The sequence below is a fragment of the Gymnoscopelus microlampas genome, assembly GCF_963454915.1.
Source record: "Gymnoscopelus microlampas genome assembly, chromosome: 17".
In the NCBI taxonomy this organism is placed as follows: domain Eukaryota; kingdom Metazoa; phylum Chordata; class Actinopteri; order Myctophiformes; family Myctophidae; genus Gymnoscopelus; species Gymnoscopelus microlampas.
The window spans coordinates 11,546,234-11,618,322 of record NC_139954.1 but is presented as its reverse complement, the minus strand read 5'-3'; the positions used below and the strand labels follow the sequence as shown (position 1 = coordinate 11,618,322).

Below are 72,089 nucleotides of genomic sequence, written 5' to 3'. Positions count from 1 at the left end.
ACTGAAAACTCGAAAAAAAAACAAAGATTCGGTATGATATACATAGATGTTACAGTAAATTTGAGAAATCAGTCAGTTTGCAAAATGACTGGTGGGTTAGTGAATTCAAGGAAAAGCTGACACTAACCAGGATTTTGGGAGCTATTTTCACCTAGCCCCTAACACTAACCTCAGCCTAAATGTTAACCTTAGCCTAAATGTTAATAACATTCTCCTCAAATTAAAACCAATCAGTTTGATTTACACACACACACACACACACACACACACACACACACACACACACACACACACACACACACACACACACACACACACACACACACACACATTATTATGTATTTATAATATAGTCTCTCTTCTTTTCAAAAAAGGAGAGAAAAGTGAGAACTGAGAAGTACAGTGTAGACTGTAGAGGACCTACTGGATGCTGCTTCAAGAAGATGGACACCCACTGCATCAGCTCAACGCGTTGTTGTAGTAGTTGTTTTTGTTGTCGTACTTGTTGTATGAATTGTAGTTGTTGTCGTGGTAGTAGTTGTTGTGATCTTTGTTCGAGTCTGTCTTCCCCTTCTCCCCTGCAGACACACAATTATGGTGAATAGTAGTAGTAGTAATAAAAACAACAACAATAACAATAACAATCATAGAAATGCTCCTGGGACTCACATTACTCTGAAGGTACGACCTTCAGCGAGCCTGCTCTTGCACTTCAACTCTGCAGGCACTGACTCCCGAATGGCAGGTGCATATTCATGATATTCCAATGATTGTCTTCCGATGATACTTCGTGAAGCACCCATAGAATGTAGAGTGCTTTGTGGGGCCGTCACTACCGTCACTCTAGGAGCTAGAGTGACGGTAAGGGGTGGTGGAGCACCCAGAGCAGACGGAGGGATAGGGGGTTGTACATAGCAGATGGAGGGGTCCATAGCAGACGGAGGGGTAAGGGGTGGTGGAGCACCCATAGTAGACGGAGGGGTAAGGGATAGTGGAGCACCCAGATAGAGAGCGACAGATAGAGATTTGGAAGGAAGAGGAGGAGGAGGGGGAAGAGCACCGGGAAATCCCATCTTCCTGCCCCGCTTCTTGATCTTGTACTCCGACTCTGCAGGCACTGCACCCCAAGCAAACGGAGATCCAAAGGGTTGTGAAGCACCCATAGACAGAGACCCATAGCAAGGTGAATCGAAGCGAATCGGACCACCCTGAGCAGACGGAGGGGTACGGGATAGTGGAGCACCCAGATGAGACAGAGGGATAGGGTGTTTTGGAGCACCCAGAGCAGACAGAGGGGTACGGGGTGGTGGAGCACCCAGAGCAGACGGAGGGGTAATGGTTGGTGAAGCACCCACTCCTCCCCCAGCCCCCCAACCTGACTCTTGACACGGGGAAAAAAGCGGAGGAGGTGAAGATAAGCCAAATAAGCCTCCTGAAGGGGAAAAACTGGTAGGAGGAGGAGGAGGAGGGGGAAGAGCACTGGCAGATCCCATCATAACTGGAGGAGGAGGCGCAGAACATGTCCTGGGCATGGGCCTATAAAAAAAAACACCATCTGGAGTGGTAAGGGGTTGTGGAGCACCCAGAGCAGATGGAGGGGTAAGGGGTTGTGGAGCACCCATAGCAGGATGAGGGTATGGTGGTGGAGCACCCAAAGGGATAGAATGAGGGATAAGGGGTTCTGCAGGAGCCCCAAAAACAGCCAGAGATTGACGGGGCCTGCTGGATCGTCTGACTCCTATAGAAGGAGGAGCAGCAAAGTTAACGGCAGCATGGGGAAAAATGTAAGAGCTGGAAGGAGGAGGAGGAGGAGGAGGTGGTGAAGATAAGCCAAATAAGCCTCCTGAAGGGGTAGGACAGGTGACCGTGGGAATGAAAGACGAGGGAATGTAAGCCCCGGGAGGAGCAGCTCTTTGAAGTGTAGGCAAAGGTTTAAGGGACAAGTTAAGGGTAGCATGGGGGGAATCGTAAGAGGAGGAGGAGGAGGGGGGAGGGGCAGCAAAAAATGTCCTGCTCATCACAGTCGATCTCTGTGTGAGTGCCATAGGAGCAGAATTGGAAAAAAGTGAGGAGGAGACGCACAACGTCCCTGGGTCGTGCAAGGCAGGGGAGGACTCATCATATATCATGTCTTCATATATGTCCTCCATCTCCATCATCTCCTCTGCAGGAGACGAGGGCAAACAGCTCAGGGTCTCCTCTGCAGGAGACCCCCTGCACCTGCCGTAGGACCTCTGAGAGATGGAGAAATATTCCACATTAGGGTTTGTTTACCTTTACAATAATAATGATAATAATAATAATATTATATTAATAATAATAATTTAATAGTAATAATAATAATGATAAAATAAAAAAGCTAATAAACAGCCTTTCACAAACATGAATAAAACCACATAACATAAAAAATATGCTCCAAAATTAAAGAGACAGTCAGATACCTCATGATATGACCCTTCATCATCAGATGTCACATCATCAGATGTCACATCATCACATATATCCTCCTCGTAATCCAGTAATTCCAGGTCTTCCTCCTCAGAGTATGTGAGGTACGGGAGGAAGTCCACGTCTTCTTCTGAGACCAACTTGTGAACGTCAGTGAAGTCCTCCTGCTGCTGCGGCCGCTCTGAGTCCTGGGACACAGCGGAGAAAAGCTCCTTACACACAGGCAGCGTCAGCAGTGGTGGAAAGTAGCTGAGTACATGTACTTAAGTGATGTACTTAAGTACAATTTTTAGTTGCTTTTTACTTTACTAGAGTATTTCCAATTTGCAATACTTTTACTTCTACCACTACATCTGAGAGGCAAATATTGTACTTTTACTCCGCTGCAATTATTTGAAAACTTTAGTTACTAGTTACTTTGCAGATATAAATGACTATATTATAAAACATACATTAACCACTTTAGCCCTATCTTATACATAGGCTATTTGAAAATATTGTGAGCTTGTATCTGCTATTTTCATACATTAGTACTTTTACTTTTGGTACTTTTAAGTATATTTTGATGCCAAAACCTTTGAACACAGGCCTTTTACTTGTAGCAGAGTATTTTTATATTGTGGTGTTGCTACCACGATATATTAATAATCTAACAATAATGCGTGCGTGCGTGCGTCAGTACTAAAAACATGTATTACAAATTATTTTTTTATCAAAAGTTGGGTGGTCTGTTGAGTTCTCTGTGTGTGTGTGTGTGTGTGTGTGTGTGTGTGTGTTTGCACATGTGTGCATACGTGTGAGTGTACTGTATGTGTGTGAGTGTGAGTGTGAGTGTGAGTGTGAGTGTGTGTGTGTGTGTGTGTGTGTGTGTGTGTGTGTGTGTGTGTGTGTGTGTGTGTGTGTGTGCAAGCGTGCTGAAGAAATGCTATGTGTTATGTAGTGTACATCACAAACCCTCTCCTCGATGGCCACAAAGCTGGTGAACTGAGACAAGATGGAGTACTCTTTACTCAGCTCTACGATGAACGACTTCAGCTCGGCTTTCTTCTCCTGATGAAAAAAAAGAAAGACACACATCAATGAAATCAATCAAACAACCTGCTTATCAGCATCAATCTAATTCAGTCGTTCCCATCCTTTTCTGGATATGGGAAAATCTCGAAAGCGTTCGTGGCCCACCTACAGTTTCTGACCTATAACAGGGGCATTAGGCTGCCACCTTGTTATGCCATGTGGTCAGAACCTTGCCTTGTTAGTTATATTATCAATACAATCTTAGTGTTTCGCCAATTATTTGGGGGCCCACTTGCAATATCTTCACGGCCCTCCAGTGGCCCCTGGCCCATGGGTTGGGAACGGCTAATCTAATAAAAGGTATTATAGTTAAATCAGCCAGAATGCTGTGCCACTCACCCAAGCATGCATCCAAACACACGTCTTATGGCACAGCAGAATAGATCCTCGGTTATAGGTGATATGAGATAGTCGTATGACAAATCCTGAAGATAGCTGATCTACAAGCTCACGACACACTTTGATCCTTCATATCGGCTATTTTTGTTATTTTCTTTAAACCTTTTTGACGATTTTCACCTACAGTATAATGAAATGGCCAAAATAGGGACACCATGTTGACAGTTGTTAATCCACCAGGGTAGAATGGATTCTACTACGCAGCCACAACACAGTGGAATTCTCTATCCACAGCCCTTAAAGTTTTAATTTCCCCACTAAAGTTTAAAGCTGGCCTAAAATCATGGCTCCACCATGATTCAAATTGGACGAAGCTAAATTGGTTCCTCGGCTGGCCTTCCCCCAGGGTAGGGAGCAGCTCACTCCTTGTGTGTGAGTGACATCCTCCATGTGTCGTATCCTGGGCCCCCCACCTAGGACGTTATTTCATGAAATTAAATTGTATATTTTTATATTCTATGTTGTTGTTTTGTTGCACTGTTGTTTGTGCAGTTGTTTTAGTATTGAATGTTTAATGGACCACAATGGAAACAAGCCTCTGGCTTCTAATGTGCCATCCATTTGGTGTTTTTGAACTTGTTGTACTGCTTGTATCTTTACAAATTGTGAATAAAATATTTAATCAATCAATCATCTACTGTATACAGTAATGCACATACACATGTGAATGCATGCATGCATGTCGTGCATGCATGTGTAACACCCAAGATTCCAACCAGGTAACAGCCCAAAGTATACCCCCCGGCAAAACTATACCCGGGAAAAAGTGGGCTAGCTTGTTTCATACCCCGGGTGAATATTCTGGGCTAGTCCAATTTATAAAACAGGCTAGCCCAAACTATACCGCCTTGTGTTTTTCATTGATTATGTTTACATCATAATTATTTTAGTAATGCATTATTAAGTAACATCTCTCTAATCCAGATTATATTATACCCCCCCCCCCCTCCTCCCACCCACCCACCCACCCACCCACCCACCCACACACCCACACACACACACACACACACACACACACACACACACACACACACACACACACACACACCAACCTCATGTTCAGCTTCTCTGGAGCCCAGGTTTCCATCTTCATAATCCTTGATGAGCGCTCTGGCTGTGAGTTTGTGGAGGAACTGTACACATAAATATAAAGACATAATCATCATCCTTATCATCTCACACAATCTTTTCTCAGGTCAGCTTTTGTGAGCTTGTAGATCTGCTATTATTGCAATTTGACATACAAAGAAGTATATCGGGTTCAAGCGGTTAATGCAATCAGCAAGTGTGTGCACCCTACTTACTATCCTCTGGTGTCACCATTAGGTCAAGATTTCCAATTGAACACATAAGCACCCTCTCTAAACCTAATGGACAGAGTGACGTCACATTTGCATTCATGCACCGTAGATCAGTGGTTCTCAAAACGTTAACTCAGGGTTCCAAATTGACCCTTACATGTCTGTAACACAGAGAGTGTCACTCTCAGAGTTATGGGAGTCCTTGAAATTAAAACGTTTGGGAACCACTGCCGTAGATGAGGGTGAAGCCTAATTATTTGAGTGACCCCATGATCTTTCCTCTATCACCATCTTCAGGCCAAAATGACAGCTCATGGTTTATTCAAGGATGATGTGGTGTGTGTGTGTGTGTGTGTGTGTGCGTGCGTGCGTGCGTGCGTGATCTCACCGTGCCCTTGGTCTTTTGCAGTTCGCTGGTGGACACCATGGTGTTAATCTCCTGACCACTCAGATTACCATGGAGAGAAGCCTTGAAAAACCAACATACTGTTAAAAGTTTTACCTAGCCACTGTTCAGTACACACACACACACACACACACACACACACACACACACACACACACACACACACACACACACACACACACACACACACACACACACACACGCACACGCGCGCGCGCACACACTTATTTCAAAAACATACACAATGGAACCAAATGTCATTACCCATCCCTACACACAGTTTTAAAGGAATGGGTGGTGTACCTGGGTGCAGTGTGGCACAAAGCCGTAGACCAGGGTGTGGCAGTCATTGAAGAGGGCATGAAGCTGTGCTGGGGCCTGAACAGCAGAGGGCGCTCTGGGGTTGAACTGCTGCCACTTCACAGACACCGAGCTGCAGCCCGGAGATGCCATGCGCCTCACCTGAGACGACACCTGACACACAGAGAGACACACAGGTAGGACTGGCACCATCATGAACGTTTACTTGACGATTAATTGTCGTACAAATAACTGTGATTAATGATTTAACATGTGTTTTTTCTAGACTGACTGATATGTTTGATATTTAAATATGTATGCTAACCACATTAACCCTGGCATCCATATTTTGTTTTCATAACTAGACTGGTTATGCAATAATTACCCGTTGTAGCCGTTGTCAAGGGTACCTATTGTACCCATCATGTTTCTCTGTGTCCACTTTATGCTCATACTATATGGACATTTCTGTATGTTTGACTGTGTCCCTTTTATGCCCAAATATAGTCCAGGTCCAGGTCAGTCATGACATCAGGGTACTCCATATATGGGTTTATCTATGCGAATGACTTTCTTTTTTTAACAAATTGAACCCTGGAAACAACACAGAGTCGACTCACTTCTCAATCTGAGCAAGCAACACACCCCAAAACACAGACTATTGGTAGCTTAAAACATTGTGGAGTTTGGATGCACACATACGCCAGTCTGGAGAAGTGCTTCTGCTACAGTAATAGTAAATGTACACAGAGTGTGTCTCACCTTCGCTGACCAGGTGTGTTTGGTCTTTGTGTCAAAGAATTCATAGGCTCCTCCCCCAGCCTGGGCCAGGGCTCTCAGCATGTGCCGATTGGCTGTCGGGCTGAAGTGACAAAACATGCATGAGTAATACATGAATGCACACATACACACAGATCCCACATACACACAGTGATGTCTTTGTGAACTGATCAGATCAGCTATTTTCGAATGTATTTGAAACTTTCACCTATAATGACATGCCCAAAATAGGGATTGATTTTTCATCGATTCACGGCCTGAAAATCGACAGTAGTGTAGTGCAATCAAATCTGGATGTTATGTTTGACACCGACTGTCTGTCCACCCACAAGCCAATTTCAAATGACATATCAATATAATTGATTAAATTGATTAGTTTGATTAACTGCTGCACCCCTAATTAAATTTGTAAACTTTTGACCCCTTGACCCCTAGTGACCTGAGGCCGCAGGTGAAGAGACGGCTGTGCTGAGCGGCGTCTCTGACGAGTCTCAAGGTGAGGTCCGGGTTCTGGATGTGGCCGTCGGACAGCAGCAGCAAGTTCCTGAGGCCGCGGGATGGAGGCAGCAGGCTCAGGGCTCGCAGGGGCCTCCACAGCTCAGTGCTGCCCCCAACTGGAGGGTGGGACTAGGAGAGGGAGAAGAAGGAAGGAATTTCTTACTAATTATTCATGCAATTATACAGTAACTGAATTAACAATGAACCTATTTGGCAAAACTATGATTTATGATTTTATATAAACAATTACAAAAGTCCTACACAAAATATAAACAAAATCACACAATTCATCATCTTCATTTTAAAACCCCAGCCTGCCTCATACAAAAGGTTAACAATGCATGGATCTGGGGATGGAGGAAGAGTGGGGAGATGCATAAAGCAATAATTATAATAATAAATAAAAAGTTTAAATATTATTTAAACTTTTAATGTTTTTTTTCGAAAATGAACAGCCTACTTCATCATACAAGAGTGTAAAATAAAAACATAATAATAATTATTATCAGTTACTTTCCATCACTGCAGGCCTCATCTGTCCCTCAAATCTCACCTGGATGAACTTCTTAGCGGAGTCAGAGACCTTACATTCCTGGGCAGCAAGGAAGGCATCTTTGTGTTCTGAAAGACACAACCATATGGTATACATAAAAAAAAAAATAACTCCACTTTAATGAATATCCTACTCAAATTAGCCAAGTGTTAAAAAAAATACAGCCCTATATTCAGCGCTGTTGGGCAAAAAACTTTTTACATTGCCTTTGTAAGGAGCCTTTGTTCCAAAGCCACCAATGTATGGTAGTTATTATTTAGCCACAAGCTCTTACAGAATTAACACTTTTCATTGATTAAATGTAGACAGGCCACTTTCAACCTGGCATGCCTGTCTTGGACATCTTCAAATATTTTCACAAGAGCTCGAAATAGCCGGCCTACAAGGCTCACAAACAACGCGTGGCGAATAGCGACACCTATAGGTTGAAAATGATTAAGAGCCATCTCTACCCACTCCCACTCTGACCTGTGCCAAAGAGGATGACGTTGGCCTTCCAGCGGCGGGATGAGGAGCGAAGGTCTGTGAGGAGCTTCAGGGCGATGGCCCTGGCGTTACGAAGAGCTTCTCCACGCATGGACTCAGACGAGTCCAGCAGGAGGACAACCTCGTCACAGCCGACATGGCCTGAAGAGGACACCTCAAAGTCTGGGTAGAACACCAGCATGGAGGCCTGGAGGAGGAACCACAGTCAAGTCATGCATGCAACGTGTTGTGAGCTTGTAGAACAACATTTTTTTAAATATTTTTGACACCATTGTACAATGGAGCATAAACTGGGCAAATGGTGAGACTGGGTGGACAGATGGTGAGACATAGAGAGACACATAAACTCCCGACATGTCCACTGCAGGCATGCTCTACCCAGCGAATTTGGAATGGCGGGTGGTTTTAGAATCCGCTATGCGCTCTCCCAAACGTGTGTGGGCTAGATCATGGGTTCCCAAACTTTTCAGCCCGCGACCCCAAAATAAGGCGGAAATTGACTCGCGACCCCACCTAAACCTGGAGGTCATTTATGCACATAAACTTGCACGTTCGGTGTGCATTTGTAATGTGTTAAAATGGTAAAATGCGGGGGCACGGTGGCGCAGTCGGTAGCGCTGTCGCCTCACAGCTAGAAGGTCCTGGGTTCGATTCCCGCCAGGGACGCTGTGGGCGCTGGGGGCGTGTTCTCTCCTCCACGTCTTCGCCGCCCATACCCTAGGTGGGGTTGGTGAAAGGGCCTACTCTGTGTGGAGTATGCATGTTCTCCCCGTGTCTCCTAGGGTAGTTAATACCCTCACAAAAACATGTAGTAATCCTGGTCACTATACTGCCTCCCCCTGGTCAGCCGGGGCGCCTGATGGAGGAGAAGGGAACTGGTTGGAATAACGTGTTCCTTCCACGCGCTATGTCCAACCAGGGAAACTCCCCCCTGTCGGGTGATAAGAAGTGGCCTGCTTGCTCCTCATGCATTGAAGGAGGCATGAGCTTCAGCTTGGGCTCTCCCTAGGCTGGCAGAGGGTACGTAGTGCCCAGGATTACATAGGCAATTGGCACTGGGTGAAAAAATGTGGGTTACAAAATCGTGGGATAAAAATTAATAAAAAATAATAATAATAATAAAATGGTAAAATGTACCATTTGTGATCATTTTAGATGGTATTTCATCCATTCTGTTGAATTTAAAGTAAAAAAAAAAAATGATGACCCAAAATAATTTCGCGACCCCACGTCAGTCTCCCGCGACCCCAAGTGGGGTCGCAACCCCTACTTTGGGAACCCCTGCGCTAGATAGCAATTTTAGGGAAGACAGAGGCAGACACAAAGTGGAAGAGATCAAAGTAAGGAGAGACAGACTGAGAGAGAGAGACAGACACAGACAGACAGACAGACTGACCTGGCTGTCTTTGTCAGGGTGATTCTCCACCCACATCCTGGGCAAGTGGATCTGGGACAGTTTGATTGACAGCTGGAAGCCGTCTGGACCCAGAACCTCTCCTGGTACAACACTCACCACCGCCTTACAGGCTGTTTTCTACACAACAATACACACACCAAGTTAAGTTGGTCTGAAACCAACTTACAAAGCGCAAAAAAACTAATGACAAACAAATAATGACAAACTATAATAACATTGATACACACGTTATAGACACAAGCCCATGTGCACATTAAAAAATAGTAGATCAGTAAGCTCACAATGTGTCGCGTTGTGAGCGCTGCTTGTAACACTTACCTTGATTCTGACTTTGTGAGAGTCACACTTGAGACTGGTGATTTCATTGGGCATGTCGATGGACATGTCCAGGGAGAACTCACTGACACACACACAAACACAAGTTGGACGTTTGATTTAATTAATTCATTCATTTCTTTATTATTTTGAATAGCTGAAATATAAAATAGGGCTTAAATGGCTACTATTTCAGTGCTCCCACCGTGAAAACAATATTATGCTTCTTTTTTTACACATTGTATTTTTTAAATACATTCATAAAATATATTTTGGATGCTGGAAATATATTTTCATAACATACTTTAGATACACCTATTAATAAGCTTAATTTAACAGAAAAGTGTAACTCACCCCTTAGTATCCAGGTCAGTCACACACACCTTCTTGACAGTAGCCTGTTAATAAAATATGTTTTGTGTTATATTGGTATGAGCTTATCTTCATGATTTGTATATTTTGAGGCCAATACTTTTACCCAGGTAAAATTTTGAATACAGGCCCAAACAGAGTATTTTTATATTGTGGCATTGCTACTTGTACTTCTACTTAAGTAAACAATCTGAGTACTTGCTCCACCACTGCTCTCCACTCACCTGGGTGGTCTGGTTGAGTGCAGCGCTCTCTTGCCATGGCGCCACGCTACCAGGCAGGGAGAAGACAACATGGCCGTCCCTGACGATAAGCTCCGAGACAAACGTGACTTTAATCAAGACGGTCGCACCGGGCGGCAGATTCCCCACGCTGATGGTGAACACATCCTGGTGGTCGCACGGAGATGACGTCATCATTATTATTCATTGTACATTGACACTTATCATACACAGGTGGCATTGTATGCTAACAGTATTTGAACATAAGAAGTCAAAAATAGGACTTCCTGTAAACACAAATCAACATAAACAGTGTGTGTGTGTGTGTGTGTGTGTGTGTGTGTGTGTGTGTGTGTGTGTGTGTGTGTGTGTGTGTGTGTGTGTGTGTGTGTGTGTGTGTGTGTGTGTGTGTGTGTGTGTGTGTGTGTGTGTGTTCAAACAGAGGTATAAACAGAGCCATACTGGGGCGTCTTGGTCCATGAGGTAAGCTCCATGACCTTTGGCCACAGCCTCCTTGTACTCCTTACGCGCCTTTTCCTTCTCTTTCACCTGGGATAAAAAAACACAACAACAGGCAACTCAGTCCTGAATTGACAGGGCGTTGTTGAGGGGTTTGGTGTACAACACTAAAATAGACATGTAAGGGTCCATTTGGTTACTCTTGTATACTCTGAGTTACAAATGGATAAGTGAACAGTGTGGACCCAAAAATGGGTCCTGACCCATTGTTTGGGAAACACTGATGTAGAACATTGGTTCTCAAAGTGGGGTCCGGGGACCCCCAGGGGTCCTTGAAGGGGTTCCAAGGGGTCCCCAGCTAAATGTGTTAATACAGCATCACAATCATTTTAACCCCTTTATCCATTTATATGTTAACTAAAATAGCTGATATACAAACTCACAGCGTGTCACTTCGTGCCGCGCTGCGAGCTTGTACATATGCTATTTTTGAATCATTTAGAATATTCAAACACAAATGTTCTCTTCTGGGGGTCCCTGGAACCGCGGCCAAATATATATCAATTTGGGGGTCCTTGGCACAAAAACGTTTTAGAAACACTGATGTATGAGAGAGAAAAAACAGCTGACCTGTCCCACCACATGTTTCCCGTTGATGAAAGCCTCAAACCCGCACACAGCGGCACAATCGTCCAATGGGAACACATACTTGGCCTCGATGGGTACAGAGCTCTGATTGGTGTACTTCTGGAAGATGATAACCTGGGAGCCAATAGGGACAAGTGTACAGAAAGTTCTATTTGTTATCAAAACATGTGAAAATGTATTTCAGGGAACCGAAATGTGTATTGAAACATATTTTTATATATTTTTAGATGTCTGTTGTGTATATCATTATATTCAGTAGGTTCATCTACATTTTAAATGTGCTGTCATGTACCTGGGAGAGCAGGTCCATCAGCTTGCACTTCACATGAACGGCCTGTAGAGGGAGTTGTTGACCAGAGCTGTCCAACAGTCCTGCAGTCACCTTATCCAGTGGATTTTCGCTGCTCCAGATGCTGTCCTCATCAGACAGAACTATGTGCACGAACACAAACGATACACAACGATACACTATGTGCACGAACACAATATTATTGTACTCAATAATATTGAGTGGGAGCTTTATAGGGATTGAAATATTGTGTTCATTCAGTAGTAGTATATACTAAAAACAATAAAAAGACATGGGTTAGAAATGACCCATCACTTTCAAACTGGCGTCCAGTTTCCCAAAATGTCAGAAGATTGCAAAACAATAAATGTTACAAATAGCCTATCTACAAGCTCACAAGAGCTTGTAGAATAAGTATAAAATAGGGCTCAAGTGGTTAATCGATTCATTAATTAAAAAAACTAAACATTTTAACCCATTTTACGATTATTCGATTAATCTAAGAAAATAATGGATAATTGTAGCCTTACTTTCAGAGGATGGCGTGCTGGGCGGAGGGAGCTCAGAGGAGGTGTCCACGGAGGGATGGAACTCCTGCAGCTGGTCTCCTTCAACAGTGAACTGGATCACAAACCTCAGCTTCACCTGGTCGGTACTGTACACCACAAACTCATCATCCTGCAACGCACAAAACACATGTTGGTGCAAAGACACAGGCTGGGATGTATGGGTTGGGTAAATGCAAATACACACCTATACAAACACATAGAACACACACACACACACACACACACACACACACACACACACACACACACACACACACACACACACACACACACACACACACACACACACACACACACACACACACACACACACACACACACACACACACACACACACACACACACACACACACACACACACACACACAGAGAATGTATAAAATGTACCGTTGCTGTCTGGGCAGAAACCTCTCATCTCCATATTCTAACTTTTTGTGTTTTTTCGTAAATGGCCTTCTTGATCACACTACTTGACTTAAACCCTTTTGCTCTTTGGGGAGCATAGGTCATTTATGAATTTCCTCCAGCTAGTTCGGAGGAAATTCATCTGCTTCCTTCCAAGATGTTCCTTTCTCCCTGAGTTCCGCCTCGACAGACCTTTTCCAGCTGTTTCTGGGTCTTCCTTGTTTTCTTTTCCCCTGAGGGTTCCATGTTAAGGCCTGCCTGGTAATGTTGGAGGATGGTTTCCTCAGGGTGTGCCCGATCCAGCCCCATTTCCTGCGTTTAATTTCTATTTCTATTTGTTCTTGTTGTGTGGTTTGCCAGAGCTCTTCATTTGTGATGGTGTTTGGCCAGTAAATTGCCAGGATGTGTCGTAGGCATCTGTTGATGAATGTTTGTAGTTTGTTTGATGTTGCTTTGGTGGTTCTCCATGTTTCCGCCCGTAGAGTAGTACTGACTTGACATTGGAGTTGAAGATGCGGAGTTTGATTTTTGTGGAGATGTGCTTTGAGTTCCATACTTGCCTTAGTATTAAAAATGCTGTTCTAGCCTTCCCTATTCTTGCTTGTATGTCTTTGTCGCTGCCTCCGTCCTTCCCAACAATGCTTCCCAAGTAGGTGTATGTGTCCACCGCCTCTAGTGCCTCTCCGTCCAGGTTAATGGCATTGTTTGTTTTGTCTATGGTCATCACCTTGGTTTTGGTTTTGTTCATATGAAGTCCTGTAGTGTCTGATCACACTACAGCGTCACACAAAAGCATCAAAAGTAGCAGAGCTATAAACTCGTTTTGAGTTTGTAGATCTGCTACTTTTGGACATATGAGGTTTCCACCCGACAGAGACGATAATATTATGGTATAGAGAGTAGAGACACATTTTTTATTTCATTTGAATTTTGCATCCACATACAGTCCTGTACCGCACGCACACAGTATACTGTATACTAGCATGGATTCACCCTGAAGGCATTGTTGTCGCAACGGGTAGGTGTATTTTTTATGCTTGCCATGCATTAGCCAGACTATTAAAGGCTTTTTAATTGTTCCGCAAGAGTGCCTTGGTCTCCTCCCTTTCTTGCCAGTTAATTTTGTTACCCATTTGTACCAAAGAACACCTTTTTCCTTTTTACTCAGCTTTCTTCTTCACTGTATACTATATGTTGTAGATATTCATTGGGGAAAACAATTTGTGTACATGCACAGACTCTCACTCTCGTTCTCCCCCCCAAGCATATTGTACACATGCAAGATTGAACACTCGGTGACACAAACACACATATTTACACAAACTAGAAGGTCAACATTCCAGACAGTATACACACACACACACACACACACACGACCACAAACACACCTGGAACTCAGACTGAGTGCCGGGGGTCTGGCGGACCCCGTGGACACTGTGGTATCCTTCCGGGGCCTGACAGAGGCTGGGGTCCTTCCGGTGCAGGTCCCTGCATTCCCCCAGGGCCACGTCGCACACAAGCAGCAGCCGAGAGCCGTCGGTCGCACTGGGCTTGGAGTACTTCAGACTGGTGCTGTAGATGGAGAAGATGGAGACTGACTGACTGACTCACTGACTGACCATTGGTTCTCTAACCCTTTCCATGATTTATTTCTATATGTAATACTTTATTGATTTTTATTTTTTACAAATATAAAACACATAACATCACAGCAGTGGTGGAAAAAGTACTCAAATGTTTTACTTAAGTAAAAGTACCAATACTGCAATATGGAAATACTCTGTTACAAGTAAAAGTCCAGAATCCAAAATTTACTTGAGTAAAAGTACAAAAGTATTGGCATCAAAATGTACTTAAAGTACCAAAAGTAAAAGTACTGAAATAGCAGATCTACAAGCTCACAGATCGGCTATTTTCAAATAGCCTTTGTATAAAATAGGGCTAAAGTGGTAAATGTATGTTTTATAATATCATAGTTTACATCTGAAAAGTACAAACTAAAGTTTTCAAATAATTGTAGTGACGTGCTCGGGTGGCGCAGTGGTAAAGTATCTGCTTTGACTCGGCTCGACTAGACTCTATATGAACACAATTGGTGTGTTCGGGGGACGGAAGCCGGGCGGGGAGGGTGTCTCTGTCTCTGCATGTATTCCTACGGGCTGGGGCGAACATGTTAGCAGGGAGTGTTGGGCGGGAGGAGTAGGACGAAGGCTCTACGTCCTCCCTCTGGGGCTCCTCACTGGTAGGCGAGTCAGTAGGATACAACAGCAGTGACAACTAATCTATTGGTAGATACGTATAACATACAGTACAAACAGTATGTATGCAGCCTACTTCCGAAACCTGTTGTTCTGCTGACCTGATGGAGTCACTGAAGTAGATCCCACTGCCCAGGTCCCCAATGTCTGTCCTCTCAATCCCATGATGCTTCACTCCAACAGTGGGCAGCAACAGGCCACTGGATAGAAAACATGAGAGATCACAGTCATGTCATACAATACTAGGGTAAGCAATCATTTTTATTGGTGCGTGTGTGAGTGTGTGTGTACTTTATTACTATATTGTGAAAGCCAAATGTCCCCACAAGTATAGTAGAATTTGCTAAATGAACATTGTGACTTTCCTGTTCCTCACAAGAGAAATTACATTTACAGTTAGGATTACATTCAAGCCCCCAGAACCACGGTAGAACAGTGAAGCGGCCAAGCCTGGTGGTCAAACCTGAGAATACACTTAAAATGCTTCTGCGCGTGCATCTCCCGTTTGTGTGCATGCTCACCACGCGTCACGACCCATGGAACCAATGGAATGGACCCATGGAACCAATATTTCTTACTTCCGGGTGCTTCAAAACGCCACTGAGCAATTGCGTTGAAATGAATAGCTGGGGGCGGGGCAATCCGCCCTCTAATTATATTATATCTCTATGATTACATTAGGAAATGATTTAGGTTAGGGTTAGGATTAGGCATTTTGAGGTTATGTTTAAGGGTTGGGGTTAGACATATTCTGATTGATACTTAGTTGCATGTCAGTGTCACTCACTGAAAATAGCCAATCTACAAGCTCACCACGCATCGCAGTGCAACGCGTGTTGAGCTTGTAGACCGGCTATTTTCATCTATATGCTGTTGATCCACTGTTTGGCTATTTTCGGTGCGCGAAACAGGTACGCAACCAAGTATAACTCAGGCTTTAGGGTTGGGGTTAAAATGGCATTTATAAAATTGGTATCCAGAAATGTCTATGTCCTCTAATACAACCAATGTGAGTGTGTGTATGCGTGCTCAGTCTGCTCACCGAGACAGGATGCCCACAAAACTGCTGGGGCTGGAGGCATGGAGGAGGAGCCTAATGTTGCCCAGCTCCTTCCTAAACGTATGTAGCTCCGCCCCTCTGCTGACCCGCAGCATCTGCTGGACCTGCACGTTGCTAAGAGACGGACATATATACCATAATTATACACCATGCACTGTAATAGCTACAGTCAACATATAAAATAATTATACAACATATACACTAACTGCTATAGTCAACTTATGCAATAAACACGTATCCATTTCTCTGAGTATGAGATGGAGGATGACTGATTTAAGCAGTCACACCTGGCCTGAGTCAAACTATAACTGGTAATCGAGGCACAACAGGATAAATCATTCATCTCCACTAACATTCAGGGAGAACCACTGTCCAGACAGAAGAGGACCATCTGCTCTCCTGTGTAAAAGTTATTTTGTAGCTACAGGATCGTGAGAGTACCACAGCATTGCAAGCAGCTTATGTGATCTGAACTTTGACCTTTCAGCAAACAAATTCCTCAGTAGGTCAGTTCGCTTTTTCTTTTCAAACCACGTGAGAAGGTCTTATTCTATCACTGCTAAACAGATGGTAACATTTTACTGTGCCAAATTAGAAAAATCTCACATCGCAATCACCCACACACACAACTTATTTATATAACAATAGACCGGTGGCGCCGGCCTATTCGGGAACAATGCAAGTCGGGAACGAGGCAACAGGACAGGTTAGAGGATATAGAACTTTTAACAAATTTAACAAAGCAAACAAATTCACTTGAAATCTTTAAGCATAAGGCTGTTTTAATAGGTGGCACATTACCTGTGTCTAAGCAGATTGCTGACATCCTTAAACTCAATGCTGTCAGGGGGAACGTTTTCAATGCCGCACCTCAGGGCACGGTACTTCCCCAGACAGGAAGGGAAGGGGCTTCTTGAGGTTTCTTCACTCACGTTCAGTAAATCTCTGATCAACTTGATGATGAGAGGCAAAAATAAATCATAGTCATGTTAGAAAGACGATTACTGTGATGGGCTTGTAAAAACTAATGATAAAGAACTATATTTATAAAGCGTTTTTCAAAACAGTGTTACAAAGTGCTTTACAATAGCAAGATACAGATTTCTAATCAGCTTAAAATACATGCCGTAACTCAATGCATTTAGGCGCATACACATCGTCAACTCAAGACGACCCGTTGCAGTTCAAACCGAGCATCATGAATTTAGGTGACTTTGAATTGTGGCATGGTTGGTTATGCCAAACGGGCTGGTCACAAACTGCTGATCTAATGGGATTTTCATGCACAACCATTTCTAGGGTTTACACTGAATGCATCTGTTTAGGCAACGCTTTTCGTATCTTCTAATTGTCCAATTTGGTGATCCTAACCCTTGCATCAACGAGGTATTTTCACCCTCAGAACTGACGCTCACTGAATATTCTCTCTTTTCCGGACCATTCTCTGTAAACCCCAGAGATGGTTGGGTGTGAAAATACGAGTAGAGCCTGTTTGGCTCTACTTTGGCCTGTTTGGCATCACCAACCATGCCACGTTCGAGGTCACTTATATCACTCTTATTTCCCATTCTGATGCTCGGTTTGCAGGTCATCTTGGCCATGTGTACATGCCCAAAGGCATCGAGTTGTTGCCATGTAATTGGCTGAATGGAATTTTACGTTAAGGAGCAGTTGGACTGATAAAGTAGCCGGTGAGTGTAAAAAAGAGCCATAAGGAAAAAAATACAAAAACAACAGGGCAGACATTTAGATAAAATAAACATCAATAAAAGCACATGGCATCAATTAACATCTAAACAAATTAAGACAAACATGAAAAGGTATACGAAGAAAAAAGCACGGATAAAGAGGCAATCACAACTATGAAAAAGCCTTGATATAAAAGTAGGTTTTCAGAAGTGATTTGATATGGATATTGTTTGTTACCTGACACAGGTCCAGTTTGTGTGATATGATATTGGCGTTATTGAGCAGTTTGTCGTTTTCTCGGTGCGGTAGAAGAGTGTAGAAGTCCTCTGTGGCAGAGTGGATTTCTGACACGTCACTGAAAGTGTTCTCCTTCACCTTCTTCCAAATCTGAAGCAGCAGACCTTCTGCCCTGCTCACCTACACACACACACACACACACACACACACACACACACACACACACACACACACACACACACACACACACACACACACACACACACACACACACACACACACACACACACACACACACACACACACACACACACACACACACAGTATATACTATACTTTTGAGGACATCACAATCTTTAGTGCCAAACCAGCAACATTTCAATTCCCAGATACTGTAGCCTCCCTACACACTCACATTTTGATTGTACAATGTATGGTTCAAGAGTTGTAAGCCAAAATGTAAAGCTGCCTGTTAGTGCCACCATGAGGCTGATTTCAAAAGAGATTTGGGTGGGGGTTCTTCCTTGGCCTACTGGCATGCAAAGCTGGCATGCAAAGCTGTACACAGAGACCCACACACGGATGGACGCACGGAAAGACGAATGGACCAGAATAGGAATGCCAGGTTGAAAGTGGTAATAATTGGTGCAACATTCTGGTGCCTCCAAACAGACAAGGCCCCAGGTAGATCTACAAGCTCACAACACATCACAAATGTGACACGTTGTGAGCTTGTATATCTGCTATTTACGGCACGCAACACCAGAGTGCAACCAAGTATAAATCAGGCTTAACATGGGTAAAATGCAAACAGGAAGACATAAGACAAAACTCACGTCATTGAGGCTGAGCCTGGAGATGGGGACTTTGAGGACGTTGCCCAGGCAACCCTGAGCTTCTCTCCACAGCAGCTCCACGAACACGCCCACTTCCTGTGACACACTCCTTGTGTTCAGGTTCTCTTCCAGCCGCAGCTGTCAATCAATCACACAGGTTCGAGAGTCAAGTGACTTTAGTTTACCTTCCATTCATTTCACTTTAGTCTAGTCTAGCCTAAGCCATTATGATCTAATGAGGTTTATCCCAGTCTAGTCTGGTTTAGTTCAGTCTAGATTTGTTTTTGTTTCAAGGACCCCCAGTTTGGTATGACCCCACAGACCCCATAACTTTGAGAGTGTACATTCTCTGAATTACAGACCTGTAAGGGTCCAATTGGTTCCTATTAACTAGGGGACCTCCTGGAACCCCCTCAAGGACCACTGGGTCCTTGAGGGGGGTCTAGTTTTGATCTAGTTTAGTCTAACTGAGCCTGGTGCACTTCTCTCCAAGGTGGTGAACCATCCAAATGAAAGATTCAAAGACATTATTTGTCACATACTCATACTGTACAGTAGTATGTGTATGAACAGTGAATGTTGGTGCAGCAGACTCTGCCAGACTGTGTCCAACATAGTACAAAAAATATAATATAGGTTATCTGTTAGTAATAAAGTGTAAAATGTATATGAATTGTTTTTGGTTTTATATCTGTAATTTGTCATTTTTTACTCAAAGCTTTGCTTCTGGAGGAGGTCCCTGGCACAAAATATTTTTTGAGTCAGTCATTTATGACATATCTATGACGTATATCTCCAAATTTGGGCAAGGTTTCAGTCCGAACCTTTGACTTCCATTATTATCATTATTATTATTATTATTATTATTATTATTATTATTATATATAGTTCATTAACGATAAAATTAAATATTACAAAAAGTATAAAACATATGTGAAAGGAATTAGTGGAGGTACTGCTGTGCTCTACTGGCAGTTAGTGTGCACAAGACATTTGGCACTGAGGGGTTTGTGAGATTGGCTCTGGAGGACACACAGTTCGACCCTCTAGCACCTTGACGGCTAGCCTCGACTTAAAAGAAAAAAAAGAAAAAAAAACTTAAAAACAAGGGCTTTACGGCAGCCTATAACAGTGCTCATGATCAGACCTGTTTGAGTGCAGCAGAGACCAGAACAGATGCCTGTGGGTGAAGGGTGTTGGTCAGCGTGAGTCCAGCCTCCAGGAGCTCCTGCCTCAGGCTCTGGTAGGTCTCCACAGCCTCCTCGGATGTGGAGACCAACACCACCTTATCCAACGACACCTGACACAAAGAGGACAGATCACACATACATACATACATACATACAATACATCTCAGCAGGGGAGGGGTTGTAATCCAGAAAGAGAACATAACATCACACCATTAAATGTAAATTTAGCAATGGTTTTATCCACGTTAGACTCATTGAAAAACACACGCCTGGTTCTGGTGACTGATGATATTGTCTTCTTAATGCGTGAGAGGGCAGTGTTTTTTCTATCTATGTAATGGTTATATAGGAGGGCACACACACACACACACACACACACACACACACACACACACACACACACACACACACACACACACACACACACACACACACACACACACACACACACACACACACACACACACACACACACACACACACACACACACACACACACACACACGTTTCGTGCTTTTATAGATAGATGTTCACCTAATAGGGATACCAGGTTGAAGTAGTTAAAAGAATGTGGCATGACATACAGTATGTTGCAGCACACGATACCGCTGCCCCTCCTCTCCTGTGGCACTCTGCAGCTCCACTACGCCCCACATACTGGTGCCAGCCTGTCAGCAATTAATATTGAGGTTTATTAATATTATATATTACATGATCATTAATAGTAATTATTAATAGTAGTGCTTGTATTGTATTTCTATATCACTTCTCATGGAAAAAGGAGGCTACTGTACACACACACACACACACACACACACACACACACACACACACACACACACACACACACACACACACACACACACACACACACACACACACACACACACACACACACACACACACACACACGTTTCGTGCTTTTATAGATAGAAGTTCACCTAATAGGGATACCAGGTTGAAGTAGTTAAAAGAATGTGGCATGACATACAGTATGTTGCAGCACACGATACCGCTGCCCCTCCTCTCCTGTGGCACTCTGCAGCTCCACTACGCCCCACATACTGGTGCCAGCCTGTCAGCAATTAATATTGAGGTTTATTAATATTATATATTACATGATCATTAATAGTAATTATTAATAGTAGTGCTTGTATTGTATTTCTATATCACTTCTCATGGAAAAAGGAGGCTACTGTACACACACACACACACACACACACACACACACACACACACACACACACACACACACACACACACACACACACACACACACACACACACACACAACCATATTTATTATAAAACTAATTTTGCTCACCAACACACAGATTTATTTATATTTTTAATTGGTTCACCAGCACCCAGATTTATAGGGGTTATGGCTCTATAGACTGTTGGAGTTCACAGAAGCCTCACACAGGGGCTGTTACAGACAGAATGTACTGTAAGTGTGACTGGGCCAAGCAAAACTGAAGCAAGTTAACTTGATGCTTCACCTTTTCAAATATGGAATATTTGGCCACTTGGAAGTCAGATGGGAATGTTGGGACATCACTTAGATTTTCTGTATCCCCCCTGCAAACAGGAACGTTTAGATGACAGGGTTATAACATCAGACAGATATTGATTGATTGATTGATTGATTGATGTGCTTTATTTAGTAAGAACTATTTGAGAACAACAGTACATGGAAGTACAAATTCACATTACAATGTCTACTAAACTGGAAGACTCATTAAGCACTGAGCTTGTTTAAGGTGAGATCCCCATGCACACAAATCATGATGACATAAGAGACAGACAGATATACACTATACTATACAGAACGTCATACAATCAGCTTACAGGTTACTGAAGAGTGAAAAATATGTACAAGGGAAGAAAAAAACAGGGAGGGGGGGGGGGGGTGGGGGGGTAGGTTAAGACTTAGACAGGGGCCATTTTCGAATTGCAGCCTCCTGAAGGTGTATCTTTAGGGCAGTTTTGAAATTGAGTAGGGTTTTACACTCCTTTACTCCTTTTCCTTAGCTTTGCAGTTTGTACTCATCCTTTTGTTACAATACGACTTTTGTTTTATGACAATTGTCCAAATCGGATTGAAGAAGTCAAGTTGAACTTCCTTTGTTGATACATTTTACACATGGGGAACTCAATGTGCTTCACAATGAAACCATATAGACATAAAAGGAAGAGAAAGGGTTTGCTTCTCTGATATCATCACAGCACATTTTGTATATCATCAACGTCGGCTGGAAACCTTTTATGTCCAAAACCGTTACTTTTCTAGAAATGTGTGGATCCAATGTACTGTACAGTAGTTACTATTCAGTCACAAGCTCTTGTTAATGTTTCATTGGTTAAATATTTATAAAACCCACAGACAGTAGAAGTTACATGTTCTCAAATATAGAAACTTTAATAAAATAGGCATCGACCCACAAATCTGAAAAGTGTCACTATAGTCGTGACACAAACGGGACTCACAGCTACACCATAACAATACACACCTGAGCTGGTCAACAACGTTAGCCTGACGGCCTGCCTTTGTCGTCTGACTGACCACGTTGACAGTGATGGACTGCTCAGAGCCCTGTGTGCTGGTTGTCACATTAGATACTGAAACACACAGAACAGCACCACCATTAGTAAACACATCAAAACCTCAAGTCACATGATCTGCATACAGTACTGAAAACGCACAAGGGAGCAGACTCCCATGCTGTGTGTGTAAATATCATTACCGTCGGATGAAAAATCGTCCTTACATTTTAAAATTGTGAAAATAGCCAAACAATTTTCACTACTATTGTGCGCGACACTCTTGTCTGATGAAGTAGGGCATTCATTTATGGAGAAAAAACCCATCAAAAGTTTAAATTTGGGCAGCAACTATTATACTACTGTATATAGGCACTGCAAGTTTATTTGTGTAGCACATTTCAACAAAAAGGCAATTCAAAGAGAGCATTAAGAGAGTGAAAGAAAAGTGTAATAAAGAAGAATAAGAATACATTTACAATGCAGAAGGAATTATAGAAAATAAAATAAACCTTAGTAAAGTTGAGTTGTAGTAGACCTGCGGTTTTCTCTGAGTTTATGTATAAAGAGAGAGAGATCCCTCCACCCCCCAAATCTGTCTAACTATAAATTCAATGTCAGTCTGTCTGTTTGTCCTTCCTAAATCTTGAGAACCCATTGTCTGATCCACTTCACACTTGGCAGGTGTATTGCTGAGGAGGACCCAAGGAAATACGAAGTCGATCGGATGAGCGGTTCTTAACAACACTGCAAGTAGTTTGCATTTTGGGCACTATAAGTATATTTTCACAAATACAATCATCAAAAAATTACATAATTTTACTTGCAAATACTCAGAATTACACATTGTGGAACAATGTGCAAGGACATTCATCAAATTAAAACATGTTCTCTCAACTGATGGGGCCGTTTGGTTAAGCCTACTGATTTCTGTCAACATGTCAAAGCAGTACATCAATTAGCTGTGAGAAAAGTACATATTGCACCTGTGTGTGGTATGTGCACATACAAACAGACAGTGGCTCAATAGGCTCAAGGGCTCGCTATACTTTGTTATGTGCGGTGTCACGCAACTAAGTATAAATCAGGCTTAAGGAATCATCGCCCATTTCTGACAATGGACTGACTGCAGGATTGCGGAGGGTGCGGATAAGCATGATAGATGTTAGACAGGTTTACACTTTCCACCACTGGGTAAAAAGGTGACATACCTGGCTGTGAGGGTGGGTCTGGCCTCTGTGAGGAGAGAGGGAGAAGAGGAGAGGGAGAGGTGTCCAGCTCGTACTGGTCAACGGGGAGGAGCACTCCCCTCTCCACACAGCTGTAAATATAATCTACAGCCACCACTGGAGTGTGATGCTTCTGGATGCTCCTCAGTCTGTTGGAACTCAGACTGGACACGCTGCTGGCCACCACCAGAGAGCACTGTGGGAAGTGTAGGCCATATATAGTGAGTGAGTGAGTCAGTAAACAGATGAATGTAAGTGAGAAAACTGGCAAAAACTGGCCTTATTGTCACATCTTGTGTACAGGTACATAAGAGTACGATTATTTTGTTCTGGTTAGTCAAATCTTGCTGCAGCATACCGTATTTATAACAAGCAAGTATTTGTAACAATAAAATAATTTTAAAAATAAATAATAATAATAATCATGAATAGCAGCAGCATTTAGAAAGATAAGGTGATTGTAGTTGCTGTGCAAAACGTTCTTACTCCTGGAGACAAAGACGATATGAGACAATGGAAGAATCCTTTGACTGCAACCAAGAACTGAGAACAGCGCATAACCTACATTAGACACCCACATACAAAGAGGGTTCTTGTCCGTGACACTCACAACGAAACCTGAAACCATTTGTTTTGTTATGCTTCCGCACTGTGTACCCGTCACTGGTGTAATTTACACCTGGCCTATACTTGTGTGTCCATCTCACCTGTTTGTTGACCACATAGGAGATGCTGCCTCCATGCTCTGTCAGGGTCAACGCCAGCCTCTTCTTCTCCTTATGGGGCAAGGTCTTCAGCTCCAACACAACGGAGCAGTTCTCAAATAGAGCCATACTGCACCTGCAAGGAGAGCACAGCGACTGAAGGCTTTATGACTCTGGCGTTGCCTTGTGTGCGATACAAAAGCTCACTCATACAGGCATATGAATGCGCGCGCACACTCACACAGAGGAGCCTGACCCTCCCCACTATGGAATGCAAAGTGGGGAATAGTGCTGGGAAGGAAATACAGGAGTAATTTATCATATGATGTACATTGCAAAAAAAGAAAAGAAAAAGGCCATCTCATGAACAGTAACATATTTTCACTTGTTTGCAATTCAATATTGTCACCTTTTCACTTATTCCACTTTTGTAGTTAATTAACACATGTCATGTGACCTATTAAAATGCAGGATAAATATTTTTGGGCCACTGATATCATCACAGATGACATTATCTGTAAAGACAAAGTCCTTCATTTATGTGTTGTCCCCTGGCCAATGTTGTCAATCAATAACCATTAACCAATAATACCATATCTCTCTGTCTGTCTGTCTGTCTCTTTCTCTCTCTCTCAAAAACTATATATATAACTATATATATATATATATATATATATATATATATATATATATATATATATATATATATATATATATATATATATATATACTATATGATTATAACATATCAAACAATTAAAACTATTCTCTGGAAAAATGTCACATCTGTGTTGCACAAAGTATCACGTTGATTGATTGATTGAATACTTAGGGTTAGGGGCATAGATCGGCTATTTTTTGGCAAAGAGGTATAGGTGTAGCGGGGGAAGAAAAAGTATGATCTGATACACAATTTTATACAAAATAGAGGGGGTCCCTGCTTCATCTCTCTCTCAGCTAGGGGGTCCTTGGCCTGAAAACGTTGAAGACCCCTGCTCTAGTATCAATACTGCAATGTAGATACCGTATAGACCCCTTAACAGACGACGTCACACTGGTTGTAAGCGTCATAGTCATGCTGGTTGCAAATGAAACCCATTCTATCAGGTCTCGCTAGGACGCGCAGCACTCCAAGAGGGGGTTGGGGTGCGCAAACTAGCGCACCTCAAAAAAAATATAGCCGAAATATAGGGCTGGAGTGGATAATGTTAATGTGTGTTTTGTAAAAATCTGCAAGTGCAAAGTAACTAACTAAAGTTTTCGTATAATTGTAATGGAGTAAAAAGTACAATATTTGCCTCTGAGATGTAGTGGAAAGTAAAAGTACTGACATTTTTAAATACTAAAAAAAATACTAAATACTAAAAGTAAAAAAAAAAATTGTAGTACAGTACTTGACTGAGTAAATGTACTTAGTTACTTTACACCACAACCACCCAGTAAATACCATGACTAAAAACTTAACATGCTGAACCTTACGTACTTGTCTGTATGGCTTCTTCAGGCTGACATTTCCCGGACTGTCAGTTGTTTTCTGTGATTTCACAGCGAGACAAACGCAGTACAAAACAGTCGACACTCCCGTCAGTCCACTGTTCTTCCTGGTTTTGGTTTTACGCTGTTATTATTTACACAGCGATCAATTTGAAGTTTGCATATCCGGCCTAGAAGGGATACGGAAACTACCCTATATGCTGATGTGAAAATGACCGGATACAGTAGGCGGGCTCTAAAACGGATATGCATGCTGAACAATAATAGAAACCAGAGCTTTGCTCCCCCTTGCGGGGGTTCGAGCGGTCACCTAAACCATTGTTTATCAAAGTGGGGTCCGGTCCGGGGACCCCCAGGGTCCCTTGAGGGAGTTCCAGGGGGTCCCCAGCTAAATGATAGTTAATGATAGTTATAGGAACCAAATGGATGGATTTCTGTAACTCTCTGAGAGTGTACAAATGGAACCAAATGGACCCGTTAGGTCCATTTGGTTCCATTTGTACACTCTCAGAGTTACATTAACATTGATTTTACAATATAAATTGGGGTCCCAGAGATATAAATGCCATTATATGGGGATCCGTAGCCTAACGATGCATGTCAAACCGGGGGTCCTTGTAATGAAAATGGTTGAGAATCACTGTTGGCCTAAAAATTCTTCTCTTATGGGGGTCCTTGGTATATATTTTCAAATGGGGGTCCGCCGTCCGCGTCACCCCGGAGTCTGTGTAGGCTACATATCTTTGTGTTTGCCTGTGTGTTAGGGTTGCTTCAATGTACCTCTAGGGGGCACCAGATTACTTATTAAAACTAAAAGTCACATTCTCCCTCTCAGTGTTTGCAAGTAGCCTGGTAAACCCTCCCTCCGGAAATCTCATTTCCATTTGATTCACTCCTGAAATAAAATACAATTGAGATTTCTGGAGGGAGGGTTTACCAGGCTAGTTTGCAAGTGTGTCATCTTAAAACCTTGTATGTCTGCGCACACACAGGTATACACTCAACAGAGAGAGAGATACAGGGACTTGCACTAAATCCCCTTTCATAACTCTTCTAACAGACAAATATAAATGTGTCTGTATTTTTGCTTCATGAAGAAAACGTCATTGGTTACATTTAGTTTGTTTTTGTTATTTTTAACAAACGTGTGATATGCCAATGAACTATAATAGTTCACTGAACTCCAGATAAGGGTTAATTTCAATCACACATAATATTCCGTAACTTCCTTCACCCCCCTCCTGAACTGTTTACTGTACATATTTTTCTTTTTGATTACTACTCGTTTATATGATGTTTTTGCATAGTATTTGTCTGTCACTAAATGTTTCAAAGAATTGAATGCACAGGAGGACCCCAATGGAAACAAGCCATAGTGCTTTCTTGGGTTCAATCCTTTTAGCATTGTATTTGTATTAGACTGTACATTCTGTGATTTCTTTGCAAACTGTTAATAGACCAATTATTTGTTTACTAACATTGAGACTGGACGCACAGGTGATTGTTTCACGCAATCAATTCCCAACATGTTGTTTCGGGGTGCGCTGGTTTCAGTACACCCCAACCCCCTCTTGTGTGTTGGCTAGTGAGGCGCGTCCTAACGAGACCTGATAGAATGGGTTTCATTGCGCGCATACTGGTTGCACGCATACTGGTTCTTATCAGTGTGACGTCGTCTGTTAAGGGGTCTATAAAGTATTCAATCAATCAATCAATCACCCATCTGACCACTTAAAGGGATATTTCACTTTCAAAAAAACTTTGGGTCATTTTATCATCTACCCAGGCTTTTGTGAGCCCCCCAGACCGTTTTTAAGTTGCTTGACACAACTGTCCATGTCCAACTCACAGAAATACTGTAGCTGAACATCTGTATCAATGAGGAATGGAACATTGATGTTTTATCATCACAATGCGAACACAAATTAATTGCTTCCATTTTTAACACTGTGGTCAAAGGACCTTTCTGACTTAAACAGTTTGTCAGTGTGCTTGTCTGGTTGTGTTGTAGCCTACATGATGTGCTTGCAGCTGTTTATATGTTTGTAATGTTTTCGTTCACAACTTCATTATGGAATACACTTGCTTGTGAATCGTACCCGCATAAGTGCGTGGATGTGTGTGTGCGGCCGTGCGTGTGTGCGTACTGTAAACATGTTGTAGGGCTGTCCCCTCATAGTCATATCAATTAATCGGTCAGTTTGGTCTTATAGTTTACAAAGGCTTTGCCAGTTTCTTTGCCACATCTCTTGTAAACTCGACATAACCCTTTCATTATGCATTTCAAAAATGTTCAATAGCTACAGTAGTAGACATTGTGAAATTAAATTTAGAATGTTCAGTTCTCAACCTCAATATCCTGAAAAGTTTGCATGCAGAAAACATCATACTATAGTATGCAAGCATATTCCTATGACTATTAGACGACTAACAATTCCAGTCGAGGACAGCCCTATACAAACGTACAGTTTCTGTATATATTTTTTGTAACGTTCTGTACCATAGAATATAGTTGAGAATAGAATTGTTTCATAACAGAGTTCTACTGATATTTATGTTCTGAAAATATTCATATTGTGTTCTTTTCATCTTAATATGAGTATACTGTAACTCAGCCTCCTGTTGTTGTCGCTAAAAAGATTGTTCTGGTATTCTGTGTAATAAATGCTTGAAGACAAATTTGATTTGGTAAAATGAATTATGACAAAGCAAGTGTCCAACATTTGATGAGCATGCTGACAAGGTCTTGGCACTTGAAAACCATCATGTGATTTGCATCGAAAACGTCTAAGATTAAGTACACATTTATTTATCTTTGCAATGGGTTTACAAAATAGTATATAGTAGACATGGGAGTTGGAACCAGAATACTCTGACAAACCTGACAATAGAAAGTTATAGACGAAGTAATGAACACAAGAAACAACAAAATGATTTTGTTGGCGCCTTTATTGAATACAATGGGTCATATTTTATGACTTTTTATAGTATCTTGAATTGGAGAACTTATTCAGCAGCATCTTTTCCCTGAAAAAATAGGAATATACATTTAGATATTCAACATTAATCTTTGGTTAAATCTTAGTTAAAGATGATCATCTTTATAAACCTTCATATTGCACATGTATTTACCTTGGCGTCGCGACTTTTAGCTCTCATCTTGTTGACCTGGCTTTCAGCGATGTCAGCACGCTCTTCAGCCTCCTCCAGCTCATTCTGAACCTTTCTGCACTTGGACAGGTGAGTGTTGGCTGCTTCCTCCTACAATATGATAGAGATGGTTCAAAGCCTCAATATTTCAAAAGAGCATCTTGCAATTATATTCCAAACAAGACAATTTCAGGAAATTGTAATGTGTGGTTGTGGCTAATGATGCAGTAGCCCATGTGGCATGTTCATGAGTGACTTGGGACTACAGGTTCTCATTGGAACGGTACGGTCATGGCTGTGTTCTTGTTCGGTACCCAGAGCGAAACAACATCTATTGCTTTCTCTAGTCCATTTTGGAAATGTCTACCATTTTGCCTGAAACACACTGCCTGCGTCTGCAGCATGTGTGCATTGTTGTGAAACAGGTTGCCTTTCCTTTTAGCATCTGTGTTACTGTAACAGAGCTTCCACAGCCTCTCCGTGGTGCCGATGCCATACAAGCACAGCAATCTAGAGATTCCATGTGCCGCTCGTGGAAAGCAGCGAGATGGACACTGAAACATGCTACTGTTGGTCATCTTCACATAGTACCAGCCGTATCTTTTTTACATAACTGATTCCTATTATGTCTTAGTTACACTAAGACAACGGAACTATGCCCATGGCCATGTGAAAATTCATCAATATGTATATTTGTCTTACCGCTTCTTCAGCCTGCCTCTTGTAGCCCTTCACCTTCATCTGCAGTTTGTCTACCAGATCCTGAAGCCTGCCAAGATTCTTCTTGTCCTCTTCAGTCTAAAGTCAGAGTGAATTCATAACATTAGTTGTATGTTCATGCAATCTATGAATTTAGTCAGAGGCATGATGGTTATTTAAGTGAACATCATATACAGTACCTGGTATGTCAGCTCCTTCACTCTCCTCTCGTATTTGCGGACACCTTTAATAGCATCTGCTCCACCTCTCTGTGCACCTTCAACCTCTGCCTCCAGCTCACGCACCTTCACAGTTGAATTAGACATTTTGAGGTTATTTCTTCTTATTTCATTGTCTATGACTATAACCTGTATTGAAGTAAACAACATCTTACCCTGCCCTCCAGTTTCTGGAGCTGCTTCTTGCCTCCCTTCATAGCCAGGTTCTCAGCCTCATCTAGACGGTGCTGCAGGTCCTTGACTGTGACCTCCAGGTTCTTCTTCATCCTCTCCAGGTGAGAGCTAGTGTCCTGCTCCTTCTTCAGCTCCTCGGCCATCATGGCAGCCTGGAAAGTCATGTTTGTATTGTATTGTATGTTTATATCAAGCACAACATTAGGATATCTAATAGATAAGGGTAGGACATCCTAACTTACATCAGTGATTGCTTTCTTGGCCTTCTCCTCAGCATTCCTTGCTTCTTGAACGCTGTCATCCACTTCACCTTGGACCTGGATCAGGTCAGCCTCAAGCTTCTTCTTGGTGTTCAAAAGGCTTGTGTTCTAAAATAAAGATTAAGTTGAACAATGTAAGTAAGCATGATGTAAACATTGTTTTATTCTTAATATTGAAGTTTTTTATTGACTTATGTACCTGAGAGTGCAACAGTCCACCGCGCTCACTAGCATCTACCAGTTCTTGCTCAGCCACTTTGCGGCCTCTCTCTGTCTGTTCCAGAGCCACTCTCAGCTCCTCAATCTCAGCAACCATGAGGCCATTCCTACGCTCCACCATGGAAGCTTGCTCCTTCATATCTTCTTGGGCTCTGAGAGCATCATCAAGGTGCAGTTGGGCATCCTAAAATAATTCACATTTGAAGTGGTGAGGAGAAACATCAGAATGTGACTAATCTTTTTCAGAGCAGCTCCACTGTTTGAATATGTGTCTGTCTACTAACTACTATGTGTTGCACCTTAAGTTGTCCCTGGACGTTCCTCAGCTGCTTCTGGGCCTCAGCAGCCTGGCGGTTGGCGTGGCTCAGCTGAACCTCCATCTCGTTCAGGTCTCCCTCCATCTTCTTCTTGATCCTCAGGGCATCGTTTCTGCTCCTGACCTCAGAGTCCAGAGTGCTCTGCATGGAGTCAGTCACCCTCTGGCTGTTCCTCTTGATCTGCTCCATCTCCTCATCCTTCTCTGCCAGCTTCCTGTCGACCTCACCCTTGATCTGGTTGAGCTCCAGCTGCACACGAAGAATCTTGGACTCCTCGTGCTCCAGAGTACCCTTAAATGTAACAAAGGATCAAAATGTAAGATCATATACTGCTATACCGTTTGAATATAAAACTTATTGAAAGAAATATTAAATGTTGGAGCGTAAAATATTGTAGCAAAGAGCGCAACGCCCTGAGTTGGGATCAAACCTTGATCGCCAACTCACCGGTCCAGCACGCAACAGGCAACGCTAAGAGAGCTAGCTCACTCAGGGTGTCGAGTTATGGCCGGGCCACTTCTATGGGGTCGCTACACTACCCCCCTGTTCGAGTCCAAGTGCATCCTTGTGCTTAATGTTCCACAAACCTCTTACGAGGAGAGGCATCCCACTTCTGACACCAATGTAGTGAATAGCACAACACCCTGAGCTGAGCTGGGATCGAACCCGGATATATCAACAGGCAATGCTAAGCGAGCTAGCTCGCTCATAGCCACTTCAGAGGGATCACTACACCACACACAATTGCATTCTTCTGCAGTTTTACCTCGGCTTCCTCCAGGGCTGTCTGGATCTCTGACTTCTCTGTCTCCACCTGTTTCTTGGACTTCTCCAGCTCATGGATGTTCTTTCCAGTCTCACCAATCTGTTCAGTCAGGTCTGAGATCTCCTCTGCAGTTGATTGAACATACATATGATTGAGGAACCTTTCAGTCAGCAAGTATTTTGTATTTGCATTTGAATAAAGTTGGTGTAGCCTACTATATCCACAATTAATCTCGAACATTTAAATAAATTTAAAAGCAAAATGATGACCTTTTGACCCGTTAACACCACCAGCTTTTGGCTCAAAACAAATATGCAACAAATATTGAAGCAAAAATAAAAACTGTTGTTAAAAGAATGATGTAGAGAAAGACTCACGTTGCAGGTTCTTATTCTCACGCTTCATGGTCTCCAGTTGGTCCAGAGACTCCTCGTAGGAGTTCTTCAACTTAAACATCTCAGTGCTGAGAGAACGAGCCTCTTTCTGAGCTCCTTCCAGTTCTGCCTGGCCCTCTTCAAACTTCTGCTTCCATTCTGCCAAGACCTGCACAGCATTTGTAATGAAATGTGTCATTAACCCCACTTTAAGGACCTGCACACCATTTGTAATGAAATGTGTCATTTACCCCCACTTTAAGGAGGCAATAATTATTTTAGTTTTAAACTAATGAATGTCAAAGCACCTTATCGAAGTTCCTCTGTTTCTTGTCAAGGTTGGCAGCCAACCCATTGGCCCTCTCTACATCAATCATGAGGTCTTCCACTTCACCCTGGAGTCTCTGTTTGGTCTTCTCCAGAGAGGCGCACTTGGAATTCACAGCCTCGATTTGCTCCTCAGCTTCCTGAAGACGCTGGGCTAGCTTCTTCCTGTTGATCAGTGTTGAATGAAATCAAATTATTATGAGCAATATTTTGAATGGTGAGTGCTGCCTGACAGTGTAAAACATTGGTTCTCAAAGTGGGGTCTGGGGACCCCCAGGGGTCCTTCGGGGGGGATCCAGGAGCTCCCCAACAAAAGTAGTTAATGTAGCATCAAGATTGTTTTAACCACTTTATCCATTTATACGTTGGCTATTTAAAATTAGCAGATCTATAAGCTCACTGCGCGTCACTTGGTGCTATGCTGCGAGCTTGTACATCTACTATTTTCTGCTGTTTTGTTTTTGAAAAATATCGAAACATTTTGAATAATTTTGAATTTGTTTTAACATAAATATTCTCTTCTGGGGGTCCCTGGCACAAAACCTTTGCAGAAGGTGGTCCACGGCCAAATATAGATCAATTTGAGCGTCTGTGACACCCAAAAGTTTGAGAAACACTGGTTTAAAACACTGATCACTTACTTAGCTTCCTCCAGCTCCTCAGTGCGTTGGACAGCATCAGTCTCATACTTGCTCCTCCACTGACACACCTCAGCGTTGGCCTTGGACATTCCACGCTGCAGCTCCGCCTTGGCTTCCTGTTCCTCCTCAAACTGCTCCCTCAGAAGGTCACAGTCATGGCGAGCTGATTGCACAGCATGAGCAAGGGCATTCTTTGCCTGTCAAAAGGAAATGGCCAAAATAATGTCAGCTGAACAAAAATATTAAACTAGGCCTTAAAAAAAAGGTTAAAGAAAAACTGTTCCTTACCTTAACCTCCTCTTCAACGACTCTCTTCAACTCCTCAATCTGCTGGGTGAAGGCCTGCTTGCCTCTGGTGAGCTGAGAGACCAGAGCTTCTTTTTCCTCCAGTTGACGACCAAACTCACCTAGTTAGAAATGTAACATTTGTTTCAAACATTTCAAACATCAAAGTCCCGGGATAACTGCTGATCAAAGCATTATCTCTAATTATGGTCAATTTGCTCAAGTACCATCGACAAACCATGTAGACAAAGTAGACTTAAAGATGAACATTTACCGTTCTCTGTCAACAGTCTTGCTCTCTGAGCTCCAACATCATTGATCTGGCGAACGTTCTCATCACTCTTGGCCTTGATTTCACTAAGTTGGTCCTCAAGGGTGCGGCACATCTTCTCAAGATTTCCCTGTAAATAAACATTGGACATATTCAATCATATTTTTTTGATCTGATTGGTTCATTGCTTTGATTTGAACAGTAAAGCCACTCGATGCAGTCTATCATTCAGCCCTCCTGTTTATAACTGGAGATGATTTCCTTACTCATCACTGGGTTGGCCATCATTACCTATGAGGAGAGAACAGCACTGCACTGTTTTTATCTACTTACTTAACCACTTAAACCACATTTTCTGTTAATGTGGGGAAAGCTTTCGCTGAAAATAACCGCAACGGGTTCCCACAATACGGGGTTTAAGTGGTTAAGAAATTGTCTAATATCAGCTTAAGGTTAAGACTGCCCTTCACTAATATGCCTCACACATGTGGAACTGTCTACAATCAGTTTTGAAATTGGAGAATTTCATATCACTCCATCGCTTTAAACAGTTTGTGAGAAACACTCTGAGATCTGTCTGCACTTGCATTCTTAGAATATCTGAAAAGTCTGTTATCTTGTAATTTACTTTGTTTAATGTTATGCTATGTTTACTGTAATCAGGGCGTCATTGGAAAAGAGAGCTTGCCCTCAATTGACCTTTCTGAATAAAAAAAGGTGAAATGAAAATGAAAAAAGTGTTAAGAATTATATTATACAAAGGCATTCCATCATACCTTTGCCTTAGCAACAGCCTCCATGTTGCTGGAGAGGTCATCAATCTCCATCTTGTATTCACTCTTCTCCTTCTCTAGTTTCTGCTTGACTCTCTGGAGGTTGTCGATCTGTTCACCCAGTTCAGCCACGCTGTCAGCCTGTTTCTTACGGAGAGCAGAGGCAGTGGCTTCATGCTGCAGGGTGGACTCTTCAAGGTCACGACGCAGCTTCTGGAACTCAGCCTCACGCTTCTTATTCATCTCGATCTGAGCAGCGGTGGCTCCTCCAGCCTCCTCAAGCCTCTCACTGATCTCCTCAAGTTCCCTGGAGAGATCAGCCCTCTGCTTCTCAACCTTGGCACGAGCAGCACGCTCTGCCTCGATCTCCTCCTCCAGTTCTTCAATACGAGCCTATCAAATTAATGTTGTTAGATTAACATCTGAAAGTAATAATTTACTCTTACTTATTATGAATGATTTGACAAAATATAAAAGTACCTGGAGTTCTTTGATCTTCTTCTGTGACTGAGCCCCCAAAGATTGTTCATCCTCAATCTTACTCAGAAGCTGGCTTACTTCAAAGTCCTTCCTGTGGAATACAGCACATCATATTTTAGTGTCATCCTGCTTGTGGTTTATCTCCATGATATTTCATATTGTTGGTCCACATTACTTCTTTATCTTCTCTTCTGACTGTTGCTTGTCATTTTCCAGGTCCATGATGGATTCCTGGGCCAGTTTCAGATCACCCTCCAGCTTTCTCTTGGTTCTCTCCAGGTCCATGCGGAGCTTCTTCTCTTGCTCCAGAGAACCCTCCAGCTGCACAAAGATAAATTATTTGTTCATCATCATTCAGTAAAACAATAAACATAATGTGTTCCAAACATCCGATTCACTTTGGTAAAACTCACATCGTCAACTTGCTGCTCCAGCTTGGTCTTGGCCTTGGTCAGAGTGTTGACTTTGTCTTCCTCTGCCTGCAGGTCATCCAGGGTCTGCTGATGTGCCTCTTGGAGGGCCTTCTTCTCCTTGGTCAGCTTAGCAAGTCCCTCATCCTGAGAGGCCATCTCCTCGGTCAGGTTCTTCACCTAAATAAGCAGAACATAATTTGTTGTCATGGAATAGATCATTGTTGCACTTGGTCTCTGTCGGGTGGAACCCTCACGTGTCCAAAACAGTCACTTCTCAGGATTCACATCCAGAAATAGCAAAAGTTGCAGATCCACAGGCTTGTAGATCTGCTATTTTTTGGGGGGGGGGGTGTGACGCTGTAGTATGATCATCAAGTAGGGCGTTAATTTACGAAAACAAAACACAAATGGTTTTAATATTGAGATTGAGATTGAGACAGCAACGACCACTAACTCGATAAAACCCCAGAGAGTGTATAATCTATACCTTGTTTTCAGTGGCGTGTTTCTCCTTCTCCACTTTGGCCAAGGTGAGCTCCAGGTCATCAATGTCCTTCTTGAGCTCAGAGCATTCATCCTCCAGCTTCCTTTTCTTGGCGGTCAGTTCAGCATTGATCTCCTCCTCGTCCTCCAGTCTCTCAGTCGTCTCTTTGAGCTTTGCCTCCAACTGGATCTTACTTTTAATAAGACCCTCACATCTCTCCTCAGCATCATTCAATGCTTCATCTCCCTTGTGGTCAATGAAAAAGAAAAAAACATGTCAGCATTTTTTTCTGGCCAAGACGTACTTTTGCATTTTGGGGGGTACAGACTCTTAGGGAGCATAGTGTGAGAAAGCACAGCTTTGTGATCTGAGGGAGGGAATTGTAAAATGTCCAGTGTACTTACTGATGATGCTGCCGTGAGGAGGTTATTTTTCTCCTGTATCAGAGCCACCAGCTTCTCCTCTAGTTCCTTCTTCTTGGCCAGGGCAGCAGCCAGGTCAGTCGTCATCTTTTCGTAGTTCTCCTTCATGTTGGCCAGTTCCTTCTCAGTCTCAGCGCTCTGCAGAAGAGGCTTGATCTTGTAGTAGACCTTCATCCATGGCCAGTTTTTCACATTGACGAACGAGCGAAGGTTGAACTGGATGGTGAAAACGGCTTCTCTGTGGAAAAACGGTTTAAGTGTGTCGTGATTGTGGACGGTGATGGATGAAGTATTAGTTTTATTATAGTGATTTGACACTATAACAAAATTGTATTGAACAGTAAGTGTACATACAAATGATACTAAATATTGAATAAATGATGTTTTCAAAGTACCTCTGAGCCATCATCTTAACAAAATTCTTCCTCATGAGGTAAGCTCGTGCGAGAGCCTGAGTCATGGTGACCAGAGCAAACAGCTTTTCATCTCGCATCTCCTCCAGCGTACCCAGCAGACCAGCTTTGAAGAACACCTGAACACAATGTTACAAACACTGTAACTGAACAACTGTAAAATCAACCTTTAGTCCTCTCTTGATAATGTTAATCCAGGTTCACAGTGTGTTTACCTTGGTGTGTCCAAACTTGTACTCATCAACGGGAACGTCTATGGACCCAAGCAGCTTCTCAGAGGCTTTCTTGTTGTCCATGAACGCGCCATCGGGACATGCGCTGGCATTCAGTACTTTGTACCTGTTTAGCAGAAGTTCATGGTCATTTTGCGTGCGCCTCCTTAATAGGTGTGGAACTAAAAGCTGCTGGAAAAAGGAATGAATACCTCTGCTTGAAGTCAGCATATGGAATTCTGCTGGGGAAGCCCTTTCTACAGATTCTGATGCCCTCTAGCACACCGTTACACCTCAGCTGGTGGATGACCAGGTAGTTCTCCATCAGACCTGTAAAGATGTTGCTCCATTATTAATATTAGGACAGAATAGTTACACACTGGCCAAAGTTGTATTAAATGACCACCTCACAATCATTGTGTACATTTTTATTTTCTGTGTTTACCTGGATATATATATATATATATATATAAAATTACTTTTATTATCATTATTTTTCTGTGTTTACCTGGAGTCTTGGTCTCGTTGGGAATCAGACAACGCACAAAGTGAGGATGAGTGCTCCTCAAGTTGGTCATCAGCATACCCAAGTTTGCCTATTGAGACATAAAAGAGTCAAGTAGGCTTATTATTAATAAAAGGTCATAGAATATTGTTCTTTTTCCTCCATTACAATTATTTGAACACTTTAGATACTTGTTACTTTACAGCTTAGATTGTTCTAAATCATACATTAACCACTCAAGGCCTATTTTAAACTTCACCAATTCAAAGATAGCTGATCTACAAGCTCACAACTTAAGATACAGAAATTGTTTAATTCCAACATGAAAAGACCTGCCTATTTTCTTACATGGATATAATGTTGATAATAATAATGCTTCATTCTTACAGGAATATAATATGGATAATAATGAATAAATATTCTTACCCTGAAAGCACTAGACACAGTCTGCATGGAACCACCCTTCTTCTTGCCTCCCTTCTTTGTGTTATCTGTTTATATTTGTTAGAATCATCAAATCAAATAAAAGTTTATTTATACAGCACATTTTCAACGACCAAGGTCGAACCAAATTGCTGAATAAGAACAAATTAAAAAACAGTCAAACAGAGCAAAAGAAACGGCCATATCTCTTCTAGATCTCCGTTCCTCCTGCTTTATGGCAAAACAAGCCTCATTGAAGCGGCCATAGCTCTTGAATAGACATAGCTCTACTACGACAACCCCGTAACGAGGCTGTCTCCGTGAGGATGCCGGTCACAGACAATATTCCATGATTTGTCAAAGGTACAGTAAAATCGCTGTTTTTGCTGGCAGCAGTGGCACACTATTACACTATTGATCTGGCAGTCAAAGAGTTAAAAGAATATTGTTAAAAACTCTGAGGAGGGCTGTTTCGGTGCTGTGGCCTGTTCTAAAACCTGACTGAAAGGTGTTGTGGATGCTGTGAGCGATTAAAAAAGATTGAAGCTGGAGATATACTACCTTTTCGAGAACCTTGGCTAAAAATGGGAGCTGTGAGATGGGTCTAGAATTAGAAAGAGCGGAAGGGTCTAGATTCTTCTTTTTTAATAATGGCTGCACCACAGCATGTAAAAGCAGCATGGACGGGGCCAGAGCTGTGACAAGTATTCATGGGAGTAAAACACTGGTGCCAACAGAGATTAATAAACATACCTTCAGGCTCAGGTGGGGGATAGAACACAGCCAGCAGTTTAACTGTAGACTTTTGGAACAGCTGAATGACAGAGTCGTTCAGGGGGTCCTTATTCTTCTCAAGCCATCCTGTGATGCTGTAGTAGATAGATAGATAGATAGATAGATAGATAGATAGATAGATAGATAGATAGATAGATAGATAGATAGATAGATAGATAGATTAGATTTTTATCATAGTGTCCTGCACCACAAGATGCCCAGCCTGCACAGGCTTATAAGACACTAACAAAATGTACATACACCAAGATACACCAAAAACAGGATACACAATTTTTATCCTGCATTTTTTCCCCAATGTGCACTGTACATCATTGTACAGTGGACAGTGACAAACAAAATACAACTCATCCTCCACAACTCCCAGGTCACAAAGAACACACAATCGCTGCTCCTCAGGAATGCATGTATATCTACCCACCTCAACTGCCAGAAGACTCGCCTTCCCTGCCCAGACCTAACCAAACCTCACTTTCGTCCTCTATGACAAGCCTTAGCCTTTTGTTTTAGCCTTTTAATGTTTTCTTTTCTTTTGTTTTTCTTTTGCTCCTAATAAAATAGTTTTTATGCTGTTTTGTAAAGCGACTTTGGGTACCAGAAAAGCGCTATATAAGTCTGATGTATTATTATTATTATTATTAAGTAATGCACCAGATCTTAGCTGGGCACAAAGGAACCTCTGTCCTCTCTTTAAATTAAATGCAACATACGGTTCAGTGATATAGTCCTCTTTGAATTGAACGTAATGTCTTAACTTTGTTTTTTTCCAAATGTCCACCCTCCATTGCTCCTGATGTAACATTGACAATTTATGTTTGAACGTATTTATATTACAATGAAGGTTATCCATGGATGATTACATCTTCTATTCCAATTAAATATAATTTTCGTAAGCCTCTTTTCTGGCAGTTGGGAAAGGCGGTTCCACAGTCTGATCATTTCACATCTCTGCCTTGTCAGGCAGCTTTCCTGTGTCACCATCAATGGCCAACTTAGTGGTATACTACTACTCTGAATATTTTTACATTCGGTGGCCTCCTCAAAACCCCACACACCTGCTGCATAAAATAAAATGGAAGAAACCATAGAGTCATAAAGCTTGGTAAATGTAGCAAAACCTAAGTCAGGGCACAATTTAATTTTACTTAGGATGGCACCTAATGCTCTACCTGTAGTCCACGGTTCCAGCGTAGTGAACCAGGGAGAAGTGGGCCTCACCCTTGCCTTTGGCAGGCTTGGGCTTTTCAAAGGCCTTATTCTTTCCAAGATGTGTGCCATGCAACTTGTCGTTGAAAGTTTTGTCTGAAGCCTTTGGGAACATGCACTCCTCTTCAAGGATGGAGAAGATGCCCAAGGGCTTTGTAAAGGAGACAAAAGAGACAAATCACCATAAACAAAAACGATATTAACATCATGTCCATTAAAGCACAAAATAACTGTATACCTTCTCAGTGAGCTCAATGCAGACAGGCAAGTCCATGATAATATATAATTATATAATATAACAATATACCTTCTCATTGAGCTCAATGCAGACAGCCAAGTCCATGATCATATATAATAATATATTAATATAATATAATAATAATTGTATACCTTCTCAATGAGCTCAATGCAGACAGCCAGGTCCATGCCGAAGTCAATGAGATCCCAGGGGATGCCTTCTTTTTTGTACTCTTCTTGTTCCAGAACAAACATGGTGTGGTTGAAAAACTGTTGCAGTTTCTCATTGGTGAAGTTGATGCACAGCTGCTCCAGGGTGTTGAACTGTGGGTGGAAATATCATTAGCCTGCAGTCTCTTAAAGTTTTTGTGACAGAAATAATGATTATCCCACTTAAAACAAGTCCATGCCACGCCCACTTACATCAAAGATTTCAAAACCAGCGATGTCCAGCACACCAATGTAGAAGTTTCTCTGCTGCTTGGTGTCCAGCATCTCGTTGATCCTAATGACCATCCAGAAGAACTCCTTCTCATAGAGGGACTTGGCCAAGGCACCGACTGAGTTCATTACCTAAGGGAATAGGAACGTTAGTAGGGGTGTGAATTACACAATTTACAATTCAGAATTCGGGCATTTAGTAAGCAAGGAAAACAAGAGGTAATACCAATGCATATCAATAGTAATCTAGGATCATAGGTAAACAAAGAACCTATCATCAGTCTAAACGGTATAATCCAAAAAAACAAACTATAATCTGTACATTGAAACTATACACACTATAGGATGCCAGGTCTACAAATGAACCTGGCATCTATCTACATAACATGCTATCTAAATTACATTTAAGCCTTTGCATGAGCCCGAAAGGTCTTCAAGGCTATAGGGCAAGGACAGACAGCGTGGAGTCTGAAGAGGTGAGTCTTCAGATTACGGTGGAAGATTGGGAGTGACTGCAGTGGGGAGTTCGTTCCACAGTTTCGAAGCAAGGGAGTCTGTCCCGGGTGTTTTGGGAAGGTTCTGACAGCTTCCCTGTGTTAGCTGAGTGAGCGGGAGGGTTTGTATGGTTGCATACACAATGTGTAGTGTTTTTTTTTTTTTTTTACAGGTATAACAATACTGTTAAAATAATATGTCAGAGGTGCATGGAACTGTACATGTTTCCGCAGAGTGGTATATTTTGTATGCTCTTCATATATGAAATAAATACATTTTTAAAATAATGTTGGAGGATCATTGTATCTACAGAAGGTGATTTTAGACAGTCTGGACACAACTCAAAAAGATATTAGAGTTCTTATGGTATGCTGTGTTGAGAATATAAAGTGTGTATGAAATCAGAACATGGAAATAATGTAAGTTACTCACCTGTGGCACAGTTTGTCCCTTAGTGACATACTCGTTTCCAACTTTCACTCTGGGGTAGCAATACGCCTTAAGCATCTCTGCTGAGTTTATACCCAACAAGTAGCCAATCTTGTCAGCCTCTGAAATGAAATTTGCCAATTACAATTTAGGCATTTAGCTGATGCTCTTAATCCAGAGAGCGATTTACAGTAAGCAAGGTAAATACAAGGTAATATGTCAAATGCATAGAGATAGTAATCTAGGATCATAGGTAAACCAAATAATCATCAGTCTAAACAGTATAATATATTTTTTTCCAGCGCTCCCCGGCGGGAATCGAACCGAGGAACTTCTAGCTCTGTGAGGCGACAGCACTACAGATTACGCCACCGTGCCACCGTAACCAGTACAATATAAATGAATAAAATAATGGAAATATATTGGAAATATATTTAGCTTAGTTAATTTTGAATATAAGTAAATACAGTACTTGTGACAAAGTATGCATTATTTTCATTTACATTTTCCTTAGTTGAAGATTTAGCTCACCCTCTGTGATAATGAATAATAATGATGATAATAATAATAATAATAAAAATAATAATAATAATAATAATAATAATAATAAATATCAGCTCACCCTCTGTGCCGTCAGGTTCTGCCTGTTCTTCACGCTGCTTCTGTTTGAACTTCAAGACCCCATGATGCATCACTGCACCGGTGAGCTTATAGATTAACTGTTTTTCCTCACCGTTGAAGCCCAGGATGTCAATAGCCTCCTGATGTATTCAAAAGATTGAGATTAAACATTAGATTAACAAACATAATTTAAAACTATGTACAACTCAACAGTTAACAATCCAACATACAGTATAAGTGTATACATTGTATCTGCTCATTTCTAAAGTGACAATTTAGGACTTTTAAGACCTATAAAATAAATACTTTCAAATAAAACAAATAAGACCACTACTGCGTCCAAAGTAATCAACAAACTATACTATACAAATTGTCAAACATTGGCCAAATTGTCGAATATTATCTAAGAAAGAGGTAAAGAATGTGAAAACATGTATTGTACTGTACTGTACTGTATTGGCTATTTTCACAATATGTATCTGTGGAACCGAGTCAAACTAAATGTAATGCCTCAACTGCTACAATTCCAAAGTGCTTGTCAACCACTGCTTTATAAAATACATTTTGCAGAGCAACTGACTGCAGTGCACAGTGAGTATTAGAAAGATTAAAATATGTTCACTAACATCAGTAGCGTCCAGCTCCTCCTTGTCATTAATGCTGGCCACAGTGATCACACCCATGCTGATCAACGGGAAGTCGTAGGGGTTGGCGGTGATCAGACACATTTCTTAAAAGGGATTAAAAAAGGGTGAACATGTGTTTTTATTCATTCATTTATGTACTCACTGCATCAACAGTAATTCCACTTACCAATGATCTCAGGTTTGTGGTTGGTCATCATCTGGAAAAAGATGTGGTAACCTCTCTCTGCAGAAAGCTGGTAGGTCACTCTAGACTTCTCCAGCAGATCTATATGGGGTGTACATAACTCATAATAATAATGATAATAATAATAATCGGGTTGTACATAACTCAAAAAGTAATCCTCAAATGAACGCATACTGTATATAATTTATCATCATACTTACATGTCTCAATATCAGCACTGGCCAGTTTACCCGTTGTGCCGAAATGGATTCTGATGAATTTACCCTGTTTGATATAGCACAATTTGTTGCATCCCTCTACATTGTGGAATCATTGCAGGTTTTCTCATAAAATGTCATTATTTATACTTACAAAGCGAGAGGAGTTGTCATTCCTAATAGTCTTGGCATTACCATAGGACTCCAGCAAGGGATTGGCTGCAATAATCTGATCCTCCAGTGACCCCTAGAATGTTTTAGACATCGCCCAATTTAAAATTTGGTCAGAATTATTTTAAATTGAATTGCTATATTGTATATAAATGCTTCATGTTAAAAAATCTTTTTTTTGGTTAATGTTAAAAACCTGTACATATACCTTGATTTTACCGCTATCGGCCGCACATTTTTCTCCACCAGAACTAGCTGTTGCAAAGTACTGGATGACACGCTTGGTGTTCACAGTCTTTCCAGCACCGGATTCTCCACTGGTTATAAATGCATACATTCAGAGAAATGCAGTTAGTGAATTTGTACACAATGTTCCTTTTTTAATGCCTAGTAGATGGGCTTGATGAAACTTACGTGATCAGGACAGACTGGTTCTCTTTATCTGTAAAATGTAAAGCAAACTTTTAGTCATGGATACTGCACAAAACCATTACAGTTATATATTCTTTACATTGTCCTGACTAGTACGTACCCATCAGCATGAACTGATAAGCGTTGTCAGAGACAGAGAAGATGTGGGGTGGAGCCTCAATACGCTTCTTGCCTCTGTAGGCATTTACAACCTCCTGGTCGTACACTGGGAGCCACTTGTAGGGGTTCACAGTTGCACAAAACAAGCCAGAGTAGGTCTGAAGGGGAGAAGAGAGAGAATTAACATCATACAACATAACACTGAGCATGCCACATATCTGGGACAACGGATCACTAGAGCTGCAATTAGTCACAACTTGCAAGTGGCATCAACTAATGAGCAAGTTAACTTCAGAACCATGAGTTTGTTTGAATTTGTTTTTCTATGGTTTTCACTTGATGATATAACTTGTACTCTGTATTTTTCTTTCTTTGCTATCGACAGGTGCAATACTGTACTGTTCTCAGCATGTAGAAAACCTTACATAGATCATCCATGCTGCATAACGCTCTTTGAGGTTATACAGGACAGTGGCTTCAGTGAGGTGGGTCATCATGGCCATGTCCTCAATTTTGTCATACTTGGGAGGGTTCATAGGGGTGACATCAACCTCCTTTGCAACTCTTTCCTAAGCATAAAAACAATAAACACAACTTTAGAATGTCTTGCAATTACAGTTGTATTGTGTCACTATTTTATTTCAGATCCACCTCTACCTACGTACCTCCTTCGTAATGAGCGTTTCTATGGTGACTTGGCCACCTTCCTTCTTTAGGATTTTACACTTGACGTACAGCTCCTTAACATCAGTCACAAATGCTGCAGATTTGGCATCAAAGGGCGCACTTTGAGCCTCCATTCTCTCCTTCTCTGGCTTACGGAGGTAAATGGCGGCCTTGCCATACTGCTCCATCTCTGCGTCCGTACTCATGGTGGCGGCTTTCTGTAGACAGACACATAGATGGTGTTGATGCCTTTGCTGACTTGAGATCTGAGCTGATAATTGTAGGACTATTCTTATGGTTATGGCTTAGTGTAGGCTATGAAAGATTATGAACACTCACTTTTCCCCTCTACCAGCAGCAGTGAAACCTTGTGTGAAACCCTTAAGTGTGAAAGAAACACATCATTTTGAGGACGTTAATATGAGTTAAATTATTCAATACAATTTATAATCATGAATTAAATTAGATTATATGAATCCTAATGTTCATTCTTGCCACACACCACTTCATAAGTTCTCATTAGTTCCACATCTGAAAAGAGTGATCCATTACAATATTATTGAAATGAAATGATGCTTGCCCATTCCGTTTTTTCATTTGTGTGTATGTTATTTACTTATTACCATATTCACCAAGTTATTTTTGTCATTTTGTCATATGATGATATGATTTTATTATTATTAAGTACTGAAGCAGTGCTAGATAGTTTTTTTTCTCTCTACAACACTTTAATTCCATTGTATGAATTAAGGTTACATTTAGAGGTGGGTAGACTAGCCAAACTGTACCCAAGTATATTGCTACTTTAAAATAATAATAATTACTCTAGTAGATGTAAAAGTACATGCAATGCAAATTATTATCTAAATAATCATAACATAATTGAAATGTCTAAATAGAAATTAATGAACAAAAGCAAATTCCAATCTGGCCTAAACCATATCATTATATATAAAAGAACACAAAAGAAATCATTTAAATCTGTAAAATAAAACATAAATTATGCTGCCCACTCATTGTGTGTAGTCTCGGGTCATGTGGTATAGCTACAGTATGTGGCACTGTGTACGGAGTCATGTTAAAAATGAATGTCTAATAGATTTATATGACTATGAATAGTTAACATCTCTAACACATTTTTATGACTATGAATAGCTAACATCTCTAAAACATTTTTATGACTATGAATAGCTAACATCTCTAACACATTTTTATGACTATGAATAGCTAACATCTCTAACAAATTTATATGACTATGAATAGCTAACATCTCTAACACATTTATATGACTATGAATAGTTAACACCTCTAACACGTTTTTATGACTATGAATAGCTAACATCTCTAACACATTTATATGACTATGAAGGACAGATGAAGTCTCACTCACCACCAAATGAAACTCTGAACTCCTCTGCGGTGGGTCTGTTTGAACCATCTCAGCATGCTTATATCTGTTGATAAGTGCATGCTACGCAGAAAGTAAAAGTAGGAATGCCTTTAAAGGTCCTTTAAATGCCATAGCATCCTTATAAATTCCAATGATACTTGATAGTGCTTCTTGGCTATGTGGTTTATGTCCATGTCAGTGGTTTATGGTGGTTTATGTCCATGGTATAAATAGTTTTTAAAGACCTCTAATGACATTCCTAGGGTGGGGAACTTTCACTTCTCACACTTATGCACTGACCAAATGGACACGTTTTTTGATTGGAATTGCACTGATAATTATTATTATTTGAGACTTTGAAGCACTGACTGTAATGGGCACTTTATTTGTTGTCTTCTTTCGGCCTGGCGAGAGTTGTTTTGCACCCTGTTTTGCACCCTGTCCGTCCGAGGAACAAATGCCACCCTTTTAACATTGCCCTATCATAGCGCCACCAGGAGGCCGATTTTTGCAAACACGTTTTCTTTTATATTACTCCCACAAATTTTGTTCAAACATCACGCAAATCGGTTATCTCTATAGTCAAGTGATCGAGACGGATCAGTCCGATTTTTCATATTCCATCCTGATTAGTGAATTCCAAACATTGCTGGCCCACAATAACCATCCTGACCTGGCGGAAGCCTGTGCTCCGAGGAGCACTTTTTTTTAGTTTTTACCCCTGTTGCTCTGTATTTTTGATGCTTCTTGTTTTTTGTTGCTGTGTCGCCTCAGGGCGACTGATTTCCTCCCGCGGGATAATAAAGGTAGCTAGCTATCTACAGTATGGTACATCTGTGCAGGGTGGTGGGGTGCTGGCTTTGGTAGAGTCATCAAACATGTCTTGTCATTTAACTTATTGTAATATTCAGTGAGGAAAGTGAATAAGTAAATGTACTCAAATACTGTAATTGAGTATAATTTTGAGGAAGTTGTCATTTTTTTACCAGTGGAAGAAGTATTGACATCTTTTACCTACTAATACCACAATGTAGAAATACAAGTAAAGGTCCGGTAATCAAAATTTACTGGAGTAAAGTGCAAAAGTATTGGCTTCAAAATAATAGTACCAAAAGTAAAATTGCTCATCACACAGGATGTCCCATTTCTAAATGTTTAAAAATCCTTTGAAAATTGCAGATCTACAAGTTTGTAGATTGGCTGTTTTCAAATAGCCAAAGTATACTGTATAGGGATGAAGTTACCTTAAATCTGCAGTTTAAGGTATTTTAAGATTGCTTTAATATCTCTAAAATGCTAAAGATAATATTACAAAAATACATTACTGCGTCAGTAACAAACTATACAATAAAAGAAATAGAAAAACATTGGCCAAATAGTCAAATATTACCTAAGAAAGAGTGTAGATCGGCTATTTTCACAATATATCTGTGGAACCGAGTCAAACTAAATGTAATGCCACAATTCCAAGTGTTTGTCAGGGTGGGTGGTCCCCAGTTCAAAACGAATATTTTTAGGGGGGTCGCGGCCTGAAAAGTTTGAGAACCACTGGAATAGACTGTAGTCAGATTCGGGCTGGTAACCAGACATTTCGCCCTAAATCCATTTCGGCCGTGTTTTTGAGCGGACATTTCGCCCACCCCCAGACATTTCGCCCACCCAGTGTTGGGTTTCTTCACTTGGTGTCAGTATGTCTTGTCAAATAAATTATTTGGAATAGGTTAATATTCAGTGGTGGAAAGTACATTGAGTACATTTCGCTGCTAATAGCCTTGTTATACATACTTTGCATGTAGGCATGTCTGACATGTCTGGCTGAGACAACATGTTGGCCCCTGCCCCAATGTAATCCAATACAAAAGTGGCTCACATAATGTGATTTTCATTCCTTGTACTCGTCACATTTCATTTCAGCATTACATTTCAGCATCAAATGATTTATTAAGTGGTTGGTAGGCCTTCCTGTCGGAACTCCTGCCTGATTGTTTTATCTCTACTGGTTCTGTCTGTCTGATTGCTCTCTGTCTGATCCCCGTAAACGCACACACACGCGCGCGCGCACACGCACGCACGCACGCACGCACGCACGCACGCACGCACACACACACACACACACACACACACACACACACACACACACACACACACACACACACACACACACACACACACACACACACACACACACACACACACACACACACACACACACACACACACACACACACACACAGAGAGAGAGAGCACTGCCTTGACAATTTGTACTTTTTACACTATACATTTTTGGCTTGAAGCGAGCCCACTTTGTTTCTTCAGGAACAGTATTTTCTAGTTTCAATTGACATTGCAATTATATCGCCATACAACTATTTAAAATCTATTAATAAGCCACATCAAGGAACTGTAAATAGTACTTCCAAAATTACCCGCAATCCCCATACTTGGTATTTAGTGAATGAGGTGCTTCATGGTATGCCAGTGGCTATTAAATTTAATCACTGCTGACAGTGCACAAATAATCTGTATGACTGGGAGGGTGGCAGAGTGTTGGGTTTCTTCACTTGGTGTCGTCAGTATGTCTTGTCAAATAAATTATTTGGAATAGGTTAATATCCATACTTTGTATGTAGGCATGTCTGATATGTCTGGCTGGGATTAAGGCTTGGCCCTGGCCCCCTAAATGTCATCCCATAATAAAGTGTCTCACATAATGTGATTTTCATTCCTTGTACTCGTCACATTTCATTTCAGCATTACATTTCAGCATCAAATGATTTATTAAGTGGTTGGTAGGCCTTCCTGTCTGATCCCTGGTTATGTTTGTCTTCACTGATTGGATCCTGACTCTTGCCTGTACACTGGATTAAACCTTGTGAACTTTAAATTGTTGTGTTTACAAATATGTTGACAATCCTGGGGTCTATTTCACGAAAGCGGAATTAAATTATCCTGGTTTAAAAGGCAAATCCAGGTTTGACAAGCCTGCGCTGTTCAGCCTGGTTTATTCAGTTCCACGAATGCCAAGCCTGGCTGAGAAGGAGCGGCTTTGTCGAGCCAGGATTGTTAAACCAGGCTGAATGTGCGTTCACCTATTCCTATAAAAGACCATGAAAGTCGATAGCAGAATCCTTGAACTTGACCAATCATGGAGCCCAAAACCAGAGCGGTGTTCTTCTCTGTGGTTGAACAGCAGCACTGCAGCAGCTCATGGAATCATACAAGAAAGTAAAATGTATAATAAGCAAGAGAGGAAACACGGCCGCAATAAATATAGATCCAGGGAGAAAGCGTGGCAAAGTATTGCCGACAAATTAAACGCAAAAGTGGTCCAAAAATATGCAATTAATTTATATACGTCCATAAATATATAATTCAGTTAGGCTTAAACATGAGGCATGGGCAAATTCTCCTTCTACAGCACAGCCACCAAGGTATGGAATAGTCTAACCCGATCCCTCAAAAAATGCAGTTCGCTGGGCTCATTCAAAACAGCCCTAAAAACTCTTTCTGGAGGCCAAAAGAGGAGCTAGTACCAGTTTCCCTGTAGACAGACGACCCCCCTCCCCCTTTTTTGTACATAGTGGTATTTTTTTCCTCTGTATTTTTATGTTGATTTTTGAACTGTTTGGTTGCTACTATATATGTCTCTGAAATTAATTCAAGGACCCCAACGGAAACAAGTCCGGAAGGACTTTTTTGGCCGGACCTTTTAGACAAAAGTATTATAAATGTAACTGTGTTGTTTTACATTCTTTTGCCTAATAAAAATGTCAATCGGACGGCCAGTTCTAGGAAGAGTCCTGGTTGTCCCAAACGTCTTCCATTTAAGGATTATGGAGGCCACTGCGCTCTTAGGAACCTTAAGTGCAGCGGAAATTATTTTGTAACCTTGGCCAGATCTGTGCCTTGCCACAATTCTGTCTCTGAGCTCTTCGGGCAGTTCCTTCGATCTTATATAGACAGGTGTGTGCCTTTCCCAAACAAGTCCAATCAATATAATTAAACATAGCTGGATTCCAATGAAGGTGTAGAACCATCTCAAGGATGATCAGAAGAAACGGACAGCATCTCAGTTAAATATACAAGTGTCACAGCAAAGGGTCTGAAATTATGGCCATGTGATATTTCAGTTTTTCTTTTTTAATAAATCTGCAAACATTTCTACAATTCTGTGTTTTTTTGTCAATATGGGGTGCTGTGTGTACATGAATGAGGGAAAAAATGAACTTAAATGATTTTAGCAAATGGCTGCAATATGACAAGTAATGAAAAATGTAAGGGGGTCTGAATACTTTCCGTACCCACTGTATACACTCAACAGAGAGAGACATACAGGGACTTGCACTAAATCCCCTTTCATAACTCTTCTAACAGACAGTATTTTTGCTTCATGAAGAAAACTTCATTGGTTACATTAAGTTTGTTTTTGTTCTTTTTAATCTTGTTTTCTTTAGACTTTCCTGTCTTATGACATTACCAGTCCTTTTAAGGAGGCCGTAGCCTCTCTGTGTGATATGCCAATGAACTATATTAGTTCACTGAACTCCATATAAGGGTTAATTTCAATCACACATAATATTCCGTAACTTCCTTCACCCCCCTCCTGAACTGTTTACTGTACATATTTTTCTTTTTGATTACTACTCGTTTATATGATGTTTTTGCATAGTATTTGTCTGTCACTAAATGTTTCAAAGAATTGAATACACAGGAGGACCCCAATGGAAAAAAGCCATAGTGCTTTCTTGGGTTCAATCCTTTTAGCATTGTATTTGCATTAGACTGTACATTCTGTGATTTCTTTGCAAACTGTTAATAAAGTATTCAATCAATCAATCAATCACCCATCTGACCACTTAAAGGGATATTTCACTTTCAAAAAAACGTTGGGTCATTTTATCGTCTACCCAGGCTTTTGTGAGCCCCCGAGACCGTTTTTAAGTTGCTTGATTCATTATTTAGATATTTAATATTCATTTTATCAGACACGCCCCCTTCCTATATAAACCTATTATAACTTCAAAATTCCATTTTTAACATGTTAGATTCATCAAAAACACCCGTCCTTGGTTCTAGTGTCTCACCCTGCCCTCCTAATACGCGAGGGGCCGTGTTTTTTCGATAACTTTTTTCATTTATTTTATTACATTTTGTTATCGTATTTAATTTTTTTAATTTTCAAAAAATGTTTTAAAAATAAATGAAACTAGAAAAAGTGCTCCTCGGAGCACAGGTCTCCGCCAGGTCAGGTACGTTATTCTGGCCTCCTGGTGGCGCTATAATAGGCCAATGTGAAAAGGGTGCCATTTATTCTTAGGTCTTTCACGGCAATCAGACACTGCATTCATGATTTGAGGCATTTTGTTCCAAAAATGTGTTTTGCTAAATTAGACCTGCTGGTGGCGCTATAACAGGCCAATGTGAAAAGGGTTGCATTTCTTCCTCGGCCTAGTGGGAATGTGTGTGTGAAATTTCACGGAAATCGCAAGCTGCATGCATAGTTTGAGGCATTTTGTTCAAAACGGACCAATCCTGCAAACTTTGGAAGCCAACCATAGGCAATCAGGATGGAATATGGGAAATCGGACAGATCCGTGTTGATCTCATGACTATAGAGATACTGTGTACCGATTTGCATGACATTTGGATAAAATCTGTAGGAGTAATGTAAAAAAATGTGTTTTGCACAAATCGGCCTCCTGGTGGCGCTATAACAGGCCCATGTGAAAAAATTGGGGCAGAGGTTCTGAATTGGCATCCAGGGAGTGTGTGTGCACAGTTTCGGAGCGAACGGACCAACGGTGCCGGAGATTAGCTGGTAACACACAGACAGGACACACGGACACACGGACACACGGACGGACGGAAGGACGGACGGAGGGTAAAACATACTCTCTCGCCATGCCTTTCGGCCTGGCGGAGACAAAAAGTGAATCTAACATGGTAGATGAAATATCCCTTTAACACGGCAGCCATGTTAAGTTTTTCATAGCATGTTTACTTTAATTATCAATGGATTGTGTTCCGGCTTGGATCAACCGTCCAGAACCACTGCTATAGTAAGTGTTACAGTATGCTTGACACAACTGTCCATGTCCAACTCACAGAAATACTGTAGCTGAACATCTGTATCAATGAGGAATGGAACATTGATGTTTTATCATCACAATGCGAACACAAATTAATTGCTTCCATTTTTAACACTGTGGTCAAAGGACCTTTCTGACTTAAACAGTGTGTCAGTGTGCTTGTCTGGTTGTGTTGTAGCCTACATGATGTGCTGCAGCTGTTTATATGTTTGTAATGTTTTCGTTCACAACTTCATTATGGAGTATATACACTTGCTTGTGAATCGTACGTGCATAAGTGCGTGGATGTGTGTGTGCGGCCGTGCGTGTGTGCGTACTGTAAACATGTTGTAGGGCTGTCCCCTCATAGTCATATCAATTAAGCGGTCAGTTTGGTCTTAGTTGACAAAGGCTTTGCCAGTTTCTTTGCCACATCTCTTGTAAACTCGATATCACCCTTTCATTCTGCATTTCAAAAATGTTCAATAGCTACAGTAGTAGACATTGTGAAATTAAATTTGGAATGTTCAGTTCTCAACCTCAATATCCTGCAAAGTTTGTATGCAGAAAACATCATACTACAGTATGCAAGCATATTCCTATGACTATTAGACGACTAACAATTCCAGTCGAGGACAGCCCTATGTTCAAACGTACAGTTTCTGTATATATTTTTTGTAACATTCTGTACCATAGAATATAGTTGAGAATAGAATTAGATTTGTTTCATAACAGAGTTCTACTGATATTTATGTTCTGAAAATATTGTTCTTTTCATCTTAATATGAGTATACTGTAACTCAGCCTCCTGGTGTTGTCGCTAAAAAGATTGTTCTGGTATTCTGTGTAATAAATGCTGGAAGACAAATTTGATTTGGTAAAATGAATTATGACAAAGTAAGTGTCCAACATTTGATGAGCATGCTGACAAGGTCTTGGCACTTGAAAACCATCATGTGATTTGCATTGAAAACGTCTAAGATTAAGTACACATTTATTTATCTTTGAAATGGGTTTACAAAATAGTATATAGTAGACAATGACATGGGAGTTGGAACCAGAATACTCTGACAAACCTGACAATAGAAAGTTATAGACGAAGTAATGAACACAAGAAACAACAAAATTATTTTGTTGGCGCCTTTATTGAATACAATGGGTCATATTTTATGACTTTTTATAGTATCTTGAATTGGAGAACTTATTCAGCAGCATCTTTTCCCTGAAAAAATAGGAATATACATTTAGATATTCAACATTAATCTTTGGTTAAATCTTAGTCAAAGATGATCATCTTTATAAACCTTCATATTGCACATGTATTTACCTTGGCGTCGCGACTTTTAGCTCTCATCTTGTTGACCTGGCTTTCAGCGATGTCAGCACGCTCTTCAGCCTCCTCCAGCTCATTCTGAACCTTTCTGCACTTGGACAGGTGAGTGTTGGCTGCTTCCTCCTACAATATGATAGAGATGGTTCAAAGCTTCAATATTTCAAAAGAGCATCTTGCAATTATATTCCAAACAAGACAATTTCAGGAAATTGTAATGTGTGGTTGTGGCTAATGATGCAGTAGCCCATGTGGCATGTTCATGAGTGACTTGGGACTACAGGTTCTCATTGGAACGGTAAGGTCATGGCTGTGTTCTTGTTCGGTACCCAGAGCGAAACAACATCTATTGCTTTCTCTAGTCCATTTTGGAAATGTCTACCATTTGCCTGAAACACACTGCCTGCGTCTGCAGCATGTGTGCATTGTTGTGGAACAGGTTGCCTTTCCTTTTAGCATCTGCGTTACTGTAACAGAGCTTCCACAGCCTCTCCGTGGTGCCGATACCATACAAGCACAGCAATCTAGAGATTCCATGTGCCGCTCGTGGAAAGCAGCGAGATGGACACTGAAACATGCTCTACTGTTGGTCATCTTCACATAGTACCAGCCGTATTTTTTTACATAACTGATTATGTCTTACTTACACTAAGACAACGGCACTATGCCCATGGCCATGTGAAAATTAATCAATATGTATATTTGTCTTACCGCTTCTTCAGCCTGCCTCTTGTAGCCCTTCACCTTCATCTGCAGTTTGTCTACCAGATCCTGAAGCCTGCCAAGATTCTTCTTGTCCTCTTCAGTCTAAAGTCAGAGTGAATTCATAACATTAGTTGTATGTTCATGCAATCTATGAATTTAGTCAGAGGTATGATGGTTATTTAAGTGAACATCATATACAGTACCTGGTATGTCAGCTCCTTCACTCTCCTCTCGTATTTGCGGACACCTTTAATAGCATCTGCTCCACCTCTCTGTGCACCTTCAACCTCTGCCTCCAGCTCACGCACCTTCACAGTTGAATTAGACATTTTGAGGTTATTTCTTCTTATTTCATTGTCTATGACTATAACCTGTATTGAAGTAAACAACATCTTACCCTGCCCTCCAGTTTCTGGAGCTGCTTCTTGCCTCCCTTCATAGCCAGGTTCTCAGCCTCATCTAGACGGTGCTGCAGGTCCTTGACTGTGACCTCCAGGTTCTTCTTCATCCTCTCCAGGTGAGAGCTAGTGTCCTGCTCCTTCTTCAGCTCCTCGGCCATCATGGCAGCCTGGAAAGTCATGTTTGTATTGTATTGTATGTTTATATCAAGCACAACATTAGGATATCTAATAGATAAGGGTAGGACATCCTAACTTACATCAGTGATTGCTTTCTTGGCCTTCTCCTCAGCATTCCTTGCTTCTTGAACGCTGTCATCCACTTCACCTTGGACCTGGATCAGGTCAGCCTCAAGCTTCTTCTTGGTGTTCAAAAGGCTTGTGTTCTAAAATAAAGATTACGTTGAACAATGTAAGTAAGCATGATGTAAACATTGTTTTATTCTTTTGTTTTTTATTGACTTACGTACCTGAGAGTGCAACAGTCCACCGCGCTCACTAGCATCTACCAGTTCTTGCTCAGCCACTTTGCGGCCTCTCTCTGTCTGTTCCAGAGCCACTCTCAGCTCCTCAATCTCAGCAACCATGAGGCCATTCCTACGCTCCACCATGGAAGCTTGCTCCTTCATATCTTCTTGGGCTCTGAGAGCATCATCAAGGTGCAGTTGGGCATCCTAAAATAATTCACATTTGAAGTGGTGAGGAGAAACATCAGAATGTGACTAATCTTTTTCAGAGCAGCTCCACTGTTTGAATATGTGTCTGTCTACTAACTACTATGTGTTGCACCTTAAGTTGTCCCTGGACGTTCCTCAGCTGCTTCTGGGCCTCAGCAGCCTGGCGGTTGGCGTGGCTCAGCTGAACCTCCATCTCGTTCAGGTCTCCCTCCATCTTCTTCTTGATCCTCAGGGCATCGTTTCTGCTCCTGACCTCAGAGTCCAGAGTGCTCTGCATGGAGTCAATCACCCTCTGGCTGTTCCTCTTGATCTGCTCCATCTCCTCATCCTTCTCTGCCAGCTTCCTGTCGACCTCACCCTTGATCTGGTTGAGCTCCAGCTGCACACGAAGAATCTTGGACTCCTCGTGCTCCAGAGTACCCTTAAATGAAACAAAGGATCAAAATGTAAGATCATATACTGCTATACCGTTTGAATATAAAACTTATTGAAAGAAATATTAAATGTTGGAGCGTAAAATATTGTATCAAATAGCGCAACGCCCTGAGTTGGGATCAAACCTTGACCGGATATATCAACAGGCAATGCTAAGCGAGCTAGCTCGCTCATAGCCACTTCAGAGGGATCACTACACCATACACAAGTGCATTCTTCTGCAGTTTTACCTCGGCTTCCTCCAGGGCTGTCTGGATCTCTGACTTCTCTGTCTCCACCTGTTTCTTGGACTTCTCCAGCTCATGGATGTTCTTTCCAGTCTCACCAATCTGTTCAGTCAGGTCTGAGATCTCCTCTGCAGTTGATTGAACATACATATGATTGAGGAACCTTTCAGTCAGCAAGTATTTTGTATTTGCATTTGAATAAAGTTGATGTAGCCAACTGCATATCCACAATTAATCTCGAACATTTAAATACATTTAAAAGCAAAATGATGACCTTTTGGCCCGTTAACAACACCAGCTTTTGGCTCAAAACAAATATGCAAAAAATATTGAAGCAAAAATAAAAACTGTTGTTTAAAGAATGATGTAGAGAAAGACTCACGTTGCAGGTTCTTATTCTCACGCTTCATGGTCTCCAGTTGGTCCAGAGACTCCTCGTAGGAGTTCTTCAACTTAAACATCTCAGTGCTGAGAGAACGAGCCTCTTTCTGAGCTCCTTCCAGTTCTGCCTGGCCCTCTTCAAACTTCTGCTTCCATTCTGCCAAGACCTGCACAGCATTTGTAATGAAATGTGTCATTAACCCCACTTTAAGGACCTGCACACCATTTGTAATGAAATGTGTCATTTACCCCACTTTAAGGAGGCAATAATTATTTCAGTTTTAAACTAATCAATGTCAAAGCACCTTATCGAAGTTCCTCTGTTTCTTGTCAAGGTTGGCAGCCAACCCATTGGCCCTCTCTACATCAATCATGAGGTCTTCCACTTCACCCTGGAGTCTCTGTTTGGTCTTCTCCAGAGAGGCGCACTTGGAATTCACAGCCTCGATTTGCTCCTCAGCTTCCTGAAGACGCTGGGCTAGCTTCTTCCTGTTGATCAGTGTTGAATGAAATCAAATTATTATGGGAAATATTTTGAATGGTGAGTGCTGCCTGACAGTGTAAAACACTGGTTCTCAAAGTGGGGTCTGGGGACCCCCAGGGGTCCTTCGGGGGGGATCCAGGAGCTCCCCAACAAAAGTAGTTAATGTAGCATCAAGATCGTTTCACTTGGTGCTATGCTGCGAGCTTGTACATCTACTATTTTCTGCTGTTTTGTTTTTGAAAAATATCGAAACATTTTGAATTTGTTTTAACATAAATATTCTCTTCTGGGGGTCCCTGGCACAAAACCTTTGCAGAAGTTGGTCCACGGCCAAATATAGATCAATTTTAGCGTCTGTGACACCCAAAAGTTTGAGAAACACTGGTTTAAAACACTGATCACTTACTTAGCTTCCTCCAGCTCCTCAGTGCGTTGGACAGCATCAGTCTCATACTTGCTCCTCCACTGACACACCTCAGCGTTGGCCTTGGACATTCCACGCTGCAGCTCCGCCTTGGCTTCCTGTTCCTCCTCAAACTGCTCCCTCAGAAGGTCACAGTCATGGCGAGCTGATTGCACAGCATGAGCAAGGGCATTCTTTGCCTGTCAAAAGGAAATTGCCAAAATAATGTCAGCTGAACAAAAATATTAAACTAGGCCTTTAAAAAAAAGGTTAAAGAAAAACTGTTCCTTACCTTAACCTCCTCTTCAACGACTCTCTTCAACTCCTCAATCTGCTGGGTGAAGGCCTGCTTGCCCCTGGTGAGCTGAGAGACCAGAGCTTCTTTTTCCTCCAGTTGACGACCAAACTCACCTAGTTAGAAATGTAACATTTGTTTCAAACATTTCAAACATCAAAGTCCCGGGATAACTGCTGATCAAAGCATTATCTCTAATTATGGTCAATTTGCTGAAGTACCATCGACAAACCATGTAGACAAAGTAGACTTAAAGATGAACATTTACCGTTCTCTGTCAACAGTCTTGCTCTCTGAGCTCCAACATCATTGATCTGGCGAACGTTCTCATCACTCTTGGCCTTGATTTCACTAAGTTGGTCCTCAAGGGTGCGGCACATCTTCTCAAGATTTCCCTGTAAATAAACATTGGACATATTCAATCATCTTTTTTTGATCTGATTGGTTCATTGCTTTGATTTGAACAGTAAAGCCACTCGATGCAGTCTATCATTCAGCCCTCCTGTTTATAACTGGAGATGATTTCCTTACTCATCACTGGGTTGGCCATCATTAGCTATGAGGAGAGAACAGCACTGCACTGTTTTTATCTACTTACTTAACCACTTAAACCACATTTTCTGTTAATGTGGGGAAAGCTTTCGCAGAAAATAACCGCAACGGGTTCCCACAATACGGGGTTTAAGTGGTTAAGAAATTGTCTAATATCAGCTTAAGGTTAAGACTGCCCTTCACTAATATGCCTCACACATGTGGAACTGTCTACAATCAGTTTTGAAATTGGAGAATTTCATATCACTCCATCGCTTTAAACAGTTTGTGAGAAACACTCTGAGATCTGTCTGCACTTGCATTCTTAGAATATCTGAAAAGTCTGTTATCTTGTAATTTACTTTGTTTAATGTTATGCTATGTTTACTGTAATCAGGGCGTCATTGGAAAAGAGAGCTTGCCCTCAATTGACCTTTCTGAATAAAAAAAGGTGAAATGAAAATGAAAAAAAGTGTTAAGAATTATATTATACAAAGGCATTCCATCATACCTTTGCCTTAGCAACAGCCTCCATGTTGCTGGAGAGGTCATCAATCTCCATCTTGTATTCACTCTTCTCCTTCTCTAGTTTCTGCTTGACTCTCTGGAGGTTGTCGATCTGTTCACCCAGTTCAGCCACGCTGTCAGCCTGTTTCTTACGGAGAGCAGAGGCAGTGGCTTCATGCTGCAGGGTGGACTCTTCAAGGTCACGACGCAGCTTCTGGAACTCAGCCTCACGCTTCTTATTCATCTCGATCTGAGCAGCGGTGGCTCCTCCAGCCTCCTCAAGCCTCTCACTGATCTCCTCAAGTTCCCTGGAGAGATCAGCCCTCTGCTTCTCAACCTTGGCACGAGCAGCACGCTCTGCCTCGATCTCCTCCTCCAGTTCTTCAATACGAGCCTATCAAATTAATGTTGTCAGATTAACATCTGAAAGTAATAATTTACTCTTACTTTTTATGAATGATTTGACAAAATATAAAAGTACCTGGAGTTCTTTGATCTTCTTCTGTGACTGAGCCCCCAAAGATTGTTCATCCTCAATCTTACTCAGAAGCTGGCTTACTTCAAAGTCCTTCCTGTAGAATACAGCACATCATATTTTAGTGTCATTCTGCTTGTGGTTTATCTACATGATATTTTATATTGTTGGTCCACATTACTTCTTTATCTTCTCTTCTGACTGTTGCTTGTCATTTTCCAGGTCCATGATGGATTCCTGGGCCAGTTTCAGATCACCCTCCAGCTTTCTCTTGGTTCTCTCCAGGTCCATGCGGAGCTTCTTCTCTTGCTCCAGAGAACCCTCCAGCTGCACAAAGATAAATTATTTGTTCATCATCATTCAGTAAAACAATAAACATAATGTGTTCCAAACATCCGATTCACTTTGGTAAAACTCACATCGTCAACTTGCTGCTCCAGCTTGGTCTTGGCCTTGGTCAGAGTGTTGACTTTGTCTTCCTCTGCCTGCAGGTCATCCAGGGTCTGCTGATGTGCCTCTTGGAGGGCCTTCTTCTCCTTGGTCAGCTTAGCAAGTCCCTCATCCTGAGAGGCCATCTCCTCGGTCAGGTTCTTCACCTAAATAAGCAGAACATAATTTGTTGTCATGGAATAGATCATTGTTGCACTTGGTCTCTGTCGGGTGGAACCCTCACGTGTCCAAAACAGTCACTTCTCAGGATTCACATCTAGAAATAGCAAAAGTTGCAGATCCACAGGCTTGTAGATCTGCAATTTTTTTGGGGGGGTGTGTGACGCTGTAGTATGATCAAGTAGGGCGTTAATTTACGAAAACAAAACACAAATGGTTTTAATATTGAGATAGGAGGTTTTTGCCTGACAGCAACGACTACTAACTCGATAAAACCCCAGAGAGTGTATAATCTATACCTTGTTTTCAGTGGCGTGTTTCTCCTTCTCCACTTTGGCCAAGGTGAGCTCCAGGTCATCAATGTCCTTCTTGAGCTCAGAGCATTCATCCTCCAGCTTCCTTTTCTTGGCGGTCAGTTCAGCATTGATCTCCTCCTCGTCCTCCAGTCTCTCAGTCGTCTCTTTGAGCTTTGCCTCCAACTGGATCTTACTTTTAATAAGACCCTCACATCTCTCCTCAGCATCATTCAATGCTTCATCTCCCTTGTGGTCAATGAAAAAGAAAAAAGCATGTCAGCATTTTTTCTGGCCAAGACGTACTTTTGCATTTGCTTGTTGGGGGGTACAGACTCTTAGGGAGCATAGTGTGAGAAAGCACAGCTTTGTGATCTGAGGGAGGGAATTGTAAAATGTCCAGTGTACTTACTGATGATGCTGCCGTGAGGAGATTATTTTTCTCCTGTATCAGAGCCACCAGCTTCTCCTCTAGTTCCTTCTTCTTGGCCAGGGCAGCAGCCAGGTCAGTCGTCATCTTTTCGTAGTTCTCCTTCATGTTGGCCAGTTCCTTCTCAGTCTCAGCGCTCTGCAGAAGAGGCTTGATCTTGTAGTAGACCTTCATCCATGGCCAGTTTTTCACATTGACGAACGAGCGAAGGTTGAACTGGATGGTGAAAACGGCCTCTCTGTGGAAAAACGGTTTAAGTGTGTCGTGATTGGACGGTGATGGAAGAAGTATTAGTTTTATTATAGTGATTTGACACTATAACAAAATTGTATTGAACAGTGTACATACAAATGACACTAAATATTGAATAAATGATGTTTTCAAAGTACCTCTGAGCCATCATCTTAACAAAATTCTTCCTCATGAGGTAAGCTCGTGCGAGAGCCTGAGTCATGGTGACCAGAGCAAACAGCTTTTCATCTCGCATCTCCTCCAGCGTACCCAGCAGACCAGCTTTGAAGAACACCTGAACACAATGTTACAAACACTGTAACTGAACAACTGTAAAATCAACTTTTAGTCCTCTCTTGATAATGTTAAACCAGGTTCACAGTGTGTTTACCTTGGTGTGTCCAAACTTGTACTCATCAACGGGAACGTCAATGGACCCAAGCAGCTTCTCAGAGGCTTTCTTGTTGTCCATGAACGCGCCATCGGGACATGCGCTGGCATTCAGTACTTTGTACCTGTTTAGCAGAAGTTCATGGTCATTTTGCGTGCCTCCAGTTAATAGGTGTGGAACTAAAAGCTGCTGGAAAAAGGAATGAATACCTCTGCTTGAAGTCAGCATATGGGATTCTGCTGGGGAAGCCCTTTCTACAGATTCTGATGCCCTCTAACACACCGTTACACCTCAGCTGGTGGATGACCAGGTAGTTCTCCATCAGACCTGTAAAGATGTTGCGCCATTATTATTATAGGGACAGAATAGTTACACACTGACCAAAGTTGTATTAAATGACCACCTCACAATGATTGTGTACATTTTTATTTTCTGTGTTTACCTGGATTATATATAAAATTACTTTTATTATTATTATTTTTCTGTGTTTACCTGGAGTCTTGGTCTCGTTGGGAATCAGGCAACGCACAAAGTGAGGATGAGTGCTCCTCAAGTTGGTCATCAGCATACCCAAGTTTGCCTATTGAGACATAAAAGAGTCAAGTAGGCTTATTATTAATAAAAGGTCATAGAATATTGTTCTTTTTCCTCCACTACAATTATTTGAACACTTTAGATACTTGTTACTTTACAGCTTAGATTGTTCTAAATCATACATTAACCACTCAAGGCCTATTCTAAACTTCACCCATTCAAAGATAGCTGATCTACAAGCTCACAACTTAAGATACAGAAATTGTTTAATTCCAACATGAAAAGACGTGCCTATTTTCTTACATGGATATAATGTTGATAATAATAATGCTTCATTCTTACAGGAATATAATATGGATAATAATGAATAAATATTCTTACCCTGAAAGCACTAGACACAGTCTGCATGGAACCACCCTTCTTCTTGCCTCCCTTCTTTGTGTTATCTGTTTATATTTGTTAGAATCATCAAATCAAATTAAAGTTTATTTATACAGCACATTTTCAACGACCAAGGTCGAACCAAATTGCTGAATAAGAACAAATTAAAAAACAGTCAAACAGAGCAAAAGAAACGGCCATAACTCTTCTAGATCTCTGTTCCTCCTGCTTTATGGCAAAACAAGCCTCATTGAAGCGGCCATAGCTCTTGAATAGACATAGCTCTACTACGACAACCCCGCTGTTTTTGCTGGCAGCAGTGGCACACTATTACACTATTGATCTGGCAGTCAAAGAGTTAAAAGAATATCGTTATAAACTCTGAAAAGGGCTGTTTCGGTGCTGTGGCCTGTTCTAAAACCTGACTGAAAGGTGTTGTGGATGCCGTGAGCGATTAAAAAAGATTGAAGCTGGAGATATACTACCTTTTCGAGAACCTTGGCTAAAAATGGGAGCTGTGAGATGGGTCTAGAATTAGAAAGAGCGGAAGGGTCTAGATTCTTCTTTTTTAATAACGGCTGCACCACAGCATGTAAAAGCAGCATGGACGGGGCCAGAGCTGAGACAAGTATTCATGGGAAGTAAAACACTGGTGCCAACAGAGATTAATAAACATACCTTCAGGCTCAGGTGGGGGATAGAACACAGCCAGCAGTTTAACCGTAGACTTTTGGAACAGCTGAATGACAGAGTCGTTAAGGGGGTCCTTATTCTTCTCAAGCCATCCTGTGATGCTGTAGTAGATAGATAGATAGATAGATAGATAGATAGATAGATAGATAGATAGATAGATAGATAGATAGATAGATAGATAGATAGAAAGATAGATAGATAGATTTTTATCATAGTGTCCTGCACCACAAGATGCCCAGCCTGCACAGGCTTATAAGACACTCACAAAATGTACATACACCAAGATACACCACAAACAGAATACGCAATTCTTATCCTGCATTTTTTCCCCAATGTGCACTGTACATCATTGTACAGTGGACAGTGACAAACAATATAAAACTCATCCTCCACAACTCCCAGGTCACAAAGAACACACAATCGCTGCTCCTCAGGAATGCATGTATATCTACCCACCTCAACTGCCAGAGGTAATGCACCAGATCTTAGCTGGGCACAGAGGAACCTCTGTCCTCTCTTTAAATTAAATACAACATAAGGTTCAGTGATATAGTCCTCTTTGAATTGAACGTAATTTCTTAACTTTCCAAATGTCCACCCTCCATTGCTCCTGATGTAACATTGACAATTTATGTTTGACCGTATTTATATTACAACGAAGGTTATCCATGGATGATTACATCTTTTATTCCAATTAAATATAATTTTCGTAAGCCTCTCTTCTGGCAGTTGGGAAAGGCGGTTCCACAGTCTGATCATTTCACATCTCTGCCTTGTCAGGCAGCTTTCCTGTGTCACCATCAATGGCCAACTTAGTGGTATACTTGTGCACCCCGAGAAAACACCTCAAAGCTCTACTCTGAATATTTTTACATTTGGTGGCCTCCTCAAAACCCCACACACCTGCTGCATAAAATAAAATTGAAGAAACCATAGAGTCATAAAGCTTGGTAAATGTAGCAAAACCTAAGTCAGGGCACAATTTAATTTTACTTAGTATGGCACCTAATGCTCTACCTGTAGTCCACAGTTCCAGCGTAGTGAACCAGGGAGAAGTGGGCCTCACCCTTGCCTTTGGCAGGCTTGGGCTTCTCAAAGGCCTTATTCTTTCCAAGATGTGTGCCATGCAACTTGTCGTTGAAAGTTTTGTCTGAAGCCTTTGGGAACATGCACTCCTCTTCAAGGATGGAGAAGATGCCCAAGGGCTTTGTAAAGGAGACAAAAGAGACAAATCACCATAAACAAAAACGATATTAACATCATGTCCATTAAAGCACAAAATAATTGTATACCTTCTCAGTGAGCTCAATGCAGACAGGCAAGTCCATGATAATATATAATCATATAATATAATAATATACCTTCTCATTGAGCTCAATGCAGACAGCCAAGTCCATGATCATATATAATAATATATTAATATAATATAATAATAATTGTATACCTTCTCAATGAGCTCAATGCAGACAGCCAGGTCCATGCCGAAGTCAATGAGATCCCAGGGGATGCCTTCTTTTTTGTACTCTTCTTGTTCCAGAACAAACATGGTGTGGTTGAAAAACTGTTGCAGTTTCTCATTGGTGAAGTTGATGCACAGCTGCTCCAGGGTGTTGAACTGTGGGTGGAGATATCATTAGCCTGCAGTCTCTTAAAGTTTTTGTGACAGAAATAATGATTATCCCACTTAAAACAAGTCCATGCCACTTACATCAAAGATTTCAAAACCAGCGATGTCCAGCACACCAATGTAGAAGTTTCTCTGCTGCTTGGTGTCCAGCATCTCGTTGATCCTAATGACCATCCAGAAGAACTCCTTCTCATAGAGGGACTTGGCCAAGGCACCGACTGAGTTCATTACCTAAGGGAATAGGAACGTTAGTAGGGGTGTGAATTACACAATTTACAATTCAGAATTCGGGCATTTAGTTCTTAATCCAGAGCGATTTACAGTAAGCAAGGAAAACAAGAGGTAATACCAATGCATATCAATAGTAATCTAGGATCATAGGTAAACAAAGAACCTATCATCAGTCTAAACGGTATAATCCAAAAAAAAAATCTATAATCTGTACATTGAAACTATACACACTATAGGATGCCAGGTCTACAAATGAACCTGGCATCTATCTATATAACATGCAATCTAAATTACATTTAAGCCTTTGCATAAGCCTGAAAGGTCTTCAAGGCTATAGGGCAAGGACAGACTAGCGTGGAGTCTGAAGAGGTGAGTCTTCAGATTACGGTGGAAGATTGGGAGTAAGTCTGCAGTTCTACAGTAACTGCAGTGGGGAGTTCGTTCCACAGTTTCGAAGCAAGGGAGTCTGTCCCGGGTGTTTTGGGAAGGTTCTGACAGCTTCCCTGTGTTAGCTGAGTGAGCGGGAGGGTTTGTATGGTTGCATACACAATGTGTAGTGTTTTTTTTTTTTTTACAGGTATAACAATACTGTTAAAATAATATGTCAGAGGTGCATGGAACTGTACATGTTTCCGCAGAGTGGTATATTTTGTATGCTCTTTATATATGAAATAAATAAATTAAAAAATACATTTGAATACTGTTGGAGGATCATTGTATCTACAGAAGGTGATTTTAGACAGTCTGGACACAACTCAAAAAGATATTAGAGTTCTTATGGTATGCTGTGTTGAGAATATAAGGTGTGTATGAAATCAGAACATGGAAATAATGTAAGTTACTCACCTGTGGCACAGTTTGTCCCTTAGTGACATACTCGTTTCCGACTTTCACTCTGGGGTAGCAATACGCCTTAAGCATCTCTGCTGAGTTTATACCCAACAGGTAGCCAATCTTGTCAGCCTCTGAAATGTTCATACAATTTGCCATTTACAAATGAATCGAACCCAGGAACTTCTAGCTCTGTGAGGCGACAGCACTACAGACTACGCCACCGTGCCACCGCAACCAGTATAATATAAATAAATAAAATAATGGAAATTTATTGGAAATATATTTAGCTTAGTTCATTTTGATTATAAGTAAATACAGTACTTGTGACAAAGTATGCATTATTTTCATTTACATTTTCCTTAGTTGAAGATTTAGCTCACCCTCTGTGATAATGAATAATAATGATGATAATAATAATAATAATAATAAATATCAGCTCACCCTCCGTGCCGTCAGGTTCTGCCTGTTCTTCACGCTGCTTCTGTTTGAACTTCAAGACCCCATGATGCATCACTGCACCGGTGAGCTTATAGATTAACTGTTTTTCCTCTCCGTTGAAGCCCAGGATGTCAATAGCCTCCTGATGTATTCAAAAGATTGAGATTAAACATTAGATTAACAAACGTAATTTAAAACTATGTACAACTCAACAGTTAACAATCCAACATACAGTATAAGTGTACATTGTATCTGCTCATTTCTAAAGTGACAATTTAGGACTTTTAAGACCTATAAAATAAATAATTTCAAATAAAACAAATAAGACCATTACTGCGTCCAAAGTAATCAACAAACTATACTATACAAATTGTCAAACATTGGCCAAATTGCCGAATATTATCTAAGAAAGAGGTAAAGAATGTGAAAACATGTATGTAGATTGGTGTATCTGTGGAACCGAGTCAAACTAAATGTAATGCCTCAACTGCTGCAATTCCAAAGTGCTTGTCAACCACTGCTTTATAAAATACATTTTGCAGAGCAACTGACTGCAGTGCACAGTGAGTATTAGAAAGATTAAAATATGTTCACTAACATCAGTAGCGTCCAGCTCCTCCTTGTCATTAATGCTGGCCACAGTGATCACACCCATGCTGATCAACGGGAAGTCGTAGGGGTTGGCGGTGATCAGACACATTTCTTAAAAGGGATTAAAAAAGGGTGAACATGTGTTTTTATTCATTCATTTATGTACTCACTGCATCAACAGTAATTCCACTTACCAATGATCTCAGGTTTGTGGTTGGTCATCATCTGGAAAAAGATGTGGTAACCTCTCTCTGCAGAAAGCTGGTAGGTCACTCTAGACTTCTCCAGCAGATCTATATGGGTTGTACATAACTCATAATAATAATAATAATCTATATGGGTTGTACATAACTCAAAAAGTAATCCTCAAATGAACGCATACTGTATATAATTTATCATCATACTTACATGTCTCAATATCAGCACTGGCCAGTTTACCCGTTGTGCCGAAATGGATTCTGATGAATTTACCCTGTTTGATATAGCACAATTTGTTGCATCCCTCTACATTGTGGAATCATTGCAGGTTTTCTCATAAAATGTCATTATTTATACTTACAAAGCGAGAGGAGTTGTCATTCCTAATAGTCTTGGCATTACCATAGGACTCCAGCAAGGGATTGGCTGCAATAATCTGATCCTCCAGTGACCCCTAGAATGTTTTAGACATCACCCAATTTAAAATCTGGTCAGAATTATTTTAAATTGAATTGCCATATTGTATATAAATGCTTCATGTTAAAAAATCTTTTTTTTGGTTAATGTTAAAAACCTGTACATATACCTTGATTTTACCGCTATCGGCCGCACATTTTTCTCCACCAGAACTAGCTGTTGCAAAGTACTGGATGACACGCTTGGTGTTCACAGTCTTTCCAGCACCGGATTCTCCACTGGTTATAAATGCATACATTCAGAGAAATGCAGTTAGTGAATTTGTACACAATGTTCCTTTTTTAATGCCTAGTAGATGGGCTTGATGAAACTTACGTGATCAGGACAGACTGGTTCTCTTTATCTGTAAAATGTAAAGCAAACTTTTAGTCATGGATACTGCACAAAACCATTACAGTTATATATTCTTTACATTGTCCTGACTAGTACGTACCCATCAGCATGAACTGATAAGCGTTGTCAGAGACAGAGAAGATGTGGGGTGGAGCCTCAATACGCTTCTTGCCTCTGTAGGCATTTACAACCTCCTGGTCGTACACTGGGAGCCACTTGTAGGGGTTCACAGTTGCACAAAACAAGCCAGAGTAGGTCTGAAGGGGAGAAGAGAGAGAATTAACATCATACAACATAACACTGAGCATGCCACATATCTGGGACAACGGATCACTAGAGCTGCAATTAGTCACAACTTGCAAGTGGCATCAACTAATGAGCAAGTTAACTTCAGAACCATGAGTTTGTTTGAATTTGTTTTTCTATGGTTTTCACTTGATGATATAACTTGTACTCTGTATTTTTCTTTCTTTGCTATCGACAGGTGCAATACTGTACTGTTCTCAGCATGTAGAAAACCTTACATAGATCATCCATGCTGCATAACGCTCTTTGAGGTTATACAGGACAGTGGCTTCAGTGAGGTGGGTCATCATGGCCATGTCCTCAATTTTGTCATACTTGGGAGGGTTCATAGGGGTGACATCAACCTCCTTTGCAACTCTTTCCTAAGCATAAAAACAATAAACACAACTTTAGAATGTCTTGCAATTACAGTTGTATTGTGTCACTATTTTATTTCAGATCCACCTCTACCTACGTACCTCCTTCGTAATGAGCGTTTCTATGGTGACTTGGCCACCTTCCTTCTTTAGGATTTTACACTTGACGTACAGCTCCTTAACATCAGTCACAAATGCTGCAGATTTGGCATCAAAGGGCGCACTTTGAGCCTCCATTCTCTCCTTCTCTGGCTTACGGAGGTAAATGGCGGCCTTGCCATACTGCTCCATCTCTGCGTCCGTACTCATGGTGGCGGCTTTCTGTAGACAGACAAATAGATGGTGTTGATGCCTTTGCTGACTTGAGATCTGAGCTGATAATTGTAGGACTATTCTTATGGTTATGGCTTAGTGTAGGTTATGAAAGATTATGAACACTCACTTTTCCCCTCTACCAGCAGCAGTGAAACCTTGTGTGAAATCCTTAAGTGTGAAAGAAACACATCATTTTGAGGACGTTAATATGAGTTAAATGATTCAATACAATTTATAATCATGAATTAAATTAAATTAAAGATTATATGAATCCTAATGTTCATTCTTGCCACACACCACTTCATAAGTTCTCATTAGTTCCACATCTGAAAAGAGTGATCCATTACAATATTATTGAAATGAAATGATGCTTGCCCATTCCGTTTTCTCGTTTGTGTGTATGTTATTTACTTATTCCTATATTCACCAAGTTATTTTTGTCATTTTGTCATATGATCCTTTTTATTATTATTAAGTACTGAAGCAGTGCTAGATAGTTTTTTTTTCTCTCTACAACACTTTAATTCCATTGTATGAATTAAGGTTACATTTAGAGGTGGGTGACTAGCCAAACTGTACCCAAGTAGAAAAGATATTGCTACTTTAAAATAATAATAATTACTCTAGTAGATGTAAAAGTACATGCAATGCAAATTATTATTTAAATAATCATAACATAATTGAAATGTCTAAATAGAAATTAATCAACAAAAGCAAATTCCAATCTGGCCTAAACCATATCATTATATATAAAAGAACACAAAATAAATCATTTAAATCTGTACAATATATCATCAATTATGCTGCCCACTCATTGTGTGTAGTCTCGGGTCATGTGGGTAGCTACAGTATGTGGCACTGTGTACGGAGTCATGTTAAAAATGAATGTCTAATAGATTTATATGACTATGAATAGTTAACATCTCTAACACGTTTTTATGACTATGAATAGCTAACATCTCTAAAACATTTTTATGACTATGAATAGCTAACATCTCTAACACATTTATATGACTATGAATAGCTAACATCTCTAACACATTTATATGACTATGAATAGCTAACATCTCTAAAACATTTTTATGACTATGAATAGCTAACATCTCTAACACATTTATGACTATGAATAGCTAACATCTCTAACACATTTATATGACTATGAATAGTTAACACCTCTAACACATTTTTATGACTATGAATAGCTAACATCTCTAACACATTTATATGACTATGAAGGACAGATGAAGTCTCACTCACCACCAGATGAAACTCTGAACTCCTCTGCGGTGGGTCTGTGTGAACCATCTCAGCATGCTTATATCTGTTGATAAGTGCATGCTATGCAGAAAGTAAAAGTAGGAATGCCTTTAAAGGTCCTTTAAATGCCATAGCATCCTTATAAATTCCAATGATACTTGATAGTACTTCTTGGCTATGTGGTTTATGTCCATGTCAGTGGTTTATGGTGGTTTATGTCCATGGTATAAATAGTTTTTAAAGACCTTTAATGACATTCCTAGGGTGGGGCACTTTCACTTCTCACACTTATGCACTGACTAAATGGACACGTTTTTTGATTGGAATTGCACTGATAATTATTATTATTTGAGACTTTGAAGCACTGACTGTAATGGGCACTTTATTTGTTGTCTTCTTCTTTTTTTTATATATTACTCCCACAAATTTTGTTCAAACATCACGCAAATCGGTTATCTCTATAGTCAAGTGATCGAGACGGATCAGTCCGATTTTTCATATTCCATCCTGATTAGTGAATTCCAAACATTGCTGGCCCACAATAACCATCCTGACCTGGCGTAAGCCTGTGCTCCGAGGAGCACTTTTTTTTAGTTTTTACCACTGTTGCTCTGTATTTTTGATGCTTCTTGTTTTTTGTGTCGCCTCAGGGCGACTGATTTCCTCCCGCGGGATAATAAAGGTATCTATCTATCTAGCTAGCTATCTACAGTATGGTATCTGTGCAGGGTGGTGGGGTGCTGGCTTTGGTAGAGTCATCAAACATGTCTTGTCATTTAACTTATTGTAATATTCAGTGAGGAAAGTGAATAAGTAAATGTACTCAAATACTGTAATTGAGTATAATTTTGAGGAAGTTGTCATTTTATATTTTTTACCAGTGGAAGAAGTATTGACATCCTTTACCTACTAATACCACAATGTAGAAATACAAGTAAAGGTCCGGTAATCAAAATTTACTGGAGTAAAAGTGCAAAAGTATTGGCTTCAAAATAATAGTACCAAAAGTAAAATTGCTCATCACACAGGATGTCCCATTTCTAAATGTTTAAAAATCCTTTGAAAATAGCAGATCTACAAGCTTGTAGATTGGCTGTTTTCAAATAGCCAAAGTATACTGTATAGGGATGAAGTTACCTTAAATCTGCAGTTTAAGGTATTTTAAGATTGCTTTAATATCTCTAAAATGCTAAAGATAATATTACAAAAATACATTACTGCGTCAGTAACAAACTATACAATACAAGAAAAAGAAAAACATTGGTCAAATAGTCAAATATTACCAAAGAAAGAGTGTAGATCGACTATTTTCACAATATATCTGTGGAACCGAGTCAAACTAAATGTAATGCCACAATTCCAAGTGTTTGTCAGGGTGGGTGGTCCCCAGTTCAAAACGAATATTTTTAGGGGGGTCGCGGCCTGAAAAGTTTGAGAACCACTGGAATAGACTGTAGTCAGGGCTGAGTACACAACTAGCTGCATGGGCCCCTAAAAAGGTGAAAGGTGAATGAGCCCTACTGCCAACGGGTAGTTCACCCCAAAAAATGCCTTAAAAAAAAAAAAACTAACGCTCACGTGCCCCATGAAGCCTAGAATTCATGGAGATTGTTGGGTTTTTAGCGGCGCTAGCCGCTCTATACCTTTAGGTATAGAGCGGATATTAGCCCTCTATGCCTGGCTTTTGCGTCAACGTTCTGATTGGTCAGGTGCGCCAACGTTCTGATTGGTCAGGTGCGTCAACGTTCTGATTGGTCAGGTGCGTCAACGTTCTGATTGGTCAGGTGCGCCAAAGTTGTGATTGGTCACTATTCATGACATCACTATGATGTCATGAATATAGAATTCGATGTCTATATAAACGATGACAATGACTTCATCTTATTATTCATTTGGCTAAAGTCTCCGTCTAGGTAAGTTATTTAAAGTTAATATGACGAATAGAAAGAGAAAGATACAAGAACAGATGAAGGGTGAATGTATAGAAAGTCTGAGTTCGGGACCCAGTCATCCGTTATGACAGAATGGTTTTATAGAGACGATCGAGAATCCAAGAGTCCGTTAAGGTTCTGATTGGTCAGGCCCATCAAGGTTCTGATTGGTCAGGCCCGTCAAGGTTCTGATTGGTCAGGCCCGTCAAGGTTGTGATTTGTCAGGCAAGGGGACTATTCATGACATCACTATGATGTCAAGGTTTATTTTTTATTTCCTCATGTTTTTTTTTGTATATATTTTTATTTGGCTAAAGTCTCCTTCTAGGTAAGTTATTTAAAGTTAGATCCTCAATTTAACTTTATCTGTCGTCGACGCTCTGATTGGTCAGACCCGTCAACAAAGTGATTGGTCAAGCTTCACATGACACATGGCTATAAACACATTATAAACACATATCGATGACATCATGTATTCAAAGGCGCCGCTACCTTCACACAGGGTGTGATTTTTACATTCAGTAACTCTTTAACTGCCAGTGTTGAAACCTCGTCTATAGCTGCCCTTGCCAGTGATTTTGAGCGTTTTTACTAACATTTTGAAAATGTCTATCTATCGTAAAACCACTGAAAACACACATGACGAGAATCTCGTCATTGGCGGTCTGAGCCTTTGGAGAAA

General features: G+C 41.0%; 2 protein-coding genes across 2 annotated transcripts in view; both read right to left on the bottom strand.

Annotated features, from left to right (window-relative positions):
* Positions 1-26,285, bottom strand: part of parp4 (poly (ADP-ribose) polymerase family, member 4) — a 29,443-nt gene extending 3,158 nt beyond the window's left edge. The window contains exons 1-33 of the mRNA XM_084083918.1: positions 26,171-26,285; positions 24,691-24,823; positions 23,966-24,179; positions 22,724-22,832; positions 21,713-21,791; positions 21,202-21,285; positions 20,795-20,878; positions 20,168-20,320; positions 19,021-19,158; positions 18,185-18,364; positions 17,060-17,211; positions 16,241-16,372; positions 15,300-15,398; positions 14,329-14,512; positions 12,497-12,644; positions 11,970-12,109; positions 11,660-11,791; positions 11,033-11,119; positions 10,574-10,738; positions 10,332-10,375; positions 9,981-10,062; positions 9,642-9,779; positions 8,228-8,432; positions 7,760-7,827; positions 7,148-7,335; positions 6,691-6,790; positions 5,932-6,102; positions 5,611-5,691; positions 4,974-5,054; positions 3,403-3,498; positions 2,442-2,636; positions 670-2,234; positions 425-578 (exon numbers count right to left, since the gene is read on the bottom strand). Of these exons, the coding sequence (XP_083940044.1) occupies positions 425-578; positions 670-2,234; positions 2,442-2,636; positions 3,403-3,498; positions 4,974-5,054; positions 5,611-5,691; positions 5,932-6,102; positions 6,691-6,790; positions 7,148-7,335; positions 7,760-7,827; positions 8,228-8,432; positions 9,642-9,779; positions 9,981-10,062; positions 10,332-10,375; positions 10,574-10,738; positions 11,033-11,119; positions 11,660-11,791; positions 11,970-12,109; positions 12,497-12,644; positions 14,329-14,512; positions 15,300-15,398; positions 16,241-16,372; positions 17,060-17,211; positions 18,185-18,364; positions 19,021-19,158; positions 20,168-20,320; positions 20,795-20,878; positions 21,202-21,285; positions 21,713-21,791; positions 22,724-22,832; positions 23,966-24,179; positions 24,691-24,816 (5,574 nt within the window). The 5' untranslated portion in view covers positions 24,817-24,823; positions 26,171-26,285. The remainder of the gene's footprint in view (positions 1-424; positions 579-669; positions 2,235-2,441; positions 2,637-3,402; positions 3,499-4,973; positions 5,055-5,610; positions 5,692-5,931; positions 6,103-6,690; positions 6,791-7,147; positions 7,336-7,759; positions 7,828-8,227; positions 8,433-9,641; positions 9,780-9,980; positions 10,063-10,331; positions 10,376-10,573; positions 10,739-11,032; positions 11,120-11,659; positions 11,792-11,969; positions 12,110-12,496; positions 12,645-14,328; positions 14,513-15,299; positions 15,399-16,240; positions 16,373-17,059; positions 17,212-18,184; positions 18,365-19,020; positions 19,159-20,167; positions 20,321-20,794; positions 20,879-21,201; positions 21,286-21,712; positions 21,792-22,723; positions 22,833-23,965; positions 24,180-24,690; positions 24,824-26,170) is intronic.
* Positions 26,286-29,187: 2,902 nt separating this feature from the next.
* Positions 29,188-68,362, bottom strand: LOC311064284 (myosin heavy chain, fast skeletal muscle-like; the record flags this gene model as incomplete). Its single annotated transcript, XM_084084118.1, has 42 exons — positions 68,347-68,362; positions 68,007-68,225; positions 67,767-67,910; positions 67,343-67,499; positions 67,225-67,252; positions 67,019-67,127; positions 66,794-66,886; positions 66,643-66,706; positions 66,429-66,527; positions 66,242-66,345; positions 65,647-65,785; positions 65,218-65,336; positions 64,222-64,371; positions 63,958-64,128; positions 63,531-63,718; positions 62,499-62,614; positions 61,821-61,885; positions 61,398-61,485; positions 61,115-61,232; positions 60,906-61,029; positions 60,673-60,809; positions 60,266-60,521; positions 59,860-60,102; positions 59,371-59,547; positions 59,133-59,278; positions 58,958-59,048; positions 58,481-58,870; positions 57,707-57,833; positions 57,436-57,554; positions 57,147-57,343; positions 56,562-56,745; positions 56,258-56,423; positions 55,879-56,003; positions 55,401-55,634; positions 31,222-31,422; positions 30,903-31,106; positions 30,686-30,811; positions 30,425-30,595; positions 30,231-30,335; positions 30,034-30,129; positions 29,314-29,442; positions 29,188-29,208 (listed from the first exon to the last, which is right to left on the bottom strand). The coding sequence occupies exons 2-42, from the start codon at positions 68,211-68,213 to the stop codon at positions 29,188-29,190; spliced, it is 5,928 nt and encodes a 1,975-aa protein (XP_083940244.1). The 5' UTR covers positions 68,214-68,225; positions 68,347-68,362.
* Between the last annotated feature and the right edge of the window lie 3,727 nt (positions 68,363-72,089).